Raw genomic sequence first — 69,671 nt, forward strand, 5'->3', positions numbered from 1 at the left:
TTTCTAGATTCAGTATAGTTATAGAAACAGATTGTAGATGTGTGTAGAGGAAGCTTCTTCCAGAAGTATTTATAAATGGCGAGAACCAGATCAAAGGTCAAGGGGGTCTGTCCTAACAACTGGCTTTCCTTCTTCCAACGCTCCCCAACCAGGTACCATATTTTTTGCGTCCTTCTGAAACTTTGAAAGACACAGAACTTGTGTCCACATATGCACCTGCACCTCCTGCTGCTGTAGCCTCTGATCCTAGAATACATTGTTCCAGCAGATGCAGTGGAAGTCTGTAAGACCTGTCCAGTTGAGAGGCTACATGAACTAGAGGTGTGTTCAGTGCAGGTGGGGCAGCAAATGCCAACCAATAATCCTAGACTCATTCTGTTCATATTCTTACATATTATCTCTCTCTCCCTGTTAATCCTTTCCCCAGCCAGAGAATCTGATCCAGCATCATTTCTTTGGGAAAACTTTCCCAGCCTGATCCATCTATTAAGTCCCTTCATTATAGATGACCGTAGACTCTGTATTTCCTTTCTTCAGAGTGTTTATCATACTTTGTAGTTATGTATTCACTAGAATGGTTATGGGTTTGGAGTGTGTCTCTTCCCACCAAACATTAAATCCTGTGACTGGGATTGAAACCAAGACTGATTTATTCCTACTAGGTTATGGTAGGATGTAATCAATATTTGTTGAGTGAAGGAATGAATGAATGAGAAACCTAGGGTACAGATCCAGGCTCCCTTCCTTGTCCCCTAACACTTGGCTAAGCTGTAGGTGAGTCAAAGTAAAACCAGAAGATAACATTCCAGAACATTTAGAAAACATTCATTGAGGGCCCAATGGGAGTTGGAACTCTTCAGAGAGCTTTGGATTGAGAAGAGAAGCTAAGCTGCACATAAACATCTACAACCAAAAAATGGAATTAATGACAATCACAAGGGAGTGACAGGTGAAACACAACTGGAATTCAAAAGAGGTGAAGTGACATCATTAGAGGATTGCCCTGCCATTCCATGAACCACCATCCTTGATAATATTCCACACTCCCTGTTTTCTCTGCTGTTGCACGAGCTCAACCGTGCCTTGTTGGAGGGCAGGACAGATGAGTACCACTGTGCACTCATGCAGGGCCTCTGCCGTGGTAGTGTGCCCAGCTGAGAGGGAAGTGGGGACTAAATTAGCACAAAAGTATCATTATGAACATAGCCAAGGGCCTGAACTCATGCTTGCCAACCTAAAACGAGTCCTTGGTGCCGCTTGGCAATTCTACTATATTTCCCTAATCAAATCCCTCGTTCTTTTCAAGGGATTATTTCAGAAATGCTTGATTTTTGTGAGATCTCTGATTGTGCCTCCCATACCAACAGTACCTTCTTTTCCTCTCAGCAGACGATTCTGCCTCTTATTCCACAGACACTGAAGTCAAGGAATTAGCTCTCCTGGCAAGAGTGTTCTCACCCAACAGCAGGCCCCCTTTCCCAAGTCAGTACACTTCCAGTTTGAGACCCAGGACTATAAAGATGTGGTCTCCTCACCCCGACTTGGGACAACTTGAAGGGCCGTCAGCTTCAGAGCTCCCCCATGGAATTTCCGAGGCCTTTGTGGAGACTACACTGCAGCCCAGCTTCTCCCTCTGCCAGTCTTGCTTCCTCCCCTTCCTCAGGTGTTGATCACTAGAGCACTACCCCATGCATTTCCTGCTTGCTAATCTAATCTGCAAGTCTGCCTCCTGGGGAATACATGGCCAGCCAGGCCCCTCTGCTTCGGGAGCCTCCTCTGCACCATCCCCTTCCTCTGCCAATCTATTTCAGCACCACCCCACCTTTGATTATGGAATTCATCTTTGACTATGGAATGCTGACTCCCTCCATTTGGCCATTACCTGCTGTTCTCCAACCTCTTTACCTGTTCACGTCATGCCTACCCATCTGTAAGATCTTACTTCAAATATCTTTCTCTCCAGGAAAACAGATGAGTTTCCTTTCTCACAACCTCTCATGGAACCATATTTCTTTCACAGCCCTTGGATTTCTTTCTATCTCCACTCCTAGAATTTAAGTATGCCAGCAGGACTGCTGGTTTCCGCTCTCCATTGCACTATTGGTGTTTTGCATAGTTTCAGGTGGTGTACTAAACGCTGGATGCGTCATTGTGAGCAAGACAAGGTCCCACTTTCGGGGAGCTCACAGTCCACTGAGAGAACGGGAAAGGAGTTAAAAAATGTAGTCATCTCCATTTTACTAATGAAGAAATGGAAGCTAGTTACTTGGACAAGGTCCCCATGGTCAGTGAGAAGAATGAGATTAAATTCAAACTCCAAAACACTCAGTGAGGAAGGAAGGAAAAAAGGAAGGGAGAGAGGAAGGAAGGGAGGGAAGAATGGAGAAAAGGAGGAAGAAAGGCAGGGAGGAAGGAAGAGAGTGAAGCTGCAGGGGAAGGAGGGAAGGAAATATTACAATGACTATAACTTACTGAGTTGTGGCCTGAAATAGGTTGTGTTTCTTCGGAATTACAAAACATTTTCTTTGTGAATTCCTAGTGATTTAGAACTGCAGTGCCCAGTACCGTAGCCACTTGCCACATGTGGCTATTGAGTTCTTGAGGTGTGGCTAGTCTATATGGAGATGTGCTGTAAGTGCAAAATGCGTATCAGACTTCAAAGACTTAGAATGAAAAAAAAAAAGAAAAAAGGTCTGTAAAATACTTCATTAATAACATGTATTAATCACATTAAGATTTTATTTTGGAGATACTGGATTAAACAAAATGTACTAAGCTTAAAGTTTAATACACTTTTGGCATGACCTGCACTCTTAGTTAACTGAGCAGAAGTGTTCAGTAAGCTGGAGAGCACTACTAGTCCACTAGCCCTTGGTGAACAGGGACCCTGGGAAGGAAGAATGTGAGTTGATTGGATGAGTGAATTAAGTGGATGTTAGTTAACATCAACTCTAAATAAACAAGCTGTATGTTGTATTATAAAAAAGTGCAGTTGATAATGTACTAAGAAACTAGGGGACCACATTAGACAGATGACTATCTAGTGACAAGTGATTTGGTGAACATGGATATTTTGATGGGGGCAGGAGTGAACATATGAACTTTGAGGTGGAAATTCAGAGATGGGTAATTGTGAATATTCATGGAGAACTGCGAGCGTGTAGCTTGGTTTGAGTAAAGGATCACAATGGGGTAGAGTTGGCACTTACAGGCTGGGCACGGTTGCTCATGCCTGTAATCCCAGCACTTTGGGAGGCTGAGGTGGGTAGATCACTTGAGCTCAGGAGTTCAAGACCAGCCTGGGCAACACAGTGAAACCCCACCGCTACCAAAAATGCAAAAATTAGCTAGGTATGATGACTCGGGCCCGTAGTCCCAACTACCCAGGAGGCTGAGGTGAAAGGATCACTTGAGCCCATGAAGTAGAAGTTGCAGTGAGTTGAGGTCTCACCACTGCACTTCAGCCTGGAAGACAAAGCAAGATCCAAAAAAAAAAACCAAAGGAGATAAAAAGAGTTTGGTCATGTACATAAAAATTTAGTATATGTGGCTCAAGGACATAATTATTTTACGTAAAAATTTAGTATAAATTGGCCAAGCGTGGTGGCTCACACCTGTAATTCCAACAGTTTGGGAGGCTAAGGCAGGCAGATCAGGAGATCAAGAGTTCGAGACCTTCCTGGCCAACATGGTGAAACCCCATCTCTACTAAAAATACAAAAATTAGCTGGGCGTGGTGGTGCACACCTGTAGTCCCAGCTACTCGGGAGGCTGAGGCAGGAGAATTGCTTGAACCCAGGAGGCGGAGGTTGCAGTGAGTCAAGATCACGCCACTGCACTCCAGCCTGGTGACAGAGTGAGACTCTGTCTCAAAAAAAAAAAAAAAAAATTAGTATAAATTTACTTTACCAGAGGAAATGGGTCAAACACATGCGGGAGAATAATGGAAAGTTCTGAGTGCTAGCTTTGTAGACTCTTACAAGTAAGCATATAAATGGAATAGAAAATGATTCATTACATTTTGTTTTGGCTGAGCACTTTCATTTTTCTGTTATAACCTAATTTTTAAAACTAATTAAGGCATAATGTAGATAAAGTACACATACCATTAATAATAGAGCTTGATTTTTACAAACTGTGAACAAACACATCCATAAAATCAGTACCCAGTGCAAGAACTGGAGCATTGCAGCACACAGAACCCCCTTATGCTCCCTCCAACCCTCCTGCCCAGGACCACCGCTATTCCGAGTTCTAACAACAAACATTAGCTCTGCCTGTTTTTGTACTTTTATATAAAGAGAATTATATACTATGTAATCTTTCATGCCCTATGCCTAAAGCCTGTAATCCCAGCACTTTGGGAGGCCGAGGCAGGTGGATCACGAGGTCAAGAGATCGAGACCATCCTGGTCAACATGGTGAAACCCCGTCTCTACTAAAAATACAAAAAATTAGCTGGGCATGGTGGCGCGTGCCTGTAATCCCAGCTACTCAGGAGGCTGAGGCAGGAGAATCGCCTGAACCCAGGAGGCGGAGGTTGTGGTGAGCCGAGATCGCGCCATTGCACTCCAGCCTGGGTAACAAGAGCGAGACTTCGTCTCAAAAAAAAAAAAAGAATCATACAAATCTTTGGATGACTGAATCCCAGCTCAGCATTTCATTGTGAGTTTGGACAAGCCTCTTAACCCTGTTTCCACCTCCAGAGAAGTGGATTATAAGTGTTTGCCTCATGGCAATTGTGAGGTATTGTGAGGATTAAGTGAGATAATGTATATAAAGGTTTTAGCACAGTGGGTGGAGAATGGCTACAGCTGCTACACTGTACTCAAACTTCTAGTCTGTAAACTTTCCGAGTCATGCAAGACTCCAATGAACCACCTAATCAATTCTGAATACCAGAGAAGGAAAAAAATCCATGTTATCTGGGCAGAGTCCAACTATTCCTTTATTCACAAATGAGCATCTACACATGCAATAGGGAACTTGGCTGCTTGATCCATCTCGCTTTTGGCTAAAGGAGAACAGACATTTCTGTTATATACTTATTCATCTTCCCTTCTAGAATATCAGCTTTCTTAAGGGAAAGGTCATGCACAGGGCATCATAAACACTTAGCTAAAATGAATAAATAGGTAAGTACTAACAGTAGTAGGGCTTAGCAAATTATGTTCAAATCTGCTCAAAACTTTTGAGCTTTGTTTGGCAAAATTACAGTAGTTAAATCAGAGTAAAGTGAATCTCCCGCCTTCTATCCTTGTGCTGGCCAGGAAAATCCAATCAAACCTAGCACATTCTGTACTTGGAACTTGAGTTAAGCATACCAGGTCTGAAAACTTCAGAAATAAGGGCAGTACACACTACTACTTTTAATACTCTTTGCTCCAAACTCAACAGCTTTTGATGTACTTAGACCAACACACGAAAATGTTTTCAAAAACACTTTCCTAGCACATCAGCCACATGCATTTTCCAAGTACACTTTATCTTGATGTTCTACAGATATATTTCATATATTATTGACCATATCCATACTCATTTTTTTAAAGGCCAGGGGAAAGTGCAATGTTCCAACAGAATTCTACTTGGTTCAATTTACCATCTACTGCTTAATTAGAAATAAATTTTCACTTCTCACTGAGTAAGAAGCATCTCTTCGAATACTATCATCATTTTTACATTACAAATTAAAAGTCTGAATTGGCTGGCAAGCCTATCACTATAAACTGGATTAGTCAAGCAGGAAATTATATGACTATAAAATCAACTAAAACATTTTAAGAAAGTAATACAATTTCTTGGCTATGAAGCAAAACTAGCTTCATGCAGATACCTAAGAAATCAAAGCTATTTATAATTCATAGTATAAAAAGTATGGTTAATATTCCCTGAGTCATGACTAATTTTTTAAATTACTTAAACACTTGTTGAGATTTTTCTAAGCATCATGCTAGACACAGAAACGTTGTTATATATAGCAATCCCTACTTTTCAGAAATGTAAAGTCTGATGGGAAAGTTTAATGGAAGCACTAGGATAATCAGGAAATGATTCACAGACCCGGGGTTTGAAGGCTAAGATTTTAATGGGCTACGGGGGACAAAGGAAAGAAGTCATACAAAGAGGGCCTGGGATGGTGGCTCACACCTGTAATCCCAGCACTTCGGGAGGCTGAGGCTGGTTGATCACTTGAGGTCAGTAGTTGGAGACCAGCCTGGCCAGCATGGTGAAACCCTGTCTCTACTAAAAATACAAAAATTAGCTGGGCATGGTGGCACACACCTGTAATCCCAGCTACTCAGGAGGCTGAGGTAGAATTGCTTGAACCCGGGAGGCAGAGTTTGCAGTGAGCAGAGATGGTGCCACTGTACTCCAGTCTGGACAAGAGAGTGAGACTCCATCTCAAAAAAAAAAAAAAAAAAAGTCATACAAAGAGGTTATTACAAACATGGGCCTGGAGACAGGAGTGTACACATATGTTCCCAGGAGATCCAAGTCACCAGCATGACTGAAAAATTGTGGGTAAGTTGGTCATGTCCAGGTTAGGAAGTGAAGGAGGAGAATTATTATTTAAGCAACAGAGAACTATGGAACAGGTTTTTTATATTTCTTTCTGTTTACCTATAAGGAGAGAATGTGCTTTGTGCTCTCAGCAGTTTTATTTCACACTATTAAGAGACTGGCATTATAATTTCATATATCGGTCATAAATTTGATATAAGCCTTCTACTGAGAGGCAAACTCATTTTTAACGAGTTAATTCCCTCAGTCTTTTGAGCCTACAAGGCTGAAGACAGAACGTAGATGGTTATGATTTACCAAGGTAATATAATACCACAGGGCCCTGCCCGGATGACCAGTGTTCCTTTCCCAGATGACACCCTGATGCCACTGCACAATTTCTTGACTTTTCTACAGAATGGAAACAGAGGCTATAAGCAGGTGATAATTCATAGCTGACTTCAATGTGGGGGTGGGTGGTTACTCAGTGGGTTGAAGGGAACCATAAGTGATAGAACAAAGGAAGTGCAGGTCAAAGTTGGGAAAAAGAGGAAATCTGCTTTGGACATGTTGTGTTTAAGGTGCCGACAGGAGTGTCATGCAGCTGAAAATATGGTTTTGAATGAGGCTCAATAAAGGCGCAATGTTATATTTATTGATAAAATCACCTGTAAAGAGAGTTCTAAGTGAGACAAAAGGCCTAAGAACAGAATGTTAAATCTTTAAGGATTCTACCAGTTCTTCATACAACACAAAACCAAAGTGAAATGAGTAATGCCAAGTCAGCTTGTACACAGATGCTTTATTTTGGATGTTAAGATGTCGACATTGTATGCAAGATTCTCTTACAATGGAGTTTTCCATACATCACAAAACTCAATTTAGTCAGGGTAATTGCTGTATTAATGTGAAAACCTTACAATAAAATGGAGTATTATATATGTGTAGTCAGTTTCCATGCAAGTATGGCTGCTACATGTATGTCTGGCATTTGTATAACATACTGAAAGAAATTCAAAGTAACAAAACAGTATAAAGGTGACTTACGATGCCTGACATGTTTAAGATTAAAAATCTTGCAAAAAGCAACAAAGCAGTTAACTGAAGGATTCAACCAATACCAACCCACGTATGTATTATGTCCAATAAGGCCAGACTTATCCACAATATATTACCATTTAGGATAATTTAATGCTCAAGAAAAAATATGCTTTAAAAAGTATAGCTCTTCCGAGATATTATATTTTGGTGATTGCAGACTATGTACATCCAGGTAAGAGCTACGTTAAAAACAACAACAACAACAAACCATTATGTGCTATTAGTTCAAGGTAACTGAAATGATCCAGTATGAGTTTGCTACAATCATTGGTTTCACTAAGTAAAATTTCTGTGAGAAGTTCATTAATTAGAAAGTAATCAACATACTTAAACATCCTAAGAGGATTCAAATTGGTTTATCTATTTGTTATCAACAAGGCATAATCTTAGTACCATACATTTTCTTCACTTCTCACTATATATATATAAATATATAAAATATGCAAAAACTAGCAAGTAGATTTAAATAGCTTAAAACCCTTTTAGGTCTACTGTTCAAGAGCTAGCATTAAAATACTTAGTATTTCCATTTCTATTAACATACAGACAGAGCAGAAAATCTTAACCTGCTTTCATTTTGTTTTTTAAGGCATAGTAGTTATTTTGGTATTTGTAAGAATTTGTCTGGTAATGGTTGATTCCATTTAGTTAACTTGAGAACTTGCCATCATTTGTTTATCTTTTCACACAGTGCAAGTGGTGGTCGCTCTTTCCTTCTCTCATAGCAGCAAGCCGATTCTGCTATTTTCTATAGCAGCATACTTCAGGAGTGGAGAGGGAGAGAGTGTGTCAATTATAAATAATTCAAACTACAGTGTACAATTCTATTTATGGGTCAGTGTTTAAGTTGACAGCACACCATTATATAACTGAAAAAAATTACATATAATCTCTACCACAAAAGCAAATAAAAATTCTTTCAAGAAGAAATAAAATAAGTGCAAACACCTAAAATAGGCAACTGAAGCAACTGTTGTAACCTGTAGAGAAACAAAAACATTTTAAAAAGGACAAAATATTTTTATAAATAAAAGATAATGTTCTCCACTTCTGAAACACTGACTAAATATAAACTTCTAAGTGCAGATTGTTTTTAGGGACCAAGGTACCATATTATTTTTTAAACAAAATGCAAAAATTTCAAACACATATACAAATCACTAGATTAATGTATATGACCACCCTCGATATAATTTAAAAAGAAAATATTAAATTATTATTTAGTACATTTTTAGAACTACTTTATATATAACCAACATGATTTAAAAGGCATAGTGCAATATTTAGGTAGATGTGACATACAGTATAGATATTGTATTCTTTACAGCTGTAACTTACTACTGTTTCATACTTAAAAGCCAAAATTATTCTTTACTGGGTTAGCTGTAATAACAGGAAACAACACTGGCTTCTAGGCACCCTGTATATGTATAAATATCTACATTTAAGCTTTAAAAATAAAATAAATTATAAAAAGACTTCTTTCCAATTTACAAAGTTCTCCTGCTCCTACATACTGTACAATACATTCAACAAAACTCTCAGCTCTTCTGAGATTAAGAAAATACTATTTACTAATAAAGAAAAAACTCTTTTTGAATGCTTTTTGTTTTTAGTACTATGCTCAAATAAATACATTGAACACTGTAGTTAATTTTATTGTTTCTGAAAATAAAAAACAAAAAATTAGTAGTGCAACTTTCTATCCTTCCTTTAAATTCCTTTTCAATGTGTTTCTTTGTAAATGGAAGCCTACGTAAATCAGCACATGGGTAAAAGTACTTCATAAAATCATGTGTGCTTTCCATACATAGACTAATTTCAGAAATCATATGTACTCATACCCTTATCTATAACAAAACTGCAGCATCAAGAGAATAGCAACATATACCTTGCGAAGAAAATATATGAGAATTTACTTTTAGAACATCCACGAACATTCTATTATTTTCCCATCTTGTTCTTTAAAGACAATTTTTTAAAATCTCATCTCTTAAAACATAAATTATTAAATTGTGACTTATTAGCTTTCTGCCTGCTCTATATAGAAAAAAGATGCTGCATTAAAGGACTATATTACAACTTTAAAAACAATTAATTGAGAAAAATGTCACTGCAACCTAATTTAGTAGAGAATGCAGTAAGGAAGTGGGGCATTTCATCAGTTTTCATAACAATTACAGTATGAGAGCTCTTGAAGTACTGCTGGTAGCTGTGTAAGTACTCAGATATCTTCTTGCTTGTTCAGTCATAATAAGTTGGTCTTCTGTCTTCCCATAAACCACTGTTTCCCATTCACAATTTGACTAGAAAGGAAATTTTAATAGTAATGTGAAAATTGTTAAAATCTCCGTATTACATCACAATTAGATTCTTAAAATCAGTTATTTTAAGTGATTAGATATGTTATAATTACTATAAAATGTTTTAACAATGGCATTGTATTTTTTAATAATAATATCTTAAAATATATACTGAAATATTTTTTATCAAGTTTTTAAAAAGTCAACTATTTTACCTATCTACATTACTTACAGGCCAATGGAGGCAGTTTAAAAGTCTTGTCCCTAACAATTCCCCCCAAATCAAATGAGTCCTAACATGGAAATAACTGTTAGTCTTTATTCCTTCAAAATTCTGCAAAAGGTTTAAAGAGAGGATGTAATGTCAAAAAATGAGCCAAGAATGCTTTATTTACAAATTAGGAAATATATTCATAACAAAAAATCAAGTTTATGTTTGTTTTTTTCTTCCCTTATTATAAAGATTACTATGTTATAGACATGATCAGCTATATAATAACTTTCCCCAAAAATTCTGTGTTAATAAAAAACACTGGGAATTCAAATCATTTTAGATGGAATAAGAGAATATGCTACATGGCTCTTAGAAAGCAGTGGCTGAAAACAGATGTGAGGTGGCCATATGTGATTGCCAAAGATGTTTGCAAAGTATGCTTCAACATCAGGAATACTAGTGCTACAGTCACTGTGGCATAAAGAAAAAAATTTCCTACTCAATGAACTTTCAAATTATCTGGGGTAAACTCTTAAGATAATGCAGTAAAAATTCTTCCAACCTTCCTTTGCAGCTACACACTGGCCACATCCCAACCAAAAAAAGGATTTTATTTTACAACTTCTGAGCCAAAAAGTTCACTGGAACCCATGGTACAAACAAAATCATGCTGAAACTGCTTCCAACCATTTACCCTTTTCCAGAATAGCAATTAGGGCTATACCTATTTGTTACAGGAGAAGACATGCCAAAAGTAGATGTATATATCTTTAGTTTTAAAAAGATAGAGTGCTTAGGAAATCACCAGAAGAGTCTTTGGTTACAACTCCAATTGTTTAGTTTATATGTGCCCTGATAAATGAGTCTCTCAAACCCAAATGTAAGTGACAAAATAATGGTAAATGTTTAGTTGCTGTTACAGTCAATTCTGAATTTAAAAGTATAATTTGTGATAATTCTAAAGTGATCATTGATTAAACAAATAAAAATTACTAAAGAAATTTATAAATCCATACCTGAAGATTCTTTTCCAATTTGTCAACTTTGGAAGTGTTAGGGTTTGGTTTCTTTACAGTAAGTGTGTATGTTTTGTTGGTTGAATTTATATCTTGTTTTTCAGGAGTCAAGTTGCACCTATTGTCATGTATTTCCAATAATGGTATCATTAATAAAGATGTAGCAAATATATTTTCTGACTAAGAGAGAAAACAGAAAGAGGAAAATGGAGACAAATGGAGGGACTACTGAGTAAGTGGTAATGGAAGCCCTGTTTATTTCCCTCCAAAAAAGCATTTGGCTCTAATGAAATTTCTAGTAATGTAGTAATATTAAGTATTTTGGAAATGAACCAAAGATAAACTCTGAAATTTAAAATCTTGAGAACTACAATTTTTTGACATCATAGATAAGACAGCTAACTCCTCTCATAACAAAAGAAGTATTTTTTTTAAGTAAATAAAATATTCTCCACAGTGAATAGTTTCTCTGTGAATTAGGAAAAATGATACTAAAATAAAAATCTTCCATGAATCTCTAATGAATTAGCTACACAATGAGTAAGAAATAAGAACCACTAGGATTTAAAGTAACCATTTCTTTCTTTTTCTTTTTTTTTAAATGTGTCTAGAAAAGCAACCATTTAAAATAAAAATATTCCTTTACAAACCTGCATGTCTGAAATGTCTTCAGTCAATAGTTGAGTGCCTGATTCTTCTTTTTCCCAATTATCTAAGACTAGTGATTTTCTGACTTTCTTCCCAGAAGCGGTATTCTAGAATGAGTAATTTATATAGAAGTTTTATGGCAAAGTCTCTTGGATACAATCAGACTTTTATTAATAATAATACTAGAAGATTACCTCTTGTTTGCAGCTTTTGTAAGCAGGTTCATCTTCCTCTTTGAGGAATATGTCTGTTCCAGTTTCTTCTTTTAAAACTTCCCGAATATCTTCTTCCAATAAGGCAAGTGGCTGGGACTAAATTGTTTTTTAAAATGTTGTAAAAAGTCATGTATAGCAATTCCTTTTTCTCCCCATATATAGGAACCCAATCTTTTATACTTTTCCATTACTGTCATAATTTTCTCCTAGCTTATACATATATTAATTTAATTAATCCATTTTATAGCAAAACAATATTGCACATTTGCAACCACTGAGTAAAGAATGGCAATTTCTTCTTTCTAGGCTACTAAACAAAAATCTTCCTTTTGGGGAAACCATTGTAGCTCCTGCTTCAGGTCAGGATCTTCAGAATTAAACAGAAAAGAAGAAGTTATTTCTCATGTATTTTTTTACATAAATATAGGAGAGATAAGAAATATAGAATATATTGGGAATATGCTAGCCCTTATTCTACTTTTATTGTAATTATTACATAGTATGTAATTACTAGTTAACATGTTTCTGTTACCATTAAGATTGTGAGATACTGAAACAGTATCCAGGGAGGACAGGAGGGAGGGAGGGAGGTATGGTGGGGTGGGGGAGAGAGAGAGAAAGTGTGAGAAGGTAGGCTACAGAGAGATAGACACTTAAGTGTGAGTAATAGTCTCAAAATATTCATCTAGCTTTCTGTCAAATAGGTAAGTACAACTTATAACTCAGAAAAAATTTTTAAATTATATCTAACTTATACCTGTCATAACCAAGATATACTTGAAATGGTAATCAAACCTCTAAGAAATAAAAGAACTGGCAGCACTTAATAACCAGCAGCTTGGCTGGGTGCAGTGGCTCACGCCTGTAATCCCAGCACTTTGGGAGGCCAAGGCAGGTGGATCACGAGGTCAGGCGTTCAAGACCAGCCTGGCCAAGATGGTGAAACCCCATCTCTACCAAAACTACAAAAATTAGCCAGGCGTGGTGACGCACACCTGTAATCCCAGTTATTCAGGAAGCTGAGGCAGAAGAATCACTTGAACTCGGAGGCTGGAGGTTGCAGTGAACCAAGATCATGCCACTGCACTCCAGCCTGGGTGACAGAATGAGACTCTGTCTCAAAAAAAATAAAAATAAAAATAACCAGCAGCTTACATTCCCAGCCAGCAGCTAAGAGAATAGCATTCATATATAAGTGAGATTTCACAGCACTTACAAAAACTTTTAAAATGAAAATGTTAAAAGTATTCTCATCTAGATTGAGACATATAAGAATTTAATATTAGTGTTTCTGTATATTTCTCAAGGAGCTTTTTATTTTTTTATTATTTACTTATTGAGAGAGAGTCTTGCTCTGTCACCGAGGCTGGAGTACAGTGGCTCGATCTCAGCTCACTGCAACCTCTGCCCCACCACCCGACCTCATTCAAGCGATTCTTCTGCCTCAGCTTCACAAGTAGCTGGGATTACAGGCACTTGCCATGACACCAGGCTAATTTTTTTTTTGTATTTTTACTAGAGATGGGGTTTCACTACGTTGGCCAGGCTGGTCTTGAATTCCTGACCTCAGGAGGTGATCTGCCTGCCTTGGCCTCCCAAAGTGCTGGAATTATTAAAGGTATGAGCTACCATACCTGGCCTCAAAGAGCTTTTTAATGATGGTACTTCACCAAGAACATAAAGTACTCTTTTTTAAAATTAACTTTTATTTTCAGTTCTGGGTCCAACTGCAGGTTTGTTACCTAGGTAAACTTATGTCATAGGAGTTTGTTGAATAGATTATTTCATCACACAGGTATTAAGCCTAGTATCCATTAGTTATTTTTCCTATCTCTCTTTCCACTTTCCACTCTCTGAAAGGCCCTAGTGTGTTTTGTTCCTCTCTAAATGTCCGTATGTTCCCATCATTTAGCTCCCATTTATAAGTGAGAACATGCAGTACTTCGTTTTCTGTTTCTGTGTTGGTTTGCTGTGGATAATGGCCTCCAGCTCTATCCATGTCTTTCCAAAGGACATGATCTCACTCTTTTTTATGGCTGCATAGTATTCCATGGTGTATATGTACCACATTTTCTTTTTCTTTTATTAACTTTTTTGAGATGGGGTCTCACTCTGTTACCCAGGCTAGAGTACAGTGGCACAATATCAGTTCACTGCAACCTCCACCTCCCACACTCAAGCAATCCTCCCACCTCAGTCTCCTGAGTAGCTAGGGCCACAGGCACACACCACCATGCCCAGCTAATTTTTTGTACTTTTGGTAGAGATGGGGTTTTGCCATGTTTCCCAGGCTGGTCTTGAACTCCTGAGCTCAAATGATCTGCCTGTCTTGACCTCCCAAAGTGCTGGAATTACAGGTGTGAGCCACTGCATCCAGCCCACATTTTCTTGATCCAGTCTAGTATTCTTAAAAAGATCTGGAATTTTTTTCTTCCTTTAAGAATACAAATGTCCTAAAGTAATGGCTAAGACAGATTAATTCATTCATTAGCAAGAATTATTCTCTTAATTGTTCTAATGTGTCAAAAGCAAAGAACTCCTGCATTTAATACTTTTCAGGTTTGATAATACCAAACTTAATATTTCTATAGAGTTTTCTGTCTTTTGATAATTTACAGTAAATATTAGAAGAATCCAAGTTTATTAATAAGGCAATAGATATTTAAGATATACCTGATTAAATTCCAAAGCCAATCTCCAAGAAGTGTATTTGACTCATAGTAAGATACAAAAGAAAGCTAAGTGGTTAGCGTATAGTAGGTGCTCAGTAAATAACTGAAGAAGGAGGAGCAGGATAAATGAAAAGTCAGCTTACTCCAAAGAAATGTATGAACCTATAGATAGTCTAGGAATTTTAATTTTTAAATCATTGCCTTCCTTTTATCTTAAATTGCTAATGGAAGTGATCTGTCTGGCAACAGTCAAGTTGTATCCAAAGAACTAGCTGTGAGTGCTGCCGGTATTAAATTTAAAGTGTCAGAAGGGTAGTAAACAAACTGACAGGGGCTTTAGGTATTTGAAACCTACTACAAATGATACTTTTGGTTTTTTTCAAACAGAGCTGCACTCTGTCCCTTAGGCTGGAATGCAGTTGCTCGATCACCCCTCACTGCAGCCTCTACTTCCCAGCCTCAAACCTCCTGGGATTACTATAAGAGCATACTACCACACCCAGCTATCAAATAACAAGTTTTATTCCACTTATATGTTGACCAAATGACTTTGACTCACTGTAGAATTTTTAACTGCTTTCAAATCATTATTTATTTGTCTAATCCCTAATTAGTCTCCATGTCCCTATGAAGGCAGGAACCATACTTGACCGTTTCAACATTCATTCCATAAAGATTAGTACAGTGTCTGGCACCTATTAGGCACTCAATCAATATTTGCTTAATTAATAATGAATTTTTAAAATAAACAGCAAAATACTGAAACAGGTTAAATCAATCAGGTAATTCTATACAATGGAATATTATGCAAATTTTAAAAATTATGGGATAAATATATACATTTATTTGGTTAAATTTAAAAAGAGTGTTATAAAATAATAAAGTGTGGTCTCTTGTTTTCTTTATATATATGCATAAATAAAAACTCTAGGAAGCTCTAAAGGAAATATGATTGTTCACAGCAGTACATGGAGCTAAATGACAAAAAGACTTGATCAAGCCTACTATGTATCCTTTAATACAGTATTTTGGAAAAGAAAAAAGAACGACTAGAAGATTTGAGGATGTAACATGCTTTTGGGTAGAAAATTAAATCAAGTAAACTAGTATTTGTTAATGAATCTAACCAGAAAGTACTAAAAATAGAAGAACATAACTAAAAAACCCTGGAAGTGACCAATACTTTTAAAATCATAATTCTAAAGAACTTGTCAGAAATCTTTATCTGCCTAAAATGCCCATCACTTTTCGAAGGTACTTCAAAGGCAGTAGTATATATGAAAGCACAGTAACTAGAACACTTCCCAGTCCTATTCATTTGTGAACTACTACCACGAATACTTATTAGAATAGCAACAACCCAGCACATACTACTTGAAACTCAGAGAAGCCCCTTTAATTATATCATCCCTTTCAGCTTCACAGTAACAATTTGAGGTGTGTTTTATGATCTCCTTTGCATAGAAAAGGAAACTGAACCTTTTCCTAATTAGTTTCCTATAGAGGTACCCTGATTATTTCCTAAATATTATCATGAAAGTGCTTCAGTATATCAAAATATTACAATTATTTTATTCTAATGCATTTAACCATCACAGAAACTATTAAGAGTTCCACTGACACTTGATCTGCTTTCTCTAGATGATACAAAGAATTCAAAACAAGCCAAGCAAGGGTTTATTTACAAGTTAAGGAAAAAGGTGAACATAAATTCAAACTTGAAAATCAGGCTGGGTGCAGTGGTTCACACCTGTAATCCTAGCTCTTTGAGAGGCTAAGGTCAGGAGTCTGGCCAATATGGTGAAACCCCATCTCTACTAAAAATACAAAAGCCAGATGTGGTGGTGAGCACCTGTTATACCAGCTACTCAAGAGGCTGAGGCATGAGGATCGCTTGAACCTGGTGGGGGCAGAGGTTGCAGTGAACTGAGATCGCGCCACTTCACTCTAGCCTGGGTGACAAAGTGAGACTCTTGCCTCCAAAAAAAACCTTAAAATCAAAAGATAAAACTTTATGTTTCAGTAAAGATATTTTTTTAAATGTTAAAAATCGGCCAGGTGCGGTGGCTCACACCTGTAATCCCAGCACTTTGGGAGGCTGAGGCATGTGGATCACCTAAGATCAGGAGTTCAAGATCAGCCTGGTCAACATGGTGAAACCCCATCTCTACTAAATATACAAAAATTAGCCTGGTGTGGTGGAGAGTGCCTGTAATCTCAGCTACTCGGGAGGCTGAGACAGGAGAATCGCTTGAACCCAGGAGGTGGAGGTTGCAGTGAGCCGATATCATGCCATTGTGCTCCAACCTGGGCAACAAGAGCGAAACTTGTCTCAAAACAAAACAAAACAACACTAAGTGATAAAAATCACAATTTGTGTTTTATTAAAATTAGGAAAATTATTAAAAATAATATACATACCACAATTTTAAGAGGTCCATATTTTTTCTCCTGAGCAGCAAGCGCATTCTTAAAAGGAGTAGGAGTTCTTGGTGTGGTACCCAATATAGATCTTCTAATAGTAGGTGTTCTAAACCTATCCAATCATTTAGATATTTATGTTATAGTCACAATCTGATTTCATACAAGTTAATGAAAGCAAAGCAATTTAAGCACATGCTAAATTTTCTTACGTATATATATGCTTCATTTAAACATTCTAAGACTATTTTAAAGTATGTCCACCTATAGTAATTCTGATTTCAACCCATCATCTTAAAATAGAAAAAAAGAATTAATGTAGAACAAAGTACTAGAAATGTTTTTATTGAAATCAAAGTTTGATGCTATATTTAAGTTGGTTTTCAGTGTCCTAAGGAAAAAGCATAAGGTTATTATTTAAAAAAATTCTGGCCAGGTGCAGTGGCTCACGCCTTAATCCTAGCACTTTGGGAGGCTGAGATGGGCAGATACCCTGAAGTCCAAAGTTCAAAACCATCCTGGACAACACAGTGAAACCTCATCTCTACTACAAATACAAAATTAGCCAGGCGTGGTGGTGCATGCCTATAATCCCAGCTACTTGGAAGGCTGAGGTAAGAGAATCACTTGAACCCGGGAGGTGGAGGTTGCAGGGAGGTGGAGGTTGCAGTGAGCTGAGATCACACCATTACACTCCAGCCTGGGCAACAAGAGTGAAATTCCATCTCAAAAAAAAAAAATTCTAAGTCCTATAAGAATAGAGATTATGATACGTGCCATTTATATGCACAAAAAGCTAGTCTATTCTTGACATTGTGCTCCCCATTTTCTCTAACACAATTACTTAATACCTACTTACCCTACATTTTCCTTTTGATCTTTGGGGGTTGTTTCCTTATGAAGAGGAGTTGTAGTGAGAACTTTTTGCCCACAAATAGGGGTTGATGTAAATGAAGGATTTTCTATATTAAGTTGTTCATTCCCAGGACATGTGTTGAAAAACTAAAAAGGGAAGAAAGTTTAAAGGTGATTTCTAGAACATCAAAATCCCTACACAAATATTAAACTGATAAGATTTTCAAATTATTTCTTCATACCTCTTTAAAAAAGCTTATGAATAATATTACACTTATACTCTATAGAAATTAAGCTCCACAAGGGTAGGAATTTTTGTCTGGTTTGTTCATTTTTGTTTCCCCAGCTCTTGGAACAGTGTTTAGCATATAAACAAATTCAATATACAGCCATTTAACATATATTCAGAAGTTAAAAAAATACAAAAATTTTAAAAAACAGATTATCATCACATAAGGATCTATAGAAACCATAAACAGCTGTTGTGTTAGATGTAACAGTTTTGTACAACAGTGTGTAACTGAAAAAAAAAAAACAAGTTTTTTTTTAGCTCTTATTAATAAATGACCTTAAGTGGCTTTTGCTTTTCTTTTCTTTTGAGACAGAGTCTCACTCCTTTCAGGCTGGAGTCCAGTGGAGTGATCTCTGCCTCCCGGGTTCAAGCGATTCTCCTCTCTCAGCCTCCCAAGTAGCTGGGAACTACAGGCACATGCCACCACATCCAGCTAATTTTTGTATTTTTAGTAGAGGCGGGGTTTCATCGTGTTAGCCAGGATGGTCTCAATCTTCCGACCTCGTGATCTACCCACCTGGGCCTCCCAAAGTGCTGGGATTACAGGTGTGAGCCACTGTGCCTGGCTTGAGTGGCTTTTTCTATGAGAGTATTTTAACTCAGGATATAATAATAATGCTTTGCTGATAAGAAATACAGCTGTCTGGCAAATTTGCCTATACACAGAATAGAACCTCTAAGCAGCCAACGTTGATATCACAGAGTCCATTTTCTAAACTACATAATTCACAATTATGAAATACTAATTGTATTCACAACACAATTGTGAAATAATTTATTTTTGTAGTCAAAAGATTAGAAACAGTGAAGCAGTAGAAGAAGCAGTAGATTAGAAGCAGTAAAAACAGCTTCAAAGCTACTTATAACTAGAATGAAGTCTACCTCTATCACTTCTGGCTCTGAATACCTGAATTTATTTTACCTTAAGTTTAGCAATCAAATCCTCTTTTACAGGATAAAATCCAAGCAGTTTGCCATGGGAAATAAGCATCTTTCACCCACTTCCACCTTAGAATTCACGCCACAAAAACTGCTAGCATGCAAAACCCCTGAACAGAAAACTGCTAGTGTGCCCAAGCCTATTCACTTTCCCCAGTTCTTTTTAACTCTGAGAGCAGGGCTGGGGTGAAGAGACAATTCACTTTGAAGTCTACAAAAATGGTATCCCCTGAAGCATGGGCGCATAATTTTCAGAGATCTGTGTTCTGCCAGATCCTACTTACCTCCCTAGCCTCAAAATATACCTCCAATAATATCCCAGAATTCTCCATGTTTATTTGACCACTCAACTCCTTTCTTCCCCTTTAAACTTTGTAGTCTCTGCCAAACACTTTCAGGAAACATCAGCTCCATCTCCTACTAACTGTTGCCTTTGACAAGTGGCTCAACTTCAGAATTTCCCATCACTAACTCCTTCTGAAAGAGTATTAACTGAGATGCTGTAAAAAAAGTGTTTGGCAAACAGCCTGGAGCATAGCAAGCATTCAATAGGAAACTGTCCTAACATAAACATCTACTGTCCAGGGATATTACAAGAGGAGAAAGTGGGTAGTTCTGGACATCCTTAGGAAACCTCTTGACATGAAATTCTTACAGTAAGCAATTTTCTAAGTTTCTTCCAAAGAACATTAAGAAGAAAAATCCAGTGGACAAACTAAAATCTAAATTACTCTAAATAGGTATGGTCACTTTAAACCTTATCAGGTATACCTACTGAACAGTCAGGAAGGTGGATCTTAGTCTCAGCCTTGCATTAGAAAACTTTGGGCAAATCAATTTTACCTTTCCGGGATTGTTTTCTGATGAGTTCTTAGGGTAAAATAAAGACGTGGGACTACCAGATTCCCTCTAAAAACTGTAGGATAATATAATGCAGAACTAGGAGCAGTGGCTCACGCCTGTAATTCCAACACTTTGGGAGTCAAGACAGGTAGATTACTTGAGCTCAGGAGTTCGAGACCAGCCTGGCTAACATGGCAAAACCCCATCTCTATAAAAAATACAAAAATTAGCTAAGTGTGATGGCACGCATCTATAATCCAGGCTACTTGGGGGGCTGAAGCGGGAGGATCCCTTGAGCCCGGGTAGTTGAGGCTGCAGTGAGCCGTGTTTATACCACTGCACTCCAGCCTGGGCAACAAAGTGAGATCCTGTCTCCAAAATACATGTATATGTATATATGTATGTATGTATGTGTGTGTGTGTATACACATATATACATATATACAAGTGTGTTTGTGTGTATATATATTTACAGCTACTACCCTTTGTGAGATACTTTCTAATCTCTCAGAGTTCAGCATTCTCATGTTAAATTTATACATTTAAACACATTATTTTTCTATGTTATCAAAGCTACCAACTGCTAGTAAGGATACTGAAGATCTAATTTAATCTAACTAACTGACATTTGGAAACAAACAAAATCAACACCACTACCTGTGAAGGAGAAAATGGTAGTGTTTTCAGTGGTGTGTGTTTTGGCGCTGCATTACCACCATCGTTCAGTGAGCCATCCCTGAGTTCACTGCCTGGGGAATGACCCACTCGCATTCTTCTCTTCTTTCTGAGGATGGCTGGTGGAGTGCTAAACTTGGCCATATGTGGGGAAGGAACAGGTTCACTGTTGCCACCATTATAAATGTTTTTTTTTCCTTCAAGTACAACACTGACGTTAAATTGACATTCCACGGCTCCTTCATTGTGCTGAATTCTCATTAATTTAACTGGGGTGGATTTGATAGGAGAAGCAGCAGCATCAGAAATATCAAAACTGGTAACATCACTCCATGTTACAGGATCCTGCAATAAATTAAATTGTTAAAAATTAATGCTATAAACTAGTTAAATCTGATGTTGAACATAGGATGATGACTTCCACAGAGTTAATTAACCACTCATTTTATCAGTAGAAATGCTTTCCTTGGAACTTTTTTTTAAGCAAGACCATTTGAGAGAAACAGATTATAGTTTTCCTACAATTCCAAAATTCATAGTAGTTCATCTAATTCAGCAGTTGAAGCTTACTGTCAAAGCATTTTAAGAAGAACAAATTATAAATTATTATCAAAAAGTATAATTCATCATAAAACTTCACTGTTTACAAAAACACCATCAAATTCTACACAATTGTTTGGTAATGTGTATGGAACATGTTAAAAATGGTGATACACTCTGATCCAGAAATTCAATTTAACCTAAAGACATAATCATGATTTTGCACAAAGCTTTACGTAAATATGTTATTTATAATACTGAAAAACTAGACACTACTTAAATGTCCAATAATAATAGTACACTGGGTAAATATATTTTCTTATAGTATCTGATAGAATACTACCAAGTTTCTAAAATTCAAGTTTAGACCAGGCACACTGGCTCAGGTCTATAATCACAGCACTTTGGGAGGCCAAGGTGGGAGGATCACTTGAGGTCAGGAGTTCAAGATCAGCCTGGCCAACAGGATGAAAACCCATTTCTACTAAAAATACAAAAATTAACTGCTGTGGTGGCAGGCACCTGTAATTCCAGCTACTCAGGAGGCTGAGGCAGGAGAATCACTTGAACCCAGGAGGCAGAGGTTGTAGTGAACCAAGAATGCACCACTGCACTCCAGCCTGGAAAATAGTGAGATTCCATCTCAAAAGAAAAAAAATTCAAGTTTAAATAAGTTAAGAAAACAGAAACATGTTCGTGATATGGTTGAAGACAAAAAAAATACACAAATACAATTCATAAGTGCATTTTTGGGTTTAAAAATATAATGTGTTTTCTATGTACAGAACACAGACTAAAAGGAATATATCAATTTATTAAATCTGGGTTTATAAAGGATTTTAGTTTTCTTTTTTATAGTTTTCTCTAGTTTCCAGCTTTCTCTAATGCACTCATGTAACTTATATAACAAAAAATAAATTAAGTTTTTAATAAAAAAAAAAATCTTCACAAGGCACATACTTGAGAAAAATTTGAACTTCTCCCCCCTCGAAGCTACTGCAAAATTAAGCACAGCATACAAAACATAAAACTGGTCAATGTCCAAAACTGAGTTTCTGAGCATTAAATCATGTGACTAAAATTGAACTTTTGATAATCATACCATTTTTAACTTACAGATTCAATAAGTTCTAGAGTCTCTGCAAATTCTGGTATCAACTGCAGAGAAGACAACTCAGCATTTGCCTCCACAGCCAGGAACTTTGTGGGTGAGTTCTGCTGGGCAGACACAGACTGATTTTCATCCATACTGTAAAACTCACTAGTGTGCTCGTCAAGGCTATTTAGAGTATTAGACATGTTATCATCCATGAGGAAACTTCCAGACCAGCCAGAAAAACTTCCAGTCTGCTAAAAATACAAAATAAATTTGAATATTATTTCTCATTCTCAATGTAGGCATAAATTCAGATTTCAAGTGAAAAGTTTTCTCTAAACAACACATTTCAATTAGGCTAAAAATACAGTAGCAAATATTTTTGTCTTTCCTCAAAATTGGTATACTTTTTTTTTTCATTAAACTTCATGCTTTCACTTTTTTTTTTTTTTTTTTTGAGACGGAGTTTTGCTCTTGTTACCCAGGCTGGAGTGCAATGGCGCGATCTCAGCTCACCGCAACCTCCGCCTCCTGGGTTCAGGCAATTCTCCTGCCTCAGCCTCCTGAGAAGCTGTGATTACAGGCACGCGCCACCATGCCCAGCTAATATTTTGTATTTTTAGTAGAGACAGGGTTTCACCATGCTAACTGACTGTTTCTTTTTTCTAATTAAAAATTTTAATCTATACAATCATGACGAGATAAAATAAGCATTTATATACAACATAAAGCCCAAACTCTTAGAATCTGGCTACCCTCTTCCTTCCAAACTTCATTTCTCAACGCTTCCATTCACAAGGCCTCCTCCCAGGGCATACCCAGCTGGAGCACTTGAAATTCCCCAACAAATTATACTCTTTTGACCTGGAGTGCCTTTGCACATATTGCTGCTCCCTTTATCTATTAATAAAATGCTCTGAAACCTACTGACCAGGGAAGTTTTTTTTTTGAGAGACGGAGTCTCAAGGCTGGAGTGTAGTGGCACAATCTCGGCTCACCGCAACCTCCGCCTCCTGGGTTCAAGCAATTCTTCCACCTCAGCCTCCCAAGTAGCTGGGACCACAGGCATGTGCCACCATGCCCAGCTAATTTTTGTATTTTTAGTAGAGATGGGGTTTCACCATGTTGGCCAGGATGGTCTCGAACTCTTGACCTCATGATCAGCCCATCTTGGCCTCCCAAAGTGCTGGGATTACAGGTGTGAGCCACCACGCTTGGCTGGGAAGCTATTCTTAAGACACAGTTTGAATGCTGGAAAGTACTTCACCTCATTATATACTTTGATCTGCTTAATTTATAATAATGTCCTAATTCATCTATGTTGCTAATATATAATCATTGTCTTTCAAGGCTGAGCTCAATTAGGACTTCTTCCAGGAACTCTTCCCTGATGAACTGAATATAAATCAAGCACCTCTCCTATATGTTACCATAAACTTTGTAACTTACAAATTGTCAAAAGTCAAAGAGAGAAAGAATTCTAAAAACAGCAACAGAGACCAGGCATGGTGGATAATATCTATAGACCCAGCATTGTGGGAGGTCAAGGCGGGCAGATTGCTCAAGCCCAGGAGTTTGAGAGCAGTTTGGTCAAGATAATGAAACCCCATCTCTACAAAAAATACAAAAATTAGCTGGGCATGGTGGCACACGCCTGTAGTCCCAGAACTTGAGAGGCTGAGGTGAGAGCATCACTTGAATCCAGGAAGTCAAGGCTGTAGCAAGCTGTGATCATTACTACACTCTAGCCCAGGTGACAGAGTGAGACCCTGTCTCAAAAAAAAAACATTAAAAGTAAAAATTGCCAGCCAGGAGTAGTGGCTCACGCCTGTAATCCAAGCACTTTGGAGGCCAAGGCGGGCAGATCACCTGAGGTCGGGAGTTCAAGACCAGCCTGACCAACATGGCAAAAACCCATCTTAAAAAAAAAAAAAAGTAAAAATTGCAAGGTAAAAGTATTAAGTCACATATAAGGCAATTCTTATTAGAAAACAGTAGATTTATCTGGGAAAAAAACCTTACAGGCCAGAAGAGAATGAAATGATATATTTGAGAAGTGCTGAAAAAAAAATGCCTGCCAAGAACACTCAACCCAGCAAAGCTATCCTTCAGAAATGAGGGAAAAACTAAGTCTTTCCCAGACTTTTTTTTTAAATGGTGGGAATTTACCACCACCAGGATCAGCCTTACAAGAAGTGCTCAAAAAGTCCTATATCTGGAAGCAAAATAACAAACACTATTATGAAAATATGCAAAAGTATAAAATTAACTAGTAGCGTAGGTACACAAAGGATAAAGAGAGAATAATCAAACTACAGTACTACAGAAAACCACCAAACTGCAATGATAAACATTAATAGAGGAAGAAAGGAACAAAGGATATACAAAACCAGAAAACAATTAACAAAATGACAAGAGTAACTCTTCACATATCAATAATAACATTGAATGTAAACATTAAACTGCATACTTAAAAGACATAGACCAACTGAATGGATTAAAAACACATGACCCTGCTATATGCTGCCTACAAAAACTCATGTCACCTGTAAAGACACATATGGACTGAATGTTTACATTCAGGATGGAAAAAGATATTCTTTGCAAACAGAAACTAAAAGCAAGCAGGAATAGCTATACTCATATCAGATAAAGGATAATTTAAGCTAAAAACTATATAAAAAGGGGCTGGGCATGGTGGCACATGCCTGCAATCCCAGCACTTTGGGAAGCCAAGGTGGGAAGATCACTTGAGCTCAGGGGTTAGTTTAAGACCAGCCTGGGCAACATGGCAAAACCCCATCTCTATAAAAAATAAAACTAAAAATTAAAAAAATTAGCTGGACATGGTAGCACATGTCAGTAGTCCCACTACTTGGCTGAGGCTGAGGTAGGAGGCTCACCTGAGTCTAGGAAGTTCAGGTTGCAGTGAGCCAAGATCACAGCACTGTACTTCAGCCTGGGGGACAAAATGAAACCTTGCCTCAAAAAATAAAAAAGCCCTTTGAAACCCTGCCTCAAAAAACAACAACATACTATGAAAAAAGACAAAGAAGGTCAATATACAATATACAATATACAATATCAATATACAATGATACAGGGATCAATTCAGCAAGAGAATATAATTGTAAATATATATGCACCAATATCAGAGTGCCCAGCTACATCAAGTAAATATTATTTGTTCTAAAAGAAATAATAGATTCCAATACAAAATAGCTGGAGACTTCAACACCCCACTCTCAGCAATGGAAGATCATCTAGACAGAAAAATCAACAAAGAAACAAACATTGGCTTTAAATTGCACTTTATACTAAAAACGAACTTAACAGACATCTACAGAACATTACATCCAATATCTGCAGAATATACTTTCTTTTCATCAGCACATTCTCCAGGATAGACCACATATTAGGCCACAAAATAAGTCTGAACAAATTTAAAAGAATTAAAGACATATCAAGTATCTTTTTTGACTGCAATGAAATAAAACTAGATATCAGTAACAAAAGAAACTTTTGAAATTGTAAACTGAAATTAAGCAATATGCTCCTGAAAAACCAATAGGTCAATGAAGAAATTAAGAAGGAAACCAAAACATTTCTTGAAATAAATGAAAGTAGAAACACCAACACCTATGGGATACGACAAAAGCAGTATCAAAAGAAAAGTTTACAGTAAGAAATGCCTACATCAAAAGAGTAGAAATAAACAATGTAGCTAGTAAAATAAGAACAAATCAAACTCAAAGCTATCAAAAGAAAATAAATACTAAAAATCAAAGCAGAAATAAACAAAATTGAGACAAATAAATACAAATAATCAATGAAATGAAATGTTGGCTTTTTAAAAAAAATAAAATTGACAAACCACTGGTCAGGCTAACCAAGGAAAAAAAGACTCAAATAAATAAAATCAGAAACAAAAAAGGAGACATTACAACTGGTAACACAGAAATACAAAGGATCATTAGAGGCTATTATGAATAACTGTGTACCAAGTTAGAAAACTTAGCAGACAGTGGCTCACGCCTGTAATTCCAGCACTTTGGAAGGCTGAGGTGGGTGGACCACCTAAGGTCAGGAGTTTGAGACCAATCTGACGGATATGGTGAAACCCCGTCTCTACTTGAAATACAAATTTAGCTGGGCGGAGTGGTGCACGCCTGTAGTTCCAGCTACTCAGGAGGCTGAAACAGGAGAATCGCTTGAACCTGGAAGGTGGAGGTTGCAGTAAGCCAAGGTCACGCCAGGCACTCCAGCCTGGGCAACACAGCAAGACTCCGTCTCAAAAAAAAAATAAAAGAAAACTTAGCAGAAATGGATAAACTTCTGGACACATAACCTATCAAGACTAAATCAAGAAGAAACAGAAAACCTGAGCAGGCCAATTACAAGTAGCAAGATTGAATCTGTAATAAAACGTCTCCCATAAAAGTAAAGCCCAGGACCCAATAGCTTCATTGTAGAATTCTACCAAACATATAAAGAAGAACTATCAATTCTTTTCAAATTCTCTCAGAAAACTGAAGAGAAAGGAATTCTTCCAAAACCATTCTACAAGGTCAACACTACTCTGATACCAAAACCAAATAAAGAAAACTATAAGCCAATATCTCTGATGAACATAGGGCAAAAAGACATTCACCAAGATCAGATGGAATTTATCCATGGATGTAAGGCTGATTCAACATACATAAATCAATAAATAAAATCAAATATCAGTAGAATAAAGATTATCGAAGTAGACACAAAAAATCATTTGATAAAATTCAACATCCTATCATGATAAAAACTCTCAAGTGAACTAAAGAAAAAACACACCACACCTCCAACACAATAAAGGCCACAGCCAACATCATAATAAACGAGGAAAAGTTGAAAGCATTTCCTCTGAAATCTCAAATGAGACGAGGTTACCACTTTTATCAAACACAGTACTGGAAGTCCTAGCCAAAGCAATTAGGCAAGAGTAAAAAAAAAAAGGCATCCAAATTGGAAAAAAGAAAGTCAAACTGTCCCCATTAGCAGACAACATGAACTTATATATAGAAAACCCTATAACCCTATACAAAACTCCACTAAAAAACTTAGAACTGATAAACAAATTGGGTAATATTGCAGGATAAAACATCAACACACAAAAATCAGTAGTGTTTTGGCTGGGCATGGTGGCTCACGCCTGTAATACCAGCACTTTGGGAGGACAAGGCAGGAGGATCACTTGAGGTCAGGAGTTCAAGACCAGCCTGGGCAACACAGTGAGACCCTCATCTCTAAAATTTAAAAATAAACTAAAATAAAATAAATCAGTAGTGTTTCTATATACCAACAAACTAGCACAAAAAGGAAACAAGAAAGCAGTGCCATATACAATAGCTACAAAATACCTAGGATAAATTAAACAAAGAAGGTAAAAGATTTCTACAAAAATCTACAAAACACCAATGAAATAATCTAAAGAGGACATGAAAAAAATACAAATATCTCCCATGTTCATGAATTAGGAGAATATTGTGAAAATTACTAAATTACCAAAAGTAATCTACAGTTGAACGCAATCTGTATCAAAATACCGATGACATTCTTCCCAAAAGTAGCAAAAATAGTGCTAAAATTCAAAAAGAACTACAAATAGCTAAAGTAATCCTAAGTAGAAAAAAAAAAAAAAAAGCTGGAGGCATCACACTAAAAAGTATAGAACTGTACTAACCAAAAACAGCATGGTACTAGAACAGAATACAGACCTCAGAAATAAATTCACGCATTTATAGTCAACTGATTTTCAACAAAGACACCAAGAACACTCATTGGAGAAGAGGCAGTCTCTTCAATATCAAAATGGATAAAAGACTTAAATGTAAGACCCAATCTATAAAACTGCTAAAAGAAAATATAGAGGCTGGGCACAGTAGCTCATGCCTGTAATCCCAGCACTCTGGGAGGCTGAGGCAGGCAGATCACTTGAGGTCAGGAGTTTAAGACCAGCCTGACCAACATGGTGAAACCTTGTTTCTCCTAAAAATAGAAAAAAAAAAATTAGTTGGGCAGGAGGCTGAGGCAGGGGAACTGCTTGAACCCGGAAGGCAGAGGTTGCAGTGGGCCCAGATTCTGCCACTGCCACTGCCACTGCACCCCAGCCTGGGTGACAAGAGCAAGGCTCTGTCTCAAAAAAAGAAAGAAAACATAGGAGAAATGTTTCAGGACATTGTTTAGGGGAGAGTTTTATGGGGGAGATCTCAAAAGCACAGGCAGTAAAAGCAAAACAGACACACGGGATTAAACTAAAAAGCTTCTGCACAGCAAAGGAGGCAATCAACAGAGTGAAGAGAAAGCCAGCGTGCAGAATGGGAGAAAATATTTGCAAACTGTTAAACAACAAGGGATTAATATCCAGACTACATAAAAAAAACTCAACAGTAAAAAATACTAATAATAATCTGGTTTGGGGTTTTTTTTGTTTATTTGCTTTTGAGACAAGGTCTGGCTCTGTTGCCCAGGCTGCACCACAGTAGTACCATTCCAGCTCACTGCAGCCCTCACCTCCCAGGCTCAAGATATCCTCCCACCTCAGCATTCCAAGTAGCTGGGACTACAGGTGCACGTCATCATGCCTGGCTAATTTTTATATTTTTTTGTAGAGATGGGGTTTCACCATGTTGCCCAGGCTGGTCTCAAACTCATGAGCTCAAGCAATCCACCCACCTCAGCCTCTCAAAAGTGCTGGGATTACAGGTATGAGCCACCACACCCAGTCAATAATCTGACTTAAAATGGGCAAATGAGCTGAACCAACATCTCTCAAAATAAAACACACAAATGGACAACATGTATATTAAAAAATGCTCAATAACACTAGTCTTCAGGGAAATGCAAATCAAAACCCCAGGAAATACCACCTCATCCTTGTTAGAATGATTATTATCAAAAAGACAAAAAATAACAGATGCTGGCAAAGATGCAGAGAAAGGGGAACTCTTACATACTGTTGGAAGCAATGTATATTAGTACAGCCATTATCAAAAGTACTATGGAGGTTCTTCAAAAAACTAAAAATAGACTATGATATAATCCAGTAAACCCACTACTGGGTACATAACCAAAGGAAAGAAAATCATATATGTACTCCCATGTTTATTACCGCACTACTCACAGATATGGAATCAACATAATTGCCTATCAACAGATGAATACAGAAAGAAAACGTGCTGTGTCTGTGTATTTACATACACACACACACACACACACACACAACCATGTAATACTATTTAGCCATAAAAAAAAGCATGAAATTCTGTCATTTGTGTCAACACAAATGAACTTGGAGGACATTATGTTAAATGAAATGGGCAGAGAAAGATAAACACTACAGGTTCTCATTTACATGTGGAAGCTAAAAAAGTGGATCTCATAGAAGTAGGGAGAAGAATAGTGGTTACTAGAGGCAAAGAAGGGGAGCCAAGGAAGGGGAGTGGAGAAGGGAGAGTAGCCAAAGGTTGGTTAATGGACATATAAATACAACTAGAGAGGAGGAGTAAGTTCTAGTGTTCTATAGCACTATAGGGTAACTATAATTAACAGCAACTTATTGTATAGTTTCAAATAGCTATAAAAGCAGGATTTAAATGTTCCTAACACAAAGAAATGATAAATGTTTGAGGTGATGAATGTGCTAATTACTGTGACTTGACCAAGACACATTGTGGATTCCTAGCTACTTGGGAGGCTGAGGCAGGAGAATCACTTGAACCCAGGAGGCAGAGGTTTCAGTAAGTCAAGATCGTGCCATTGCACTCCAGCCTGGGAGACAAAGCGAGACTTCGTCTCAAAAACAAAAACAAAAACAAAATTTCAGAATGTTCTAGAGATTCACAACAAAATGTTACATTTCAACTTAAATAAGGTAATAGAACACCGTTGCAAAGCAAATTCCACCTGTTTTAAAAATAAAAGAAATTAATTTTATTTCATTATTTCTTTTTCCATTACCATAGCTACCTTCTGTCTTAACAATCACTTTCAGGAGACAACATGGTTCTCCTGTCATGCTGGAGGGAACATGTGGTTCCCTTCAAACCACATGCCTTTCAGTTGAGTATGCAGGTGAGAAAACGATTCAACACACAAAGAGGGCGATAACTGGGCCCAGTGAAAAAAATCACAGGGTTACAATTGGACAGACCTAAATGTGAATCTCTCTTTTCTTTCTTTTTGAGACCAGGTCTCGCTCTGTCGTCCAGGCTGGAGTGCATTGGCACAATCTCGGCTTACTGCAAACTCCACTTTCGAGGCTCAAGCGATCCTCTCACCTCAGCTTCCTGAGTAGCTTGGACTACAGGAGCACACCACCATGCCTGGTTAATTTTTGTATGTTTTGCAGAGAGAGGGTTTTACCATGTTGTCCAGGCTGGTCTCAAACTCCCGGCCTCAAGTGATCTGCCCACCTCAGCCTCCCAAAGTGCTGGGATTACAGGCATGAGTCACCACATTAGACCCTAAATGTGAAATCTCTAATGACATTCTACTCACTTAACAGAGTTATTATGAGGATTACCAAGCATATATATAAAACATTCACAAGAATAGAGCACAATGGATACTCAATAAAATGGCAGTCAATATTATCACATAACTGTTTAGAGAAAAATGCTTTAAACTGGAGGCGGTAGCTCACACCTGTAATCCCAGCACTTTGGGAGGCTGAGGCGGGTGGATCATGAGATCAGGAGATCTAGACCATATTGGCCAACACAGTGAAACTCCATCTCTACTAATAATATAAAAATTAGCTGGGCGTGGTGGCACGTGCCTGTAATCCCAGCTACTCAGGAGGCTAAGGCAGGAGAATCGCTCAAACCAGGGAGTCGGAGGTTGCAGTGAGCCAAGATTGCGCGCCACTGCACTCCAGCCTGGTGACAAAGGGAGACTCTGTCTCAAAAAAAAAAAAAAAAAGAAAAGAAAAAACTGCTTTATATATGTATGGAGTCTATTCTACTGGCTGTAGCAACTTCCCTCTAGAATTCAGAATACCCTTATTCAACCAATCTTTATGAAGGTGGATTTTAGATAGTAAGTTCAAAAAAGAAAATAATAACTTTCTTCCTTTTTAATGTAAAATATTCATTCTTTTAGTTAAATTAAAAAGGGTATGATCACTGTAAAAAAAAATCCAAAATGTTTTAAACATAACATAATCATCTACAAATGTTGATTCTCTAAGAACAATTATTTGTAGCTCCTTTTATTTATTTATTTTTTTGAGACAGGGTCTTGCTCTGTCACTCAAGCTGAAGTGTGGTGGCATGATCATAGCTCACTGCATTACTGCAGCCTCAAACCCCTAGGCTTAAGCAATCATCCCCCGTCAGCCTTTTGAGTAGCTGAGACTATAGGCATGTACCACCATGTCTGGTTAATTTATCTATTTTTAAGATGGGGTCTTGCTCTATTGCTCAGGTTGGAGTGCAATGGAGTGATAACTGCTCACTGCAGCCTCAATCTCTAATCCTTCTGCCTCGGCCTCCTGAGTAAGTGGAACCACAAGAATGTGCTACCACGCCTATCTAATTCTTTTAAATTTTTTTGTAGAGATGGGGGTCTCACTATGTTGCCAAGGCTGGTCTCAAACTTCTGGGCTTAAGTGACCCTCCCACCTCAGCCTCTCAAAGTCCTGAGATCACAGGCATGAGCCACCAAGCCCAACCTATTTGTAGCTTCTTAACAAAACCAAAATTAACTTTAAGGTAAGTATATGTCAGGTCTTCCTCATTGCTCATGGTTTTTGCAATTTCAAAACAGAAACTGCAACACAGGGAAATCCTGTCTCTACAAAAAGGTTTTTTTTTTAATTTAGCTAAGTGTGGTGGTGCACACCTGTGGTCCTAGCTATCCAGGAAGCTGAGTGTGAGGACTACTTAAACCACTGCACTCCAGCCTGGGCAACAGACCAAGACCCTGACTCAAAAACCCCAAAAATCAAAAAACATAAATTGCTTTTCTTGTGGTATATATCTTGTCTATTATAATCAATAAATATCATTTTTATTAATATCCTCTTTAGTACAAACACATCACCATTGCCTCATAATACTATTTCAAGATCTCAGGTTATCTTCTCAGTAATTTTGCCTGAGTCCCCAATCACTCTCAACGAATTGCCCTCTCATTCAGCCCCAAACCAAAAACAAACCAACCCTTTTCTAAATGTAAAAAGGGGCCAGGAATGGTGGCTCATGCCTATAATCCCAGTACTTTAAGAGGCCAAGATGGGCAGATCACATGAGGTTAGGTATTCAAGACTAGCATGGTCAACATGATAAAGTCCCATTTCTACTAAAAAATTTTTAAAAATTAGCCAAGCATTACCCAGGAGCTTCCTGGGTAGCTCAGACCACAGGTGTGCACCACCACACTTGGCTAATTTAAAAAAAAAACTTTTTGTAGAGCCAAAATTGTGCCACTGCACTCCAGCTTGACTGAGTGAGACTCTGTCTTAAAAAGAAAAAAAAAGTAAAAAGTAAAAAGGCTCAAGGCATTATTTTAAATTTTTAAAATTTTAAAAAGGTTCAAGGGATTATTTTAAATTTTTATAAGTGTTATTTAAAGGAAGGGTAGAGTGAAGGGAGGGATAGGGAAATATGTGTTAAAGGATACAAAATAACAGCTAGACAGAAGGAACAAGTTCTAGTGTTCTATATCACTGGAGAATGATTATAATTAACAATATTAAATAGTTTCAAATAGTTAGAAGGGGGATATTGAATGTTCCCAAGACAGAGAAATTATAAGTATTTGAGATGATGGATATACTAATTCCCACGATCTTTCAATATACATTACATGTATGGAAACATCACTATACCCCATGAATATGTACAATTGCTCCCCAATTAAGAATTTTTAATTTAAAAACCTAAGAAAAGTCACTTAAGTATAAACTTGCATCTTTCTTTTAACCAATCTAGCATAATCTGCTTAATTCTACTAAAATGATTACCTTCGATCCTAATTTAACACTCCTAATTATTCTCGTCAACCAAATCTTAGACAATAGTTTTTACATGTAGTAACCAAAACCCAACATCTATATAAAATTTCTTCTTTTAGAAGAGTTGTTTAGAGAGCATAAAATCTAAATGTTCCTTTTTCCATATATTTTTAGTGTTATTACTTTTTCTAATATACTGAATTCATATTCTTAATCTAGTAAATAGGAAAAAATATTCCAAGAGAGTAAAAGTAATTATGGAGCTCATAAATCCCTCTACATCTATTCAATTCTTTATTTTTTAAGCTTTTCTTTAAAAAAAATTGAAGCCATCATTACATGGAATGTCTAAAATAAAGCCAAAGCCTAATCTAAACACACACAATTTTCACAAATATATATATTATATACATATAAGATTTTACTTTACATCCAACTTTGCATTTATGACTCAAGGAGCATCCTAATACAGAACATAGTAAATTATGCTCAAAGAAATGCATATCAAAATCAGGCAACCGTGGGCCAGGCACAGTGGCTCACACCTATAATCCCAGCACTTTGGGAAGCCACAGCAGGAGAATCACTTGAGCCCAAGAGTTCGATACCAGCCTGGGCAACGTGGCAAAATCCCATCTCTACAAAACAAACAAGAAAAAAATACAAAAATGTTCAGGCATGGTGGTATGCACTTGTAGTCCTACCTACTTGGGAGGCTGAGGTGGGAGCATCATTTGAGCCCAGGAGGTCAAGGCTTCTGTGAGCAGTGATTACACCACTGCACTTCAGCCTGAGCAACAGAGCAAGATACTGTCTCAAAAAGAAAAAAAAAATCAGGCAACCTCAAAGTTGCAAATTAAAAAAAAACTATTTTTACTCCATATTAAAATCTGCAGTCATTCTGAACATGCTTTCTAGCTAATAAAAATTACAATAAGCATATATGAAGGATTCTAACAAGATAAATAACAAGTTTATTTCTTACTGATGGAATTTGCTTTCTTCTAACTTCATTCTCAGCTGACATAAGAAGCAACTCAAGTTCCTTTATTTTTTTTTCCTTATCAGGATCTTCATCAATGAAGGGTTGCTAAAATAAGTTAAAACAAAAGAGAAAAACAGGCTACTTACATAATTGTTTTATTATTATTAGAGTTCTCATTATTTTCTTCTATGCAACATGAAATATATTTTTTCTAATAAAGCTTAATGCTATTAAATACTGAATGCTCATTATCACAATCCTCTAGTATTTAAAGAGGTGCTGGTAAATATTTTCAACTTATCAGAAGATATTTGGGAAAATTTAAATGCATTAAAAAACATGTTGCATCATCTATATCAGCTGAAATGTATGTCTGGAATATTTTAGATTTTTAAATATTAATACATTCTATACAATTTAGCAAAAATATGTCCATTCACAATTTGAATCACTGAAGAATGAAAGGACTACCATACTGGTATTGTCAATCATCTTGTATTTGTACAGTTTATATTGCTTCAAACCCACTTACACACTTTCTCCTTTAATGTTACAGTACTCTAAGTAGGACATACAGTATTATTTTTATCCTAGTTTAATAAATGAGGAAATAGGTACTACTAAGCTTTAAAAAATATGACTGAACATATTTCCTTTGGTTTTTGTTATAAATAAAAGTACCTGAATAAAGGCAGAAGTAGTCTGAACATGTTCTATACAATTGCCTTCAGGTGACACATACTGATACCCAGGGATCTAAAAAGTAATTAATGCATTATTATAATACATATAATGCTATATAAATGTTTAAAGTCTCAAGCAAATGATAAAAACTTTTGACATAATGTCAACATAAAAAACTTAGAAAGCATCTGTATTAATTTTGAAATGTTATACCTATAATATTTATCTATTAAATAATAACTACATCTCCATTCCTAACCCTAACCCTAACTCCAACCCTACTAAAAATACAAAAAAATTAGCTAGGCGTGGTGATGGACACCTGTAATCCCAGCTACTTGGGAGGCTGAGGCAGGAGAATCACTTGAACCCAAGAGGCAAAGGTTACAGTGAGTCAAAAATGTGCATTGCACTCCAGTCTGGGCAACAAGAACAAAACTCTTGTCTCAAAAAGAAAAAAAAAAAAAGTTATAACACTTAGAAAAGACTTTTTGCCCAGATGAAATATGAGAATTACTTAGCCTAGATTTATCAGCCAGTTTATTAAATCTGATATTCACCAAATACATTTAAACATCTACCATTAGAAGGGTTGCTCCTAGAGAAAACAAAGTAATTGTGTTCCTATGTGTCCATATGAATGAAGCACTCACAGGGACAGAGACTGAAGCAAGTTTTTCAATGTTCATATCTCCTACTCTTATCACCACCCCATGCCAAAGGCTTCTTCTATTACTTGTCTTAGAAAAATCATCAGAATCAGTCATACACTTTTAATAGATACATTGATGATAGGCTAAGTCATCTGCTTCTCTCCTAAAACATCTGTAATAAGAATTTTGAAGATACATATAAATTTACTAAGCAGTAGTGGAAAGAAATATGAGATAAAGTATTTTTAAAACCTTAAAATTGGGGCCAGGTGCAGTGGCCCACTTCTGTAACCCCAGCACTTTGGGAGGCTGAGGCAGGAGGATCACTTGAGCCCAGGAGTCCAAGACCAGACTGGGCAACATGGCAAGATCCTGTCTCTACAAAAAATAAAAAAATTAGCTGGGCAAAGTGGAGCATGCTACCCAGAGGGATGAAGCAGGAAGATCACGTAAACCCAGAAGGTGAGGCTACAGTGAACTGCGTGTGCACTACTGCACTTCAGCCTAGCAACAGAGAGAGCCTGTCTCAAAAAAAAAAAAAGCCTTAAAATAAAAAAATATAAATACGAAATTGTCTGCTTAACATAATGGTCTTCCTAAATCACTATATAATACAGAATCATTATATATAACTTGTAAAATAGAACTTAACTTTTATAATACTCAATTAGTATCACTTATCGCTCAACTTGCTAATGCTAACGAATTAGAAACTTATTTTCTCAAATTTTTCAGAAAATCTGTGACAGTATTTCAAATCCTTGTTTTATCAAGTCACACACATAATAAAATTATCTTATTAGTTTAAATTAATTAAATAAGGCATTTTTTTTTTTTTTTTTTTAAGACGGAGTTTCGCTCTTGTTACCCAGGCTGGAGTGCAATGGCACGATCTCGGCTCACCGCAACCTCCGCCTCCTGGGTTCAGGCAATTCTCCTGCCTCAGCCTCCTGAGTAGCTGGGATTACAGGCATGCGCCACCGTGCCCAGATAATTTTTTGTATTTTTAGTAGAGACGGGGTTTCACCATGTTGACCAGGATGGTCTCGATTTCTTGACCTCGTGATCCACCCGCCTCGGCCTCCCAAAGTGCTGGGATTACAGGCATGAGCCACCGCGCCCAGCCCATATATCTTTTTTAATTAAAAAAAGAAACAATTCTTATAGTACAAGAAATATCCTCATCTTTCCGACATATTTAGATTAAGACTGTTAAACACTCTGTTGGGCTCGAGTATTATCTTTCTAAGAGTTAAAAAAATAAATTTAAATGATAACCTTTCTAAGACAGAAGCAGAATGTTTCAGTTTATGCTGCTGAAATCTAGACTCTAAACTGTAAAGAAACATAACAAAAACATCAAAGTATTGATACTGTCTTCACATGTTTTCCTATTGTTAATGAAAATGCCATTACTCTAAGTGGTTCTTTTAAAATGATGCCTAAGAAAACTTAATAATGTTCACAAATGTTAAAAATTAAATCTGAGGCATACACAGATTTTTAATATCTTGCCCCATTTTATTTTTTGGCAGAAAACTACTAAGTCCTGACTTAATCTTTACAATTTATATGACAAGAACCAAGAATTGCTCATCGTGAAAAACGGCATAACAGACAGGTAGACAGGGAAATATAAAACAAACCCCATGAAGACTCCTACACTAATTTCTTCCAAGTAGAAAAATGCACTATAAGGGACAACATAGAGCTTGCCCCATTTTGAGCTTATGTAATATCTACTTTAATGAATCATCTAAACAAAGACTAAAATTACTGAAGTGATTAGTTATTAGGGGGAAAAGCAAAGTTGAATGCCAGCAAAGACCAATTAATAACCATACCCCCAAAATTAGCTGGGCATTAATGAGTTATTTATTTTTTGCTACTTTCTCCTTTAAGCCATTTTATATATATCTACCTCTTAGAGATAAGCAATACTATAATTACACCAAAACTTTTAAAATGGAAAGTACAATCAAATGTTGAAGCACAGATGACCATTAGCTTTGAATCATAAATGAAGATTCAAAGAATTAGAGTTTTAGGAAATATACACAGTTTCTTAATGTAAAAGTTATACATATTTGTTCCCGAAATACTTATAAATCAAAGTTACACATATTATTTTTCAGTTTGGAAATTTAAATGTCTATTTACCCCTTAATATACATTGTACTTATCCTATTAAGAAACCAAACACCTTCCAATATAGCAACTTAAGAAGTTTTTTTAAATAATAAAAGTATTAAAAGTATGTGCCTGAACAGGTATGTAAAACTGATTCTGGGTTTGCAAATGGTCCATAGCTGCGCAAGGTTTGTGTTGAAATTTAGATGAAGATCGTTCTGATTTTATTCCATCTTGTAAATAGCCCTCTTGTTCCACTTTTCTTCGCATAGTAGAATTCCAATGATTTTTTATAGAATTATCAGTCCTAAGAAATGAAAGGTACAATTTAGAAAGAAAAAAAGATTGCACAGATTGCAACACTGTGTAACTTGTACAAAATGATTAAAACAAATTTTTACACTGGTTAAATTAACTTTTTTTCTTAATTTTTCTTTTGGAGTTTCTACTCAGGAAGATAAGAAGTTTTCTAAAATTCAAAAGATAAATTGTATGTGCATATGTCAGGCATAGTTCTAAGCACCAGAGATACTGCAGTGAATAAGGTAAAGCAGGTTGCTGCTCTCATGGAGCTTACACTCTCCTTGGAAGCATGGGAGTGGGGAAGGAAGGAAAAATAGAAAAACAAATAAATAAGAAAAATATCAGTACAATGCAAATAAAGTAGGATAAGAAAAATGGGTAATGGGGTCATTTTAGTTTGGTTAGAACAAACCAGCCATACAAGAACAGAAAGAAAAAAGAGCATTCCAGATAAAGGGTATAGCTAGGGTCAAGGCCTTAAGACAGGAACAAACATGATCATGAAAAGCAAATCACAAATTAAAGAATCCCAGTATTCTTTTTCACTTCTTAGAACAAAATATTTATGGTAAGAAAGAATACATTCGCTCCCTTCTTATCTAAGGTTCCCTTTATAAAAATGTAAATCTTCAACCTATAGCTACTTATAGTGTAAATTTCATCCTTCATAAACTATACACACATAAAGTAAGTTTTCAGTAAATATAAGACACTAAGCTAGGTTATATGGAAAGTAAAAAGATGTACAAGAGATTAAAAGCATGTAGACCTGGTTTAATAACTTAGATAAAAAAATTAAACACTGTGCCTTAATATCTTATCTATAAAACAAAGATAGCAATGTTTGCTCTGTATACTTTCCAAGTCTACAAAGATAAAGAATATATATAAAAGCACTTTACGCTATAAAGTACTATACAGATAGAGATTATAGCAATAAAAGACAAATGCATAACTTCTGCTTAAGGTTTGGATTTTCACAAGGTTGTTGGTCTGCTGTGCTAAACACTATTAGAAAACACATGAATGAGTACAATGTAGAGCGTACTTAGCATATCATGGCCTCTGAGGAAAACTTTGTATTTTAGCCACATGGATATATTTACTCCTTCCATGGTTTGGATCATACCATAATTAAGATTAAATTTTCCCTAATACACTTTCATAGCAGTTTATTGCAGCTAGCATATTATTCCTGGTCTTATGCATAAAACCTAGTACGAAAGAAATCTTAGATTTAGATTCTGTTCCAACAGAGTTTATACAAAGGGGGTCTACTTGATTGGCACTGATACGTCAACATAATTTTAGGAGTGTATTAAATGTTTACATAATCTAAAATCTATCATTTTATTGTACAAATTCTTGCCATAAAATAATTCATTAAAAAAGTAATCATACTCCTTACCACAGACTTCAGTACAAATGGTCCCAAAAGATTGCTTATGTTATGCAGTCTACATTTTAATTATGAATAAAAATAAAAGTTGTGGGGTACTTGAAAATGTATTTAATAGTATGGTAACAAAGATCATGTTTAAGTACAGAAAAATAGATATACATTTATATAAGCACCTTCCTGGAAGGAGTTTGGCAATCTCTGCCCAACGATTTCCCAAACGCTTATGTGCTTCATAGATGATCCTGTCCTCCTCTTCTGTCCAGGAAGATTTCTTTACCTCAGGATTCAGATGATTATGCCATCTTTCTCTACACTGCTTGCCTATTCTTCCTTTTAAATGTTTTGCAATTAAAGACCATCTTTTTGGTCCATATTTCTGAACTAATTCAATAACCTAAGAAACAGAAAAACAAAGTTCAAAAAAGCATTACCTTGAAAAAACTTTAAATCATAATTTAAGAATACCATTTTAAATAAATGCATGAAATCCAAGACACAACTACAATTTGTATTAAAAAAAAATTTTACTGAAAGAAAACTAAAAATTAAAAAAATAAATAAATAAATTTTACTGATAAATACCCCTCTAGCATTTGCCAACTTCAAAAACTTATTCCAAACTCATCTAAAAATCCAAGGGGCTGAAGATGCTTGAAATTAAATTGCCTTCACACGATATTAATTTGAAATAACAGCAAAAATGTTGAAACTTGTGCATTTTCTATTCTTACATCTTAAAAAAAAAAAAAAAAAAGCTTCAGCACAAAGCCAAAAAAAAATTTGGAAGCAGAAAGACTCTACCAAGTTACTGGCTGTCATTTCTTCCTTTCTCAAAGGGAAAGGATATAGATCACACATTCTTTTTTTCCACATTTTACATTTGTTTTTATTTTACCTAAAATTCCAAGAACAGTTATTCCAGCCCACTTTACCTCACTGCCCTATGTCAAATATCACCTCATAAACAATTTTATACTGGTAGACTAAGTTTAATATATGTTGATATTTTCACTATATATATCTATTTACTATATTTTAAAAATAAAATTTCAGGCTTTGGTAAATGTATTTTTAAACAAGATCACACATTTTAAAACTTATGAGTAGCCATCAAGTAAATCAGATCAGTCTAGGTTAAGTAACTTTAAAGTTTGTTCTGGCTGGGCACAGTGGCTCAGGCCTGAATCCCAGCATTTTGAGTCGCCAAGATGGGTGGATTGCTTGAGCCCAGGAATTCAAGACCAGCCTGGACAACATAGTGAGATTCCATCTCTATTTATTTAAAAACTTAAAATAAGAACAAAATAAAGTTTGTTAAATAAGAATAACAAACAAAGCAGAAGTGAGGATGCCCTAATTCCCCAACTGCATCTAATAGCAATTTTTTTTTTTTTTTTTTTTTTTTTTTTGAGACGGCTCTTGTTACCCAGGCTGGAGTGCAATGGCGCAATCTCGGCTCACTGCAACCTCCACCTCCTGGGTTCAGGCAATTCTCCTGCCTCAGCCTCCTGAGTAGCTGGGACTACAGGCACACGCCACCATGCCCAGCTAATTTTTTGTATTTTTAGTAGAGACGGGGTTTCACCATGTTGACCAGGATGGTCTCAATCTCTTGACCTCATGATCCACCCGCCTTGGCCTCCCAAAGTGCTGGGATTACAGGCTTGAGCCACCGTGCCCGGCCTGCATTAGCAATTTTTATGACTTAAAGGGCATAAACTAAAGAGCAATTCCTAGTGAAGTGCAGAAACATTTCTATTCATCTCCAGCTTTAGAGCACAAACAATGACCTTGGTTTTTAAATCACAAAACCTTTGGAAATATAGTGCTCTGACATCTATCTAATCCTGGGATCAATATAGGTCAAGAGAGAAAATTAAGAATGATTTCTGTGCATATCGAGTTATTAGATGTAAAAATAAAATGAAAATCTGTTTTAAAACGTTAGATTTTTGACAAGAAACTGTACCCTGATAATTGGAAAATTGAGCTCTAAACAAGGTAACTAACCTTATAGCAAGTATTTTTCCTTCTGCAAACCAAACTCTCAGGAACAAAAGGCCATATGTTATACTTGGTTTCACCAGATTTTTAAAAAACCCAACAACATTTCAAGACACTTAACATACAATTCTTATGCAAGTATCCCCCAGAAAACAAAATCAAAGTGACTTAAACATATACTTCACATGTCAAAACAACACAGTAGGAAGAAAAAGTTAGTCTACCTACATAGCGAACATAAAGAATATGAACACGTTACCCTCTGATCTTCTTCTTTAGTCCAAGGACCCTTTATCAATTCGGGATTTAAAACTTTCTGCCATCGATGCTGACACTGAAAATCAGAGCGATTCTGAAAAAATTTAGATGACTTTGTTATACTGTCTTCCAGAAAGCAAGTCAGCCCAAATTTATGTCTTACATCCTTAGAACAAAGACTTCAAGAATAGTATATTCAGTAGCATTCTTTAAACATGTAACATTTACTTTACATGTCTGTGTCCCAATTATGTCTTGGTTTGGTTCTTTTGGGGTTTTTTTAGGGGGATGGAGTCTCACTCTGTTGCCAGGCTGGAGTGCAGTGGTGCTATATCGGCTCACTGCAAGCTCTGCCTCCTGGGTTTAAGCAATTTTCCTGCTTCAGCCTCCCAAGTAGCTGGGACTACAGGCATGCGCCAACCACACCCAGCTAATTTTTGTATTTTTAGACGGGGTTCCACCATGTTGGCCAGGATGATCTCGATCTCTTGACCTCATGACTCACCCACCTTGGCCTCCCAAAGTGCTGGGATTAAAGGTGTGAGCCACCATATGTTTTTTTCTTAATTACAGTAGTCAAGAATGCTTAGACTACAGATAAAAACAATTTCTTTAAAATTAAAGTATGTCTCTTTACACTATGCCTTATAATACAGCAAGCAGCAAAGATAAAATACAGATAACTGACAAAAAGAAATGGATTTATAACTGAAGAATAAAAGGCAGTGGACAGAAAACTATACAAAGCTGACATAAGAACTCAAATAGCCTATCAGTCTAGATTCACATAGTACAGCAGTACCTAACTATACCGTTTTTAAAAAATGTAAAGACATTACTATACTACTGCATGTCAAAAGGATGTTATAAATGATTCCTCCAAGTTATTAAGAAAACATTACATAGTCTCTATAGAAGATGCATGTTACATTTCAATTAAATTGGTTAAGTGTTGACATTTAAAAAGAAAATGAATTCACCGGAATAAGAAAACCTATGCAGTATCTGGGTAGAAACGTCTCAAACTCCAAAAACAATAAATGAAGCCTTATTTTAGTCAGTTCAGAACCCGGTAACTCTACAAGGATAATGAAACCTAATACCTTATTAGTGATTCACAGTTGACAAAATCGTTAGTTCATACACAAGATAACAAAATCTAGAAAAATATAAAGGTATAGATACAAATGTTTTGTCTACCAATGGCTCTTTTGCCCAATGTACTTAAAATTATTATTATTCAAACTCAGCTTCATTTATGGCTTCTGTACATCAATGGGGATCCATTTAAAGGCTGTCACTTTCTTCAAAATAATCAGGTCATTCCTGTATATTCTTGTAGCAGTTCTCTGTTACTGCTAATGTAAATAACTTTTCTAATCTAGCTTCCATTTATTGAACACCTGCTAAATATTGGGAATTGTGTCAAAAATCCTACATATTATTTCTAATTCTATACAACCATATTACAGAAACAAGTATAATTATCTAGATATTATAGATAAAGAAGGTAACAATCAAAGAGGCTAAATAATTCTTCTATGCTCGGAGAGCTGACATTTAAACACAATTCAAACTGACTCCAAAATTTATGTTCTTTCCATTACTTGATCTCAATTTTTGGGTTATATTGAAACACATATGACAATATAGAGAAAACACAGTTAACATGGTTTCTGAAACCCAAAGGAGTCAATATTGAAATTCGAATATGAATATTTTGCCTTACTTCTCACAGTGTATTAACAAATAACAGTATCTGTGAAAACACTTCGTAAATTATAAAATTATATAACAAATAGCAGGTGAATAGTAGTATGGTAAACAATAGGCATAATAGTTTTAAAATCATCAATATTTTAAAATGTAAGCCTCAGGTGATAAGCTTTTTTTGATAGGGATTTCTGGTTTTTTTTTTTTTTTGGTTAGCTATCAAATATCTCAATATATTTCTCAAAAAATGTTTTAACGTGTATTAGCAAATATTGATAAGGTCCCATATAAATTTGTTATCATTTTTGTTTCAAAGCTAATAATCTTTTAGGTCCCTGGATGAACACATTACTAGAAAATCAGACTCTCTAAGCCATTAGCAACCAACTACAGGCAAACCAAAAAACAGGGATTTTTTTTAGGAAGGAAACCTAAAATTAAAATACGGAGACACATTTTTGAAAAACAGTTAACCCAATGCCTTAACCAGCCATGTTAGTAATATAATTTAATATTTTACTTACTTGAAGATGACTAGCAATTAGAGTCCAATCATCAGTTCCATGTTGTTCAACCAACTTCTTTAATTTATCGTCCTATTAAAATAGTATGAAAATTAGAAAGCTTTTCCCCATCAGTTTCATCTAACTGTATATATAAATAACTCTCCAACTCTGTTAAAAAATATCTGTTAACTATAGAAGAACTAAAGCCACCCACTATAATACAAATTCCTCCATTTATTACACTGTTTCTGTAAGTCCCAATGTCACCCATTATTCAAGTCTCTGGTTGAAGAAAAAGAATGTACAGTTAATTGATGCATCCCTTATCTCATATTTTGTTTTTAAATATCCTTCATAACTATAGTAGTATTTTTTTTTTCTTGAGACAGAGTCTCGCTCTGTCACTCAGGCTGGAGTGCAGTGGCGCAATCTCAGCTCACTGCAACTCTCCACCTCCTGGGTTCAAGTAATCCTCCCACCTCAGCCTCCCAAATAGCCGGATCACAGACATGCGCCACCACAACAGGCTAACTTTTGTATTTTTAGTAGAGATGGGTTTCATCATGTTGGCTAGACTGGTCTTGAACTCCTGACCTCAAGTCATCCACCCCTCTCAGACTCCCAAAGGGCTGGGATTACAGGCATGAGCCACCACACCCGGCCACATAAGTATAGTAGTATTAATAAATACATCTAAGAAACTCGAAAACTTTGTCAAATAATTACCTCATCCCTTGTCCATTTTACTCTGTTCCAGAGTTTCTTCAGTCCTTTCTGTTGTGGTACTTCATAATCATGATCAGCAAACTGAAGGTCATCATCCTCATCCTCACTAAAAAAAAAAATCGTGAAATCAAGAATTTTATTTAAATTTGTAAATTCAATCATTGAACCTGTCACACAGATGGGCTGGGCGTGGTGACTCACACCTGTAATCCCAGCATTTTGGGAGGCCAAGGTGGGCAGATCACAAGGTCAGGAGTTTGAGACCAGCCTGTCCAACATGGTGAAACCCCATCTCTACTTAAAAAAATACAAAAATTCGCTGGGCATGTTGGTGCATGCCTGTAATCCTAGCTGCTCAGGAGACCAAGGCAGCAGAATTGCTTGAACCCGGGAGGTGGAGGTTGTAGTGAGCCAAGATCGCGCCACTGCACTCCACCAGCCTGGGCAACAGAGCGAGACTCTGTCTCAAAACAAAACAAAACAAAACAAAAAAACCTATACTGTCAATAGGTCTTTGCAGGAATCCCTAACTTCCATTGACTTGTCAATTCCATTGGAACAAAATTCTTCATATTTGACCAGGCAAAACACCAAGATCCTCCCATTCCCTTACAATCTACTTCTACAGTTCAATGCACTCAATAGTCCAATATTCTCTCTCCCTGAAGCCATTGCATACTTGTAACAATAATCCACCAGTCCTCCTTCCTACATGGCTGTTTTTTGTTGTTGTTTTCTTTTTGTTTTGTTTTTTGAGAGTCTTGCTCTGTCGCCCAAGCTGGAGTGCAGTGGCACAATCTTGGCTCACTGCAACCTCTGCCTCCTCATTCAAGCAATTCTCCTGCCTTAGCCTCCTGAGTAGAAGGAATTACAGGTAACTGCCATCGTGCCAGGCTAGTTTTTCTTTTTTAGTAGAGACAGGGTTTCACCACGTTGGCCAGGCTGGTCTCAAACTCCTGACCTCAGGTGATTTGCCCACCTTGGCCTCCCAAAGTGCTGGAATTACAGGTGTGAGCCGCTGCTGTGTCCAGCCCATGTATGGCTGTGTTATTAAAATATGTTATATATATATGTGTGTGTGTATGTATATATATATATACATACATACATATATATGTATATATATATACATACACACATATATATGTATATATATACATACACACACACACACACACACACACACATCCCTTACAGAGGCTTGATTAAAGAAAATACCTGATACATTAATTCAAGAAGGAGATGTGAAGAAAAAAAAATGTCTGATACATGCAGCCATTTTCAGCTATCAAAAATATCACCTGATTGGCCAATATTAAATTGTTAAATTCAACATGCTTCAGGATTCAATAACTTCATATATTTCTAAAAAGCTACTGAATCAGATAAAACACCACACTGTAGCTTTCTGTCCTATTTGTATGTACTCAGAGCACCTTACCCTTTCTTCTTCTTTTTCGTTTTTTTTCTTTTTTTTTTTGAGAGGGACTCTCACTCTGTCGCCAGGTTGGAGTACAGTGGCGCTATCTCAGCTCACTGCAACCTCCACCTCCCAGGTTCAAGCAATTCTCCTGCCTTAGCCTCCCAAGTAGCTGGGACTACAGGTGTACACCACCACACCCAGCTATTTTTAGTAGAGACGAGGTTTCACCATATTTGCCAGGATGGTCTCGATCTCTTGACCTTGTGATCCACCTGCCTTGGCCTCCCAGAGTTCTGGGATTATAGGCGTGACCCACCACACCTGGCCCCTTCTTTTTAATGTTTATCACATTTGCAAACCTCCCCATCCAAAAAGTAAGCTCATGAGTACAGACCATGTCTATGATGTTCATATCTCAGGACCAAGCATAGTACCTGCCACTCAAATAGTTGTAAAACTAATGAACAATCTTCCCTAAACTCCCAGCTCAACCAAGTGCTCTATATTCCAAAATGATCTCACTTCTTTCCAATCCAACCAAAACATCTACCTTCCTCAATACATGTGATCTCAAAGTGGATCTGAGAAAGAAAACTTTTTAACAAATAAAAATACCTCTAGGCAGAGGTAAAAGGCATTCTCATTTGTTAAAAAAAAGACTTTCAAAATCCAAAAAATACCTCCAAATGGTAGAATTTTAAGAAGCAGAACCCGCTGAAACAAACATTTTTAAATATTCAGCATAGAAAAGGTTCTTTTAAGGTACCTACCGTACTGTCTAACCTTTCTTAGAAATGCCACCAGCAACATTACCACTTCCTGACACCCCAGGTAGCCCTCAGGCATGCTTTTCACAGGGTCTTTTGCTTCTCCTCTCTTCAGATCCCCAAAATTTCATAATATTTGAAATAATATGAAATACATAAAATTACAGCATATTTGAGACTGCTTTAAAATATAGATTATTTCTAAATCAAAACAATTTTTACCTTGGGAATTTACCCATATAAATCTCGAGTATTCACAAAACTATATACATCCCATTTATGAAATCTACTTTAAGGTTCTTACAAAATACTTTAAGGATGTAAGTCCAAAAACATTATTTTGGTCTTAAAAGACTAGTTTCCAAGGAGTAATTTTCCTAAAAACTCGTTCATTTTAACCATAAAATTCTGCCCCTCACTTTTTATCCACATACTTTATTGTGAGAAATTTCTGTTTCTACATGAGGCTTCATTCTCTGTTTTGCATTTCAGCATGGTCATCAGTTTCAGACACTGATTTATATAGCCCATCCAACGTTCAGTAAGCTGGGCTTTTTGAGTGGGTAAGTGTGAAGGAGCAAGTAGAATTCCTAGAATTATCTCTCTACCACTGGGACTTTCCTAGAGTCTACCTACTTCTTAGTTTTGGCATCAAGTTATTTCTACATATATTTAAGTGAGTATTGAAAAGACAATGTTAACTTTCAAATACATGTGACCACAGAAAAGATCCTAGAAATGTATCAACATCACCAGCTACAAAGAAAGATGTCTGAGAATGTCCATAACTTGCAAAGACACCAAGGAAAGGATAAAACCCCACAAATCACCTCACCAATATTCCACTTTCACCATTTAACAACAAAAATGTCCCATCACTGAAAAGTGGTTAGACACCATCAAAATGTATCTCCTCTATTTGTCTACTTTCATATAATCTTTTGATATTTCTGTATTAAAGTAATCAATGCTGGTAATATGTAAAATTTAATAAAATCGGCTTCCTACTATATAGTTTAATAAACCATTTCTAGCCTAGTGTAATTATCTAGAAGATAGCAAAAGAAAATAACATTATTTCTCTAGTCACAAAGCAATAATAGATTAATTTAGTCTTTTGACTCTCCAGCCCAGGACTTGGTTTCCAGAATGATTCTGCCAGTTTTCTTAAGTCAAAGAAAACATCTACTTGGCAAATGTCTAATATATAACCAAACTACTACATTCAAATGTAAACAGTTTCATAGATTGTGTGTGTGTGTGTGTGAGAGAGAGAGAGAGAGAGAGACAGAGAGAGAGAGAGAGAGAGGGAGAGTCTCACTCTGTTGCCCAGGCTGGAGTGCAGTGCAACTGTGCAATCTTGGCTCACTGCAACCTCCGCCTTCCAGGTTCAAGCAATTCTCCTGCCTCAGCCTACCAAGTAGTTGGGATTACAGGCACCCACCACCACACCTGGCTAATTTTTGTATTTTTAGTAGAGACAGGGTTTCATCATGTTGGCCAGGCTGTTCTCGAACTCCTTACCTAGTGATCTGCCTCAGCCTCCCAAAGTGCTAGGATTACAGGCGTGAGCCACTGCGCCCAGCCATAGATTGTGAATTAAAGTGATTAGGGTGATTATGAAACAGTGAAAGGAAGCACACAAAAAAATTGTATAACTCATTAGGCCAGGACAATAGTTAAGAGTAACTTTACATTGGGGTGTGAGCTAACAGGACGTGATAGTTAGGACTGTCTGTGAAATAATACATACTTGATAAAATAATTCACGTGCTATTATTAAGATAGAACATTTAGAAGTTCAATTTTAGAGGACAACAATTATCTCACCTAAAACCAGTAAATGAGGTAGTCCAAGGAGGAAACTGAAATTTTTAAAAAATTTGTATTCTAAAAGAAATAGTTCTATGAAATTTTGCTCTAGTAAAATTGCATCAACTTAATATCTTTAATCACAAACTAACTCAGGTCTGAATTCTTCATAACAGACAAAAAGAATACATCTTTATTATACAATCTTGGAGGACTAGGAGCTGGCCACTTAGTTTTTTTAAAGTCCAATCATATTCAAGGTATGAAAATTTACCAGGTTGATTTAATAAAGTGAAATTAGGCCACCCAGTGGCTCATATGATGTACTGCAGACATGAATATTTTATTTCCAAATCTGGATTGTGCAAACCAGCATTATCACAGTAAGACAAATTTAACTTTACATAACCTTTGATCGTTATTAATAGCAATAATGAAGAGAGTTCTACCTAGCAATTCCATAAACAAAAGCAATATGAGAAAATTTATATTTCATTAGTATGGATATGCTTTTAAATGAGAAAAGATTACAAAATGTCTTCAAATATATATATTAAAGCTAGAAACTACCTTACAAACCATAAAATCCAAAATCCGTATATTAACCAGATGAAAAACTGAGGCAGAGTTTACCTGCTTCCCCAAAACAACACTGCCAGTTAATGACAAAACCGATTAAAAGATCAGTTCTCATATTTCAGTATAATTTCACTCCCACCCGGTTTGCTGGAAACAACACAGTAAAATTGCTTCCTACACACACACATATACATACCACTGAAAAAACATCTTCTATTTCAAGAGCTGGCTTTTATCTTTTCAGTTAGTGCAGTCACAGGTCATCTCAAGTGTAAATAATCTATTACTAGTAAATACGTTTCTAAATATTTTATAAAAGTTTATTTTAAAGGGTAAAACTTTTAAATCTAAAATTAATTATGTATATATAAATATGCTTAAAAGTCAAATATATGTTAATAACAGACATATTAATTTTAGTATTGCCTGTAAATTGTCATTACAACTCCCAGTGGGATGTAAAATTATTTAAAGTCACAATACAAATAAGTCTTTTCCTGTATGTAAATCTAGAGGAGAGATACTACAGCTATCTTAAACAAAGATCAAAACAACCAACATCCTGCAGTTGTTTCACACTTGAGGTAACACTTAGTCTTCTACTTTGTTTTTTGTTGTTGTTTTTTTTCCAGATCACATAGCATAAACATGTATTACAGGATTTACGCCTATACTCTTAGGCAAAACTTGTATACAGCGAACTATAGTTTTCACTTGAATGCTTACATGGTTGTATACTGGAGATCTCAAATTACAACCTGAAGTAACTGAATTATTTCTTTTCCCTTTCAACTATGAATTGAGTTCAAATATATTAAGACACTTAGCTAAAAGGCAAGAGATATTTTTCCCAATGACTATTTTTGCTTCAAAACAATTCACACTCTAATTTGTTTTTTGTTGAAGCACAAAGCAGAGCATCTACTATCTTCTAAGATACGTAAATCATATTTACACATGCAAGAAATGTAGACTATGCAACATATTCGGGTATGAAGACTTAAGAGACGTATCATTCAGAGATGATAATGTATCCCCACATCCTCTATCTGTATACTCCCAGGCAGAATGTAGCTTCACCCCACCACACTTAATTACTCCAGATTTATACCTCTTTAAATCATTCTATTGTGTTTAAATTAACTTATACAACTGGCAAGAAATAAATGTCAAAAATATAATTAATATTTAAATTTCAAGGTCACAGTATTGTCAATAAAACAACTTATACAGGGAAACTAACATTAAGTCATTTTTCCTTTCTTTGTCTATTATTACGAAACATGCACTACATACATAGGAAATGGACAGAAAACCCACTGGGAAGGATAAAGTTCTGACATTTAAACATTCATGTTTACCCAAAATTTTAATTTAACTAAATGCTGATAGCAGAATGAGCCAAATAACTGTTTCAAATAAAATTAACATAAATACTGATAAGTAGATAATATCAAACATTAATAAATTTGATATATTCATTTGTCATCTTAATAATTTTTAATTTTTTATATATTTAAAAATTCAAAAAGCCTAAACCGGTACTTCAGCAATCATAATTACAAGAGCTTTAAATATCTATCTTTTCTGAAGACTGATGTTAACTGGGTCCTTGAAGTTCTAGAGGGGTGGTTCTTTCCTGGGTGCTTTTGTCCCCCGAAAGATATCTGGCAATGTCTGGAGACATTTTTACTGTCATGACTGAGGTAAGTGGAGTGTTACTATCTCTACTGGGTAGAAGCCAGCGATGCTACTAAACATCTCCCCGTTACATAGAATTAACTGGTCCATGATGTCAATAGTGCAAACTTTGAAAACTGTTCTAGAGGGATCTGTGTATAAATTTATTTCATCTCAAGGGTTTGTCCTATAACTTATTACAAAACTAATAAGCTTACAGGGACTTAAAGATTTCTGCAGAAGCATCTTGCACACAGCAGATGCTTAACAGACAAATAAAGCAAAAAACTATTATGTATAGTTACTGCCGATTTTTAGCAGAAATATGCAGTGAATGACCTCCATTACTAAATTTCAACTTAGGAAATACATCACTAGTTAAGACTTTAGGGCTGTGGATCTAGGTAAGTAAAATATTTGGAAAGTCTGCCAAACATCTTTTCAGGTTTATTTGATAATGCTGAAAATCAGAAGATACCCTGTATTTTTGTTATCTGAGTAATTACTCCACATAATTTATGAGTAGCTGCTGTAATGCATATAAATTCATCCTAGCACATTTTCCAGGCCCCCCCCCCCCAAAATATGCCTTACCTCTGTGCAACACTTAGATACGGTCAGAGCCAAACACAGACACTCAAAATATTAAGTGAATCAAACACATTGCTTTATTTTAACATCAAGCTACTAATAGTAACAATGTGGCATGGTCCCAGTAGAAAATATTAAAATATACATATATACATAAAGCTGAGAATATGGGTATGGGAATTACAGAAAACATCAAAAAGGTCCTCTCAGCTATTCCCCAGAGGATTTTCCACAACGTTTCGAGGTAGCCAAGTTGGCAGAAGGGTGGCCACCCAGGTTCACCGCGTAGTTCCTATTTTGACTGTACGGTTATTCAGAAGAGTAGCCGGAACACCATTTTCAAGTCCTCCCGACAGGACAAAGCCACTTTTCTCTGCGTAGCGAACTCCCTAAAAGCGCTCGACTTACCTGGCAAGAAACCTGCCTCCAAGAAGTGGCAGCGTGAGGACTGGAGTCTGGACGCGCATTGTGGGGAGAACCACGGAGCAACCTGGGCATCTCTTACGCCCCGCGTCTCACACCCTGGTCCCCAACTCTCCACACATCGCGGTCGTGCTCCGGCCATCGAGGCGGCCGCGGGAAGAAAAACCTCTGCCCTCGCCGGGGAGGGCCTTATGGCGGGAGGGGGCAGGGGGAAAGGAAAGAGAATCTGAGCCGAGAAGGCGCCGACAGGCCTGGGCAAAAGGGGTGCCACCCACCTGCGCGACCTCTTCGCCATCCTTCAAGTACCGCATAGGGGCGGGCTGGACGGGGACGCGGGTCAGCCTCCTCTAGCCTCCGGCGAATGCTCCTTCTCCCTGACCCTCTAGCCGCTTCCCTCGCTCCCTCCGAAGGCAGCCGAGTGCGGAACGCAAGTCCTAGGCAGGGTGCGACGGAGGGACAGCGGGGGCGGACCGCGACCCGCTCCTGGCCCCTGCCCACAGCGCTGCTCCTAGCCCCGGCCCGGCCGGGCCAGGGATGCCCCCAACATGTCAGAAGGCGCGCTCCCGCCCTCCGCCGGCCTATCCCACCGCTTCTCAGCCTCCCCGCCCCGGTCCCAGCGCGACTCCGCCACAGGCGCCGACCACCGCTCTCTACCCGCAGCTAGCAGTTCTGCAGGGATCGTAGTTTCCTGCAGGGTTTTGTCCGCACCGCCGAATCTCGCGCCCAGCCTCCCTCAAGAGCCGCCGTTTGAATCTGCGCACGCGGCCCTGAACCTCATTGGCTGTGGGGGCCGCACGCGAAGGAGTGAGGGCGGGGCAGGGAGAGCGCGCGCGACTGAGGGCGGGGCTGGGGAGCTGGAAGCCGGGACTGGAACTCGCGGGAGCCGGGGAAGGAGCCGGGAGCCAGTGGGTGGGGCTGCGGGTGGGGCGCGGGTGGGGCGCGGGCGGGGCGCGGGCGGGGCGCGGGCGGGGCAGGGCGATCGAGCTGTCATAGGACCCGGAACGCGCCGAGAGGCGCACCGCGCAGGGCCTGCTGGGAGAGCGAGTTCCTGCGCTCGCCAGGAGCGGGTCCGGAAGCGGCGCCAGAACCGTCCAGCCGCCCCAAATTTCTAGGGTAAGCGGACGGAGTTTCTGGCAGAGTGAGTGGTCCCGCTTCCCGGCGGGAGTAAGTCTCTGCAGCCTCGCCTCGGCCACGTTCCTCACTCCTTACGCGTCTCCCTCCTCACTAGTTAGGAGGAACGGTCTTCTGACCCGAGACAAATGTAACCACAAATTTGCGCGGCCGTTATTTTTTAAGCAAACATGTGAGCTATTTTTACCCAGACGTCATAGCTACGAGAGTGACGAAGACTTTGGCAGGAAACCAAGTATCGTCTATTTTCCTCAGAAAGCAGCAGAAGCGTGACAAGTGAAAAAAGTTCCTAGTGGGAGACGTGCTTGAAACGGGAACGGGAGATAATCCTTGGCTGCCGTTGGTCCTCGAGGTGCTCAATTTCGTGCCCAGCTCTACGGGAAATAACGTGCGCGGCGGAGGAGCCCGGTACTGGAGAATAACGCGTGAAGACGGCAGTGGACTGGGCATTTTGCCCAGACGAATGAGCATGGTAGTTAAAGTGTAGAAGGTGACCTTCCTTCCTCTGGAGAGACTAGGGAGGGGGGGAACCACCGGAGGAGTTTCTAGCGGTTGCAGCTACTCGAAGTTCCAAGTCTAATAACTACAAACTGTTCAAGTAGCATTAAAGTAGATTTGCTACAGTAACAGTTAGAGTCGGATAAGGATCTAAATTTGCAAGGCAACATGGTCTACTGCATAGAGCACTGAGCCACATGTTAACACTGTAACAAACTGACACTTGCTATTTTGAAATTTTACGCATCATCTTTTGCAAATCAGATGCAGGTGCAGAGTGAATTAAAAGGAGCTGAATTGAGAGAAGCTTGTATACACTACTGTCAAAACTTAAACCCACTGACTTTTAACAGTTCTCTTTTTCATGGTATAGGTTCTGGGAAGGTAAAACAGGTTTCTCTCTCTCTCTCTCGACAAGGTCTTGCTCTGTCGCCCATGCTGGAGTGCAGTGGCACAATCATAGCTTACAGTAGCCTTGAACTCTTAGGCTGAAGCGACCCTCTTGGCTCGGCCTCCAAAGTAGCTGGGACTACACCCGGCCAAGTGTTTCTTCCAGATCATTCCTTAATGGGTTACTGGTTCAGTTTAAAAATAATAATAATAATTTAGAAACTAATTTAGACATTTGAGTTCCCAAATTTCATTATGTTCCCAATGTCATTTGGAATCACTGTTTCACTGTTTTCGTGTTTACCCCTGGGTCATACATTACTGCACTTATTTAAATCTAACAGGCAGCAGAGCTTCTGCTGTATTTTAGAATGTATTCAATTTTATACAGAATACCTTTTTTAGAGCTTGAAGACAGATGTTTTACATTTTGACAGTAAAACAAATTTCCCTCATTTTTACATATGGAGAAAAACGATTCCCAGAAAGATAACATTGTGAAATTACTTAAATCAGTTATAAAACTCAGGGCAAAGTATGGAATTAAAGTGCACCATAGTCATTTGAATACACATGCTCAGATGTATGATAAACTAAGGAGGGTTTTTTTTAAGCACATTTAAAGATTTTATTCAGAGTATATAAAGAACTCAAAACTCAGTGAGGAAAAAATATTTTTTTTAACGGGCAAAAGATTTAAACAGATTTCACCAAACAAGATATATACCTGACAGGCACATGAAATGATGTTCTACCTCATTAGTCATTGGAGAAATGCAAATTAAACCACAATGAGGTACTACTACACATCTGTTAGAATGAGGGTGGAAAATGACTGACTACAAATGTTGGTGAAGATGAAAATGCTGAGCAAGTATAATTTGCATACATTGCTGGTAGTGATGTAGAAAGCCATTTTGGAAAACGTTTATAGTGGCTTTGTTTTTTAATTTTTGTGGGTACATAGTAGGTGTATATATTTGTGGAGTACATGAGATGTTTTGATACAGGCATGTAACGTGAAATAATCACATCATGGTGATGGAGTATCCATCCCCTCCAGTATTTATCTTTTGTGTTACAAACCCATTACACTCTTTCAGTTATTTTAAAGTGTACAATTAAATTATTGACTATAGTCACCTGTGCTATCAAGTAGTAGGTATTTTGTTTGTTTGTTTAGACAGAGTCTCACTCTGTCGCCCAGGCTGGAGTGCATTGGCACAATCACTGCTCACTGCAACTCCACCTCCCACATTCAAGCAATTCTCGTGCCTCAGCCTCCCAAGTAGCTGGGATTACAGGCATGTGTCACCATGCCCAGCTAATGTTGGGAGTTTTGTTTGTTTGTTTGTTTGTTTGGAGACAGTCTCACTCTTGCCCAGGCTGGAGTGCAGTGGCACGATCTCAGCTCACTGCAATCTCCACCTCCTGGGTTCAAGCATTTCTCCTGCCTTAGCCTCTCAGTAGCTGGGATTACAGGCATGCACCACCATGCCTGGCTAATTTTTTGTAATTTTAGTAGAAATGGCAGTCTCACCATGTTGACCAACCTGGTCTGGAACTCCTAACCTCAGGTGATCCATCCACCTCAGCCTTCCAAAGTGTTGGGATTACAGGCATAAGCCACAATACCTGGCCTAATTTTTGTATTCTTAGTAGAGATGGGAGTTTTGCCACGTTGGCCAGGCTGGTCTTGAACTCCTGAGCTCAGGTGATCTGCCCACCTCAGCCTCCCAAAGTGCTAGGATTATAGGCATGAGCCACTTAAGCCTAGCCTATTATTATTTTGTTGTTGTTGTTGAGACAGAGTTTTGCTCTTGTTGCCCAGGCTGTAGTGCACTGGAGCAATCTCAGCTCACTGCAACCTCTGCCTTCCAGGTTCAAGCAATTCTTTTGAAGCCTGGTCTAGTTTTAAAGTTTTTAGAGATGGGGTCTAGCTGTGTTGCCCAGGCTGGAGTGCAGTGGTGTGATTATAGCTCACTGTAACCTTGAACTCCTGAGCTCTAGCAGTCTTCCTGCCTCAATTTCCTAAAGTGTTGAGATTATAGGCATGAGCCATCTGTGCCCAACCAGGGCCATTCTTTAGAGATGCTGGTGTGGTTACTAAGAGAAACAATCTTCCTTGGTCTTCTTGCACTCCTATATACATCTTGGTGGGTGTGCCAAGATGCAAGGCCCCGAGTACTCTTTTACACAGGCCATTTCTAAGGATTGCTTGCAGCTAGTTGCCTTGAGAGATGACGTAACATCTCAATCCAAGACAAAAACCAGATTTACTTACTGCTTACTATAAAAGCAGTGGATTCCCAAGTTCAGTGTTTCTCAACTGTAGCACAAATCCACTGTATGCATGACATCCATCTGGGCCCATTACATTGCCCCATGGGACCTGAAAGCAAGAGTAACTGGCACAAATACATTGACGCTCAAGGTGTTTGTTGTGTTGTAAGTAATACCAATACTTTGTCCTTGACCTAAGAGTCTGGTGTCTTCTGGGAAAAAGATCCATGAGCCACTAACAGTTTAACTTAGCTTGTTAGGGTAAAATCAAATCCCAGCCCTGACAGCTAGAGTATCATGAATGAAGGGGCACTCACAGCCCCTGTCACTCTCCTTATTATATTTATGTTTCCATGATGTAGATTTTTATTTTTCCAATTCAAAATTTTATTTAGAATTCCTAAATTCTTCAGCCCAATTTTTATTGGATAAAGTGCATGTCTTCTGATTGAAAGTAACCATTGGCCAGGCGCAGTAGCTCAGGCTTGTAATCCCAGCACTTTAGGAGGCTAAGGTGGGTGGATCACAAGGTCAGCAGATACAGACCATCCCGGTCAATGTGGTGAAACCCCATCTCTTCTAGAAATACAAAAATTAGGTGTGGTAGCAGGCGCCTGTAGTCCCAGCTACTCAGGAGGCTGAGGCAGGAGAATCACTTGAACCCAGGAGGCGCAGGTTACAGTAAGCCAAGATCCCACCACTGCACTGCAGCCTGGTGACAGAGTGAGACTCTATCCCCCCAAAAAAGTAACCATCATCAGATATAACAAGAAAAAGGAGAAAAGAAAGAAAGAAAAGAAAAGGAAAGAGAAAGAAGAGAGGAGAGGAAAGGAAGGGGGAGGGGAGGAGAGGGAAACCATCAGCACCCTTCTCTCATAGCTATAGTTTTGTTGGATATGGAGCTCCGGGGGCATAGAAAGCATTCGTAGATAATGGTGACCCCTTTCACGTGAACGGCTAGCTTTTGCTTATTTGGTAAAAGGATGAAATCTTTGAAAATGATAATCTGAACATTCTGATTTTTAGTTTTAGGAAAACCTTTTAAGAGCTACAATACTGGACTCAAATGCTGGAAAGCTAGTGATACTCTGCTGTTCCTCTTTAGTGAATTATGGATAAATATCATAGTAAACAAATTAGTACAAAGTTGGTTTGTTTGTACATATTCATGTCAATCACAGTAATAGGGAGGTAGTGGTATAATATAAAATTTCTGGGCCGGCCATGGTGTTTCACGCCTGTAATCCTAGCACTTTGGAAGCCAATCAAGGCAGATGGATCACAAGGTCAGGAAATCAAGACCATCCTGACCAATGTGGTGAAACCCCATCTCTACTAAAAATACAAAAATTAGCACGAGGTGGCACGGGCCTCTTATCCCAGCTACTCAAAAGGCTGAGGCAGGAGAATTGCTTGAACCAGGTAGTCAGAGGTTGTGAACTGAGATCACACCAACTGCACTCCAGCCTGGGCAACAGAGTGAGGCTCCATATCAAAAAAAAAAAAAAAAAAAAAAAAAAATCCACACAGAGCACATAGCACCTGGTACTATAATAAAGATTGAGAATCCCTATTCTTAGAGAAGAAATGCTTATTAATCCTATTTATTTCTTATTAGTCTTATTCAATTTAACAGTTCTTGAACACCTACCCATGCTACACATTGGTACTACAGAGATAAATTTTGCTCTCAAAAGCAATCTCAAGTTTAGCACCTTAACCTGTTACCAGGAAAGTCAAGCATTCTATCTTCTAAATTACTCTTACTTTTTCAATTTAGTTAATTTTTATAGGTAGAACTAGCTAAAAGAAAGTAACTTAAAGTAATAGTAAAGTCAAATTTGAACTTAAATCTCTAAATTGAGAGTCAGAACCAACTTTAAGAATTTTCAGTATATGAAAATGTACTTTCAAATCATGTACATACAAATAAAGGATATGCTGATATTATTTTAGTAATACCTGTAAAGTATGTTTTAGATTAGCTATAACTTGGTAAATTAATTCTCAATATTAAAATGAATAGTCTTTTCCTCTACTATATAAATCTACAAGTCTTCTCCCAATTATCTTTTTTTTTTTTTTTTAGAGACAAGGTCTTGCTCTGTTGCCCAGGCTGGAGTAGTAATACATGGAGTGCAGTGACTGACACAAACATAGTTCACTGCAGCCTCAAACTCCTGGGCTCAAGTGACCCTCCCACCTTGGCCTTCCAAAGTGTTGGGATTACAGGTGTGAGCCACTGAGTCTGACTCAATTATTTTGAATTCAGATCTATTAGTGATCTCATATTCTATTACTCTCTCATACTCTAGTAGTATGATCCACCCATTAAAAGTGTACAATTTTATTTTTAGTATCTTCAAAGAGTTGTGCAACCATCACCACAATCAATTTTATACCATTTTTATCACCTCCCCCCAAAATCTGTACCCATTAGTAGTCATTCTCCATTTTCTCCCAAGGCCCTCAGCCCTAGGCAACAACTACTCTACTTTCTGTCTCTTTGTTTGCTTTTTAAACAGGGTAGAGCTAAACAGATTTATATTTCAAAAGCTACCCCAGGTGACCATGTAGAGATATATTGGATTGGACATGACTAGAAGCTGGGAGATGGGCTAAAAGAACTGGGTGTAATTGGATGAGGGACAGGAGCTTAAACTGATGCATTGGCAGTGGGGATGGAGAAGACAGAACAATGGAGAGAGAAAAAGGTCAATCCAAACTCTCAGGTTCTTATTTGAAAGACTGGCTGGCTGGTGGTGCTACTAATTAGGAATAGGATACAGGAGTAATTATAGATTGGTGGGTAGAAAGTGAGTTCCATTTTGGAACATGTTGAGTTTTGGGGTTTTGGTGCTCCTAGATGGAGAGAGATGTAGTTCACGAGTGGGGCTGGGATTGAAAATACAGATTTCTGAATCACAGGATGTGACTAAAGTCACAGGAGTAGATGAGATTACCTAGTAAAAGAGTGTACAGCAAGAAACAGGGCTAAAAGTGAAGTAATGGGAAATGCCAACAAGGAACAGGTAGAAGAGCAAGGCTTGCAAAGGAGTTTAAGGGACAGACATCATGAAGGTGATATAATAGAAATAAAGGAATGAAAGTGTCAATTAACAGGGAGAAATGAATTAAAATGCTATAGAAAGTAAAATGAGAACTGACTTCTTTCTGCAAGTATATATTGGATTTAACGGGATTTGGTGAGTTTTTGGCCACAATTTCAATGTCATGGTGGTGGTAAAAGTCCGATTTCAAGAGGACTGATGACTGATTAGGTAATGAAATCAAGGCACTCTTTGAAGATACTGGAGAGAAAAGGGAAGGGAAGGCAGTGGTGATACATGGTTACAGGAAGGAGGGGGGTGTGGGCGCATAGGTGGGTGGATGGATAGATGGATGGGTATATTTAGAGCAATGATTTCAACCTTACTGGAGCCAGTATCCCCTTTTTATAACTATTTTCTATTCCCTGTACCATACTAAAATGAAATTCATAGATAACTTACACATTACTTTTTTAAAAATTATTTTACTGCTCTACCTACAATATAGAGAACAAAAGAAATTTATAGTAAAATCTCTCTCGGGCACAACTACTCCAGCTGATATATAGGTAGAGTCACCATGAACACAATATTTACAGATACAGACATCCATTCATGGGCTGCATTAGTGTCTTAAAACTTGGAGCTGGGGTGCCTTCAGTAATGTGATTTTCTAAAATGGGGAAACAACTATTGGTTCAGCCTGAACAAAATAAAATACAATCTTTCTTTGATTTACGAGGTAGTTGCATTTCTGGAAGATATTCAATTATTTTATAGTGCAAAAACACTTGTGCACTTTTGTTTATATGTAAAAGGAAGTCTGGTTTTAGCTAACATAATTATAATCAGGTTTTTCACTTACATGACTGGTTTTGGGGTTTTGGTTGAAAGGTAAATGGAATGCAGAATATTTCTTCCTTGTGCAGGACTGTCTCACACATTCAGAGAGTAATGCGTTCCCAGTCCCAGCACACTAAATGCCAATAACAACATCAAGAAGCACAGATTACCCTTAAACTTTCCAAAATTCGCTGTGCCCATTAGTAATGCCTGCACATGCCGAGCCAGGAGAGAAGGGGAGGCTGGAAAAAGATAAGATAGATTATTGATTCTGTTGAAGTAGAAAGAAGGTGATAACATTAAGAGTGGAGGTAGAAAGATTAGAATTTAAGAGAAGCACACATATTTGTATCTTGCTGGAGGTCATGCTTCCCGCCAATGAGTGATAACCCTGCTTTGAGGATTCTGTGGCCTGCTGGTAAGTCATTTTAATGCCCTGAATACCCTCTTCCCTAACGTGGAGTTCCTATCCTTTATTTTGAACCCTCAGTAGGCTTTTTTTTTTTTGTAAATGAGGGCTAGAATTTGAACACTATGGAAAATTACTTTTTGAAGAGAAATATTACTTTTATTATTACAGGCCAAAAATGTTGAAAATTTCAGCAACAGTACATCAGTTTCCTATTGCTGCTATAACAAATTACCACAGATGTAGTGGCTTAAAATAATATAAGCATTACCCTAAGGTTCTGGAGGCCAGAAGTGCAAACAGGATTTTATTGGGCTAAAATCAAGGTGTCTGGAGGGCTGTGTTCGTTTCCTGGAAGCTCTAGAGGAGAATTTGTTTCCTTGTTTTTGCCTGCTCCTAAAGGCAGTGTGCACTCCTTGGCTCACAGCCCCCTCCTCTATTTTCAAAGCCAGTGATGTAGCACCTTCAAATCTTTCTCTGACTCTCTTTTCTCCCTCTTCCATTCTTCTTCTTTTTTTTTTTTTTTTTTTTTTGAGATGGAGTCTCACTGTGTCATCCAGGCTGGAATGCAATGGCGCATTCTCGGCTCACTGTAACCTCTGACTCCCTGGTTCAAGTGATTCTTCAGCCTCAGCCTACCGAGTAGCTGGTATTACAGGCACACGCACCACGCCCAGCTAATTTTTGTATTTTTAGTAGAGACGGGGTTTCACCATGTTGGTCAGGATGGTCTCAATCTCCTGACCTCATGATCCGCCCACCTCAGCCTCCCAAAGTGTTGGGATTACAGGTGTGAGCCACTGTGCCCGGCCCATTCTTAAGTGTTGTGATTACACTGGGCCCACCTGGATAATCCAGGTTAATCCCTCCATGTCAAGATCCTTAATTTAATCACGTCTGTAAAGTCCCTTTTGCCATGTAAAGGAATATATTCACAGGTTCTGGGTATTAGAACATGGACACTTGAGAAATCATTATTCTCTCTACCACAAAGTATAGAGCAAGGAGTATTGGGTTTAAATAGGGACAACTTAAAACATTTCTTTCTCTTTACAGTTTTTCTTCCCATGCAGTACAAGTGCTCTTATTTTTAACTTTAAAAGCCAAACTAAGAATCTATAACTGCTTATGTTAGACAGAGTGATTTCTATTTATAATTTCCATCAAATTTTAAATAGCACCCTAAATGTACACTGAAGATTAGCAAAAATATCGGTGGTGAGGGGACAGAGAATGAAGCAAACATTTCTCTATCCAAGATATAGTTCTGACCCTGAGTTTTGTTTTCAGATTGAATATCTGGTTTCATCATTTCTGCCAAAGCACTTTTATTTTTTGGAGCTATTTCCTTCTAGGATTTATTGATAAATTTCCTTCTAGGATTTAATGATTTTTTAGAGACAGAGTCTCTCTGTTGCCCAGGCCTGAGTGCAGTGGTGTGATCTCAGCTCACTGACACTTCTGCCTCCCAGATTCAAGCGATTCTCCTGCCTCAGCCTCCGGAGTAGCTGGGGCTATAGGTCTGTGCCACCATGCCTGGCTAATTTTTTGTTTTGTTTAGGTATTTTTAGTGGAGACGGGGTTTCACCATGTCACCCAGTAGTTCCTGAGCTCAGGCAGTCCGTCCCCCTCGGCCTGCCAGAGTGCTAGGATTACAGGTGTGAGCCATTGTGCCTGCCCCTTCTAGAATTTTTTTTAAAAATTAGCTGCCCCTCTAGTTCTAGCTACTGGGGAGGCCAAGGCGGAGGTATCCCTTGGACCTAGGAGTTCGAGGCTGCAGTGAGCTATAATCACACCCCTGCCCTCCAGCCTGGGTGACAGAGTAAGACCCCATTTCTTTCCACAAAAAAAAAAAAAAGTATAGTCTTCTAGGAATTATATTAACCAAGGCTTTTCAAGCCAGCATAAGCAAATCTTGGGAGTATTGCCCTTTCATTATTGGGGAATGGGAAGCAGGAGGTACAGTTATATGGATGGTACATTTTCCTAAGGAAGCAATTTAAAGATTTAGAGTAGAAAATGAATGATTAAGTCATTCTGTATTTTTTACATAGGAATATATTTATCATATTTATGAACTGAATTTATAGAGATAGAACAGTTTTCAAAGAAAATGCCAAAAATTAGCCAGGTGTAGTGACATGCGCCTGTCTCAATAATAAAATCTTAAGCAATAGCCCTGTAGTAAACTCTTTGAATATCTATTTTTTAAATTTCTTTTTGCCTTTTGTTTTTACATATTAAAAGAATGAGTGAAAGATAAAAGAGTAGTTTTATTTGTATTTTTAGCATTGCTTCCTTAACAAAACAATAACACCCTCCCTTTGAAATAAAAATGTCTTTGCCTTACAAAATGCAGGAGTCACCTAAAGGAGACCAAAACAAAACAACGAAAACAAACAAACAAAAAAAACCCTGAAATTATCATGTGCAGTTTATTTACAAATTTAAGACCTGGCCTTTTTAGGTCAAGGTGATGAATTAAAGATGTATGATTAACTTTCTCCATCTCAAACTCATGTTGTTATTACAGTAAAGTACAAAAGGTAACAAACCACCAGGCACTGTGGCTCACGCCGGTAATCCCAGCACTTTGGGAGGCCAAGGTAGGCAGTTCACAAGGTCAGGAACTCAAGAACATCCTGGCCAACATGGTGAAACCCCATCTCTACTAAAAATAAAAAACATTAGCCGGGCATGGTGGCATGCACCTGTATTCCCAGCTACTCAGGAGGCTGAGGCAGAAGAATCACTTGAACCTGGGAGGCGGAGGTTGCAGTGATCCTAGATGGGACACTGCACTCCAGTATGGGCAACAGAGGAAAACTATGTTTCAAAAAAGAAAAGAAAAAAAAAAAGTAACAATCCAAAAACAGCAAAGGAAAAGAGTAGCAGGAGGAATATCTGGGGACCTCAGGTTTAATGTATTTCTGGAAGACAAGAAACAAAAATATATTAATGTATAAAACATATTGATGACAGTCACACCTCAGAAACTGTACACCGGAGAAGACTGCAGCAGAAGTGGTAGCTGAATTTCCCCATGAGATCTGAAGGCTCCAAATTAGGACATGAATATATGGCAAGCAAGAGTGAATAGTGGGGCCAGGTGTGGTGGCTCACATCTATAATCCCAGCACTTTGGGAGGCCCAGTCAGGCAGGAGTTTGAGGTCAGGAGTTTGAGACCAGCCTGGACAACATGGCAAAACCCTGTCTCTACTAAAAGCACAAAAATTAGCCAAGCGTGGTGGTGGGCACCTGTAATCCCAGCTACGTGGAGGCTGAGGCAGGGAGAATTGCTTGAATCCAGGAGGTGGAAGTTGCAGTGAGCTGAGATAATGCTACTGCACCCCAGCCTGGGTGACAGAGCGAGACTCTGTCTCAAAAAAAAAAGAATAGTGGGACATAAAACAAGATAGTTGAAATATCTGTTAATCTTGCCCGCAGTCTATTCCTACCTTCTTTTTGTGGAATAACTAACTGCTAGTGAATTTATACTTGGGCAAAAACAAGAGACTTGTTCTCCAAATACAATGTCTGCCTTGATTTCCCTAGGTGAAGAATAGGCGAAAAAACAATTCCAGTGTCTGCCTTGAAAAACTCCAACTTCTAACTGGTGTCGCAGAAAAAAAAAAAGCCCTTTTCATTTTACTTTATTTTTAATAATTCTAGGGAAAGTGAAACACTTTTCATTTTAATATTTGGGACCACCTTGGCTGTGTATTAGCTTAAACTGTAGATTTTTAAAAAGGCATTTATGGCTAGAAGAACATAACTTGAATACCATCAACCTCGACAATGTAAAAGTAATAAGTAGGATAGCTGATAAAAATTAGGAAGTCAAATGGGAAGATAAGGAATTTCAGAAAGTGTAAAAATGCTAATTTCCTCATTTTTAATAGGGTGAGTCAAGATATAATGTTTGAAATTGATGGATTAATAGCCCTAACTATATAATTTAAAGTTATAGAGATAACCTTAAAAAAGCAAGAGAACTAATGTTTTTCATAATGGGGGAATAAAATACTGTATAAAGTAGATAAATCAAGAGATTATACCTATGACATCTTATTTCAGTTGTGAAGGTAACTGCCAAACATAAATGGTTAATTTAGTGATGGGGATGAGAGAACTGGGTGGCTTCTGTAATTTTGAATTATTTTAGCCATGTACATATATTGCTTTGAGAATAAGTTTTAAGTGGGAAAAAATTAAGGCCTATTTCAATGAGAACTTTTCCAGGTACTAATTTTTCTAATTACCTCATGTACCAAAAATAAACTTAATAACATTGCAACGTTTACAAAAGAAAGAGTCAAATCACCTGCCATAAGAAAGATCACATACTGATAATCTTAAATTGAAATGGAATACTGTAAGCACAATTTAAGATAGGCATTTGGTTACTAGCCACTTAGGCAGTACCACTACTTAGTGGAAACAGATGACACATACTGGTATAGGCTGTGAGATGCTATAGGAAGAAATAAAACTAATCTTTATAGGCCGGGCACTGTGGCTTATGCCAAAGTGGGTGGATCGCTTGATTTCAGGAGATCGAGACCAGCCTGGGCAATATGGGGAAACGTCATCTCTACAAAAAATACAAAAATTAGCCGAGAGTGGTGGCATACAACTGTAGTACCAGCTCCTTGAGAGGCTGAGGCACAAGAATTGCTTGAACCCATGAACAAAGATCATGCTGCTGCACTCCAGCCTGGTTAACAGAACAAGACTCTGTCTTAAAAAAAAAAAAAAAACACAGCAGGCTAGGTGCAGTGGCTCATGCCTGTAATCCCAGCACTTTGGAGGCTGAGGTGGGTGGATCACTTGAGATCGGGAGTTCAAGACCAGCCTGGCCAACATGGTGAAACCCTGTCTCTACTGAAAATACAAAAATTAGCTGGGCGTGATGGCCCGTGCCTGTAGTCCCAGCTACTCAGGCGGCTGAGACACAAGAATTGCTTGAACGCTGGAGACAGAGGTTGTGGTGAGCCAGAGGTTGCAGTGAGCCAAGATTGCACCACTGCACTCCAACCTGGGTAATACAGCAAGACTCAGTCTCGAAAAAAAAAAAAAAGAAAGAAAGAAAGAAAGAAAAGAAAAAAACTATTCTTTCTGGTAATGTTGAAAGGAATCAGAATAACTGAGGGCTTATTCATCTTTGTATCTAATTTACATTGGTCATATTCAATAGCAAAGGCACCTTTTAATTTCAAAGGAGAAGCTTATGTATCTGGTTAGTTTTATACACTCAGTGCAGAATCTCATTCCTTGCTACAGTTTTTTCTTTTTCTCTAGCAGCCCTATTTTCAACAATTTTCTCAAAGTTCCTCATTCTTCTCTATTCAGTTGGCTCACTTCCCCCTTATAGGAAGGATCTAGAGTCTAAAGTATGAGAAACATACGCATCCCATTTAGTTTTGCTTGATAGACTGACCTAGTTAGTAAAATATTTTTGGAGATACTGAATCTTGCCAATTTGACTTTTTAAGCAATAGGGACTCACTCTGTTGCCCAGGCTGAGTGCTGTGACACAATCATAGCTCACTATAAACTGCCCCAGCCTCCTGAGGCAGGGCATACACCATCACACCAGCTAATTTTTTTTCAATAGCATTGGGGTCTTGTTATGTTGCCCAGGCTGGTCTTGAATTATTGGCCCCAAGTGATCCTCCAATCTCCGCTTCCCAAGCAGTGTGCATGAACCACCATCCTTGGCCAATTTAAATTTTTTTTTTTTTTCTGAGACAAGAGTCTTGCTCTGTTGCCCAGGCTGGAATGCAGTGGCATGATCTTGGCTCCCCACAACCTCAGCCTCCCAGGTTCAAGCCATTCTACTGTCTCAGCCTCCCAAGTAGCTGGGACTACAGGTACATACCACCATGCCCTGCTAATTTTCGTATTTTCAGTAGAGACAAGTTTCACTATGTTGGCCAGGCTGGTCTTCAACTCCTGACCTCATGATCCGCCCACCTCAGGCTCCCAAAGTGCTGGGATTACAGGCGTGAGCCACCACACCCAGCCGCCCAATTGATTTTTAAGTATCCTGTTAATTCTTTAGATCTCAGATGGTACATCACCTCTCAGGAAGCATTCCGTTACCATTTAGGAGGTCAGGTTAGTTCCTCTTGCAGCATAATCCCACACCACCCAGTGCTTCCCCAATATGTACAGTTACCTGTTTAAATGTATTTCTCTCTCACTAAAAATATAAGTGTAATGACGGCATGAAGTGTCTTTCTCACAGTTTATTATTATTTACATTTAGCAAAGTACCTGGCACATGATAGATTCCATAAAAATAAATTTTCTAGGTGAGATGCATATAGTCCATGAACTATTCTTTAAGAAACATCACCTTTGGGAAACCTCCCCTCCAAAGCAGCAGACCCACTTAGTAAACAAGAATTATTTAAGGTCCTTGAAAAACTGGACTTTAACCAGTGATTCTCAAATGTACCCAGGTTAGTCATCTAAGAAGTTCTGAAACTCTTCCTTAAAGTACCTCCAAATTTAGAGGCAAGAAAACAAATCCAAAGGAGGAAGAATTTAGAGGACTGGGGTTCAGGAAGGGAACTAGTAGGAAGTGAAATTAAATCTGTTGCTCATGCCTGTAATCCCAGCACTTCTGGGAGTTGAGACTAGCCTGAGCAACACAGGGAGACCCAGTCTCTTACGGAGTCTTAAACATCTGGATTTAGATCTCAGCTCTGCCTCCTAACTCGAGGACTTTGGGTAAGCCAACTAATCTAGATCAGCTTGTTTCCTAAAAGATGATAATGATAGTGCCAAACCACAAAGGGTTATTTTGATGGTTAATTATTGCATGTAGTGTTTAGCCTATTGCCCAGATGTAAGGAAAGGAGTCACTAAATGATAGCTATTACTGTGTTTTGTGCTTGTCTCCATCATTGGGAAATAAGCTCTAAGGGCACCTGGAATTGTCTCATTTGGAACTGTTTCTCAGGTTTTTAAAACAGAGGCATTTGATCAGTACTTGTTTAAAATAAATGAGTGACTCAAGTATGACTAGATAATATGTTGATTCCAAAATAAAATAAGGCTGGGCACGGTGGCTCATGCCTGTAATCCCAACACTTTGGGAGGCTGAGGCAGGCAGATCACCTAAGGTCAGGTGTTTGAGACCAGGCTGGTCAATGTGGCAAAATCCTGTCTCTACTAAAAATACAAAAATTAGCCAGGTGTGGTAGTAGGCACCTGTAATCCCAACTATTTAAGAGGCTGAGGCAGGAGAATTGCTTGAACCAGGGAGGCAGAGGTTGTGGTGAGCTAAGATGGTGCCACTACACTCCAGCCTAGGCAATAAAGCCAGACTTGGTCTCAAAAACATAAATAAAAATAAAAAATACTGATTCCATAAGTCAAATATAAAAATAAGTCATCATGTTATAGGTAGACTTCATACATGTTTCTATAAATAGAACAAACAGGAATAATCCCCCCAATTCCTGTACAATTTATGTTTTTCAGATAATTTATGTGGTATGACAAATAGGCCAGACAGGTTTACTTGAGTGTGCAAATTTGAAGAGCCCATGTTTTTCACCTCAGTGTGTCAGATACAGTTCAGAAAATCAATTAAAGACTTACTTCCGTTTTTCTATATACATTTTTAATGATTAGAAACAATCGATTATTAAGTCAGAATCGCAGTTACTGGGGTCTGAAAGAGCCAGACAATAAAAATAAAATCCATGATGAGCTGTTATAAGTAGGATGTTTATCTTATTTACTAAAGAGTTTAAGAATTTTATTCTGATGATATGTGACCAATGGCATGCATATACAAGACCTCAAGTCCGTTTGGGATAACTGTAGCCAAAGCCTAAAGCAAAGGTAATTATGTTTAGTTTACATGGAGCTCATACCCATGTCACTTATCCCATCAGCACTATGCCTTCTTCAAGTGAGACTATGATGACAATGGTCAGCAGAACAAAAGGGTAACAACTGTGAAACCACAAGGTTACAGAAGAAATGGAGGCCTTGAAAGGCTCCAAGACTTGCCTTGGATCACAAAGCACACTGCCGGTTCATGAGATCTCAGTGCTGCACATGGTCATACTTGCATAAATAATTTGAATGTACAACCATCCACTTTTTAGATTATGTACAAGTAAAATAAGTTTTAATGTAACAAATTATTTAAATAATGTGTGCCCTGTGAGGATTTATCCCACTTAATGGCAACTGAACTCTACCACATTACATTAACATATAACAATAATAATAGCAAATATTTGAGTGTTTACTATGTGTCAGGCACTCTTCTCATCATCAGATATGTGTTAACTCATTTTATACAACCACCCTAGGAGTAAATGTGATCATCATTCTCTCAGAGAGGAAAAGGAAGCACAGAGAGGTCACAGAAAGCAGCGTACCAGGACTCAGACCTAGGAAGTTTGGTATCTGAGGCTATACTCCAAATTATTGAGTTAAATGATCTACTCTAATAAAATGTATAGTAAACATAAACAGTAAAGCTTAAAAGCAAATATGTGTTGACTGCTAAGCTACACAAATATTGTTAGTACTATTATCTGTATTTCCTGTCATTTCATTACGTTTTTTAAATCACCACAAAATCAAGTTCTCTCTTCATTAGAATTTGCCTTTGTTTTGCTTTTAAATATTCAGTAAGCATTGTAGCCCAATTATGTAATATGTCTATAAAGAAATTTTGCTTGCTGGGTGTAGTGGCTCATGTCTGTAATCCCAGCACCTTGGGAAGCAGAGGAGGGCAGATCACTTGAGCTCAGGAGTTCAAGACCAGCCTGGGCAACAAGGCAAAATCCTGTCTCAACAAAATATACAAAAATTAGCCAGGTGTGGTGGCACATGCCTGTACTCTCAGCTACTCAGGAGGCTGAGGTGGGAGGATCTCTTGAGCCCAGGAGGTTGAGGCTGCAGTGAGCCCTGATTGTGCCAAGGCAATCCAGCCTAGGCAGCAGAGTGAGACCCTGTTTGAAAAAAAAAAATTGTGCATTCTTTTTTCACTGGGTCCATTTCATCTAGCAATGAAATCAACATTAAGGGGAGAAATTACTGTTCCTGTATGATAACCCACTTAAGTTCAAAA

At 37.8% G+C, this 69,671-nt stretch overlaps 1 protein-coding gene and 1 long non-coding RNA gene across 19 annotated transcripts; one reads left to right on the top strand and one right to left on the bottom strand.

Annotated features, from left to right (window-relative positions):
* Positions 1–7,283: 7,283 nt before the first annotated feature.
* Positions 7,284–52,715, bottom strand: MYBL1 (MYB proto-oncogene like 1). 18 transcript variants are annotated; one of them, XM_078352544.1, is made up of 16 exons: positions 52,236–52,715; positions 44,686–44,791; positions 43,978–44,049; positions 41,742–41,834; positions 39,652–39,872; positions 37,906–38,080; positions 34,988–35,062; positions 34,307–34,411; positions 22,352–22,582; positions 20,678–21,040; positions 17,951–18,093; positions 17,092–17,206; positions 11,978–12,094; positions 11,786–11,890; positions 11,136–11,315; positions 7,284–9,908 (listed from the first exon to the last, which is right to left on the bottom strand). In XM_078352544.1, the coding sequence occupies exons 1-16, from the start codon at positions 52,253–52,255 to the stop codon at positions 9,780–9,782; spliced, it is 2,250 nt and encodes a 749-aa protein (XP_078208670.1). In that variant the 5' UTR covers positions 52,256–52,715; the 3' UTR covers positions 7,284–9,779. The 18 variants fall into 18 exon arrangements, with proteins under 18 accessions (XP_078208670.1, XP_078208669.1, XP_002759007.1 ...); XM_078352543.1 differs by having other exon boundaries at positions 20,675–21,040; XM_002758961.6 differs by having other exon boundaries at positions 22,352–22,585.
* A 279-nt stretch (positions 52,716–52,994) lies between these two features.
* On the top strand, positions 52,995–53,887 carry LOC144579705 (uncharacterized). Its single transcript, XR_013527871.1, has 2 exons — positions 52,995–53,073; positions 53,347–53,887. It is a non-coding gene; the product is annotated as an uncharacterized LOC144579705 (long non-coding RNA).
* The last annotated feature ends 15,784 nt before the right edge of the window (positions 53,888–69,671 follow it).

This window comes from Callithrix jacchus, chromosome 16 (genome assembly GCF_049354715.1).
Source record: "Callithrix jacchus isolate 240 chromosome 16, calJac240_pri, whole genome shotgun sequence".
In the NCBI taxonomy this organism is placed as follows: domain Eukaryota; kingdom Metazoa; phylum Chordata; class Mammalia; order Primates; family Cebidae; genus Callithrix; species Callithrix jacchus.

What these genes read in the sequence shown, in the direction of transcription:
- MYBL1 (XM_035276775.3), bottom strand. Translation starts at nt 52,004, where the DNA reads ATGCGCGTCCAGACTCCAGTCCTCACGCTGCCACTTCTTGGAGGCAGG. An exon ending in CTAAAGAAGAAGATCAGAGG is followed by an intron (nt 39,873 to 41,741) that starts GTAACGTGTTCA and finishes TCTGTTTCTTAG; the next exon opens with GTTATTGAATTAGTTCAGAA. An exon ending in CTACTTCTGCCTTTATTCAG is followed by an intron (nt 34,412 to 34,987) that starts GTACTTTTATTT and finishes AACTTATTTTAG; the next exon opens with CAACCCTTCATTGATGAAGA.